The sequence below is a fragment of the Lacerta agilis genome, chromosome 3, assembly GCF_009819535.1.
Source record: "Lacerta agilis isolate rLacAgi1 chromosome 3, rLacAgi1.pri, whole genome shotgun sequence".
NCBI classification, from domain to species: domain Eukaryota; kingdom Metazoa; phylum Chordata; class Lepidosauria; order Squamata; family Lacertidae; genus Lacerta; species Lacerta agilis.
The window spans coordinates 62,875,757-62,934,447 of record NC_046314.1 but is presented as its reverse complement, the minus strand read 5'-3'; the positions used below and the strand labels follow the sequence as shown (position 1 = coordinate 62,934,447).

At 41.0% G+C, this 58,691-nt stretch overlaps 3 protein-coding genes and 1 long non-coding RNA gene across 6 annotated transcripts; 3 read left to right on the top strand and 1 right to left on the bottom strand.

Annotated features, from left to right (window-relative positions):
• Positions 1–250: 250 nt before the first annotated feature.
• KATNA1 (katanin catalytic subunit A1) lies at positions 251–18,222 on the top strand. Its single transcript, XM_033143973.1, has 12 exons — positions 251–349; positions 807–898; positions 6,918–7,091; positions 8,547–8,704; positions 9,044–9,227; positions 10,501–10,622; positions 12,449–12,554; positions 12,951–13,109; positions 14,340–14,466; positions 15,126–15,260; positions 15,734–15,860; positions 17,876–18,222. Exons 3-12 carry the CDS (start codon positions 6,921–6,923, stop codon positions 18,072–18,074), a joined length of 1,488 nt encoding a protein of 495 aa, XP_032999864.1. The 5' UTR covers positions 251–349; positions 807–898; positions 6,918–6,920; the 3' UTR covers positions 18,075–18,222.
• Positions 18,223–19,655: 1,433 nt separating this feature from the next.
• Positions 19,656–36,101, bottom strand: GINM1 (glycoprotein integral membrane 1). 2 transcript variants are annotated; one of them, XM_033143974.1, is made up of 8 exons: positions 35,914–36,101; positions 31,725–31,784; positions 31,054–31,150; positions 28,574–28,725; positions 24,944–25,100; positions 23,127–23,257; positions 20,990–21,153; positions 19,656–20,564 (listed from the first exon to the last, which is right to left on the bottom strand). In XM_033143974.1, exons 1-8 carry the CDS (start codon positions 36,031–36,033, stop codon positions 20,462–20,464), a joined length of 984 nt encoding a protein of 327 aa, XP_032999865.1. In that variant the 5' UTR covers positions 36,034–36,101; the 3' UTR covers positions 19,656–20,461. The 2 variants fall into 2 exon arrangements, with proteins under 2 accessions (XP_032999865.1, XP_032999866.1); XM_033143975.1 differs by lacking the exon at positions 35,914–36,101 and adding an exon at positions 31,972–32,037.
• A 5,796-nt stretch (positions 36,102–41,897) lies between these two features.
• Positions 41,898–56,443, top strand: PPIL4 (peptidylprolyl isomerase like 4). Of its 2 annotated transcripts, none has more exons than XM_033143972.1 (13): positions 41,898–42,035; positions 43,355–43,422; positions 43,830–43,894; positions 44,625–44,742; positions 45,585–45,727; positions 46,570–46,666; positions 48,269–48,385; positions 48,714–48,838; positions 50,155–50,221; positions 51,181–51,292; positions 52,446–52,542; positions 53,525–53,660; positions 56,081–56,443. In XM_033143972.1, the coding sequence occupies exons 1-13, from the start codon at positions 41,966–41,968 to the stop codon at positions 56,270–56,272; spliced, it is 1,407 nt and encodes a 468-aa protein (XP_032999863.1). In that variant the 5' UTR covers positions 41,898–41,965; the 3' UTR covers positions 56,273–56,443. The 2 variants fall into 2 exon arrangements, with proteins under 2 accessions (XP_032999863.1, XP_032999862.1); XM_033143971.1 differs by having other exon boundaries at positions 56,078–56,443.
• Positions 56,444–56,445: 2 nt separating this feature from the next.
• On the top strand, positions 56,446–58,033 carry LOC117043846. Its single transcript, XR_004426240.1, has 2 exons — positions 56,446–57,129; positions 57,172–58,033. It is a non-coding gene; the product is annotated as an uncharacterized LOC117043846 (long non-coding RNA).
• The last annotated feature ends 658 nt before the right edge of the window (positions 58,034–58,691 follow it).

Sequence of the window (58,691 nt, the reverse complement as noted above, 5' to 3'; positions counted from 1 at the left end):
AGCGGCAGGATGAGGCTATGGCTGGGATTGGGAAAGACTTCCGAGAAGGCACCTCGGCCTAGGGATCCTCGTCCCTGACATGAAGAGTTCAGGGAACCCCAGCACCCCTTCCCAAAGAGAGAGAGAAGCGAAAGAATCCCACGCTACTCAGAGTCCCGAAAAAAAAGAAAAGAAACGCCCGGTGGGCGGGGCGTAGGGACGTTAGGACGTCGTGGGGCGGGACTAGAGCTGGCGCCTGCGCGCTAGCGACAGTGCCTCCGCGCGGAGTGGGCGGGAGGCGGCGCTGAGATGAGTCGGGCCCTAGCACCGCCGCCGCCGCCGCCGTTACGGAGCTGAGCGCGCCGAAGAGGTGAGTGAGCGTCCGCTTCCCCCTTCCGCTCGCCTCGGCCTCGCTTTCCCCGTCCGTTGAGCCCGTAGTGCCCCCTCCCTCGCCGCCCGCCTCCTTCGGCGTCTTCTCTGGGCGTCTTCTGCGCCCCCCCCCCCACAATAGCATCCGGAGTGAGATGTCGCCCCGGGAGCGGCGTTGGCGGGAGGGCTTTGAATGGGCTTTGCGGGTCAGCCTCTCCTCGTCCAGGAGGCCCGAAAAGAGGTTGGAGGGGAGGCGCCCGCATCCCCAGCTCCCGGTTTCCTGCGGGCGGCTCCAGACCCTGTTTCGTCTCCTCCTCCTCCGCCTCCTCCTGCGCCCCAGACCAAGCCGTGAGCGCTCGATACCTTCTTTGCATTCCCTCCCCCCCCCCAGCACCTGCCCGTGTGAGGCATCCCGCGGGTGACTGGAGAGGCCTTTGCCCAGTTACGTGTTCTCTTAGTATTTCAGGTGATGCGGGAGACGTCACTGTCGGGCTACTCGTCCTGCCATTCCTTTGACTGCTTTCCGGAGTAAACAACACCTGCTTTTGGAGTAAGTCAGTCTCTCTTTTTGTATGGTTGGGGGCGGAGTGGGGACATCGTCGTGAGTATTGGGGGGCGGGGGGGGGCTTCTTTCTTCCCTGTGTCATAGGAGTATGATTCCCAGTAACTGGTGCTCAGAGACATACTGCCTTTGAAGTGGAAGTAGAACCCCTGGCCATTGTAGCGAGTAGCCATTGAAAGCTTTATTCACCATGAATTTGTCTAATCCTCTTTTAAAGTTATCCAGGATGGTGATGCTACCTCTCCTGTGAGTGAACTCCATAGCTAAACTATGTGCTGTGTGTGAAGAAGCCCTTTCTTTTACCTGTCCTGAATCTTTCTGCTCAGTTCTTCATCAGCCAATTAGTTCAGCAAGCACTCGTAAGTAAAAAAGATGTGCAATTTCTTCATTAACCAATCTTTTTTCAAATTGATATAATATACATGAGAATGAAAAATGCTCTGGAACAGTGCTCATGCGCTTATGAAGAAATTACACATCTTTCTACTTAAAAGTGTTTGTTGAACTAATTGGCTGATGAACTGAACGAAACAATAGTTGCTATCCGGAAACACTGTTCAGCAGAGTTCAGAGTTGGACATCAGAATTGGACATTTGCCGGTTATACAAAGCTTTACAAGCTTGATCTCCACCGGGTAAAGTCTGGCACCGTGACTTATTCAAGGACTTTCAGAGACTTCAGTTTGATAGTTTTGATGTTTTGAATTATTCCACAAAGTTTTCTATGCTGTAATTGTTTCTGGCCATCATGTTGCCTTCGATTTTGCATAGCCATTCCTGGACAGGGCTAATCTACACACCATTAACTTCCAGGTTAATGTGCTTTGTGTTGTGCTTGGTGCTACTTTAGGAACTGTGGCTAACTCAGTGGTTAGGTTGCTGAATGGTGCTGCCTACCATTGAGCATGTTATACTGGGGCAGGTTCAAGGTGCTATTGACATATAAGACCCTAAACAACTTGGGGCCTGGTTACTTGAGGGAGCACTTTCTCTCATACCATCCTGTCCATTAATAAAATATCAGGCCCTCCTAGTCATTCCATCACCTGCACACATGCATCCTGAAGCACCCAGGGGGAGATCTGTCTCTGGTGCAATGCCCAGCTCTTGGAATTCCCTCTTTCCTGAAGTATGGCAGGTATCAACAGATGTTTTGGCTTCTGTTTAAGACCTACCACTTTTATAAAGCATTTCTTTTATTTGTGAAATATTTATTTATTTGTGAAATATTTTTTATTTTTCCACTGTTATTGTTACATTAATGCTTTGTGTTATTTATGGTATATAAATATTCAAAATAATTCTGATATTTATAGGAATAAATATTTCATTGTTTTGTTGTTATCCTGTAGATAATAAACCCTGGGAGTGGAGAATTCAGTATCAGGATTGTGCATTATTACTGTTGTTGTTGCAAGTGAGCTAATGTAAAATGATTACTCGGGGTCTGCTCCTGAAGGTTGCAAGAATGGGCATTTAGTCTTGATAAAATTATTGCATCTATGTTGGAATTTTGTGGGTAGTCAATCTTTTGTCCTCCAGATGTTAGGCTACAGCTGTATTACTCCTGACATTTGGTTATGACAGCGGGGGCAGGGGTGTAGCCAAACAATATCTAAGGGTCACCTCTTTGGTTATCCCTTATTCAGTGGAAGGTCATCTTCCCAGTTACACAGGAAGAGGAAAGGAGGAATGTGAGCTTGAGGCTTGCTTTGTTTTGTGTAAGTCCCCCTAAATCAACGGTCACCTTGGTTTTTAGACACCTTGTTTTTTAGACTCAAGAGAAAACATCCACACTCTTCACTTTTCCAAGGGATCTGGGTATAACTATTGTGGTTAAGGCAGTAGTGCTCAGCTAAACAGGGTGAAGCTTCACTTTTTATCTTGCAGCACTTGAGTCACTGCTCATTACTGAGAGGGTCAGCAGAGGCAGTGGGGGAGGTTAGCCCTACCCCACCAACCACTACTGGACTAACGTGTTTTTTAAAAGATGCAAAGAGGGATATACATTTCTAAGTGAAGGCACCCTGACTCTAAAAACTGGAAACATTGTAATCAAAATGTTATTTAGTCCATATTTTATTTTTGTTATTATATGTACAACTAATAATGGCAACAAAGTGTTCTGGTTCTATTATGTACAAGAGCATAATAAACAATTTTCAAACAGGTCAAAACTGGAAGCATACTGTATCAAACTGTAAAATGACAACAAGCATTTTCTTTTGATTTCAGTGTTTTAATTCTCTCAAAATTAATATTGGTGCGACTTTGACTTTGGGTAGATTGTGCCCATAATGCTCTGGTTTTCTAGAGTAAAAGAATGAACCAAGTAACATGCATATCAGAGGAGATGAAGGTAGCAATGCTTTTGTCTATCCCTGTTACCCGTTTACGAATAACTTTTCAAAATTAACTGTGAAACTCTATAGCAGATGGCAGAATTCTGAATTGTCATTTCAGAAGCAACACTCTCCTTATGTAGTATTGTTCAGTGCTGGATCTACAAGTTTTGTCACAGGGTGCAAAAGTCTGCACTGCCACCCATTCTCCCTAAAGACAAATGCTTTAAAAAGGCCTCAATATAGGTTGGTTAGTTAAGTCAAGGGAAGGGAGCTTTGAAAATGAGTAAGGAGTTGCCAGTTTACTTTATACTGCGTTGTTAGATTTAAAAAGCAATTAAAAGCAAAATTAAATAATAATAATGTATAGTTTAGTGGCCAGGACCATCCAACACAGGAAATCAAGTTACATATACTTCTTGGATGTGTGAGCTGTCAGTGTTCCCAATTTTCCCACACACAGGTTACTAACTAAAGCATAATGGGAGGCCAGTATATAGGGGAGTGCCTGCAAGGGGGCCATCCTCCTGGTTTGCTCTGCCCAGGGTTCATGTGCTTGCCCTACTTGGTGCAGTGGGTACTAGGATGCAGGAGGTGACTGGAAGGGGAAGGTGGCAGAGGCGCTTATCTGAACCCATTTCCTGTGGTGGAATGTGTACCCTGATGACATTTACAGAAAGCTGAGGATCGGGTGGGAGAAAAAAGGAGGCATTTGATTACAGCACATCTGCGGGTGTTGCCCTGGGCATTTCCGGCAAGGAGGCAGAGGGGGTGCATCTGCATCTGTGGTGGTGAAGTGGAAGGAAGAAGAAAACAAGGAGGGCTGCCCATCTGTCTGCCTTGGGACCTGCTGCGACTTGGAACAAGAGCTGCCAGGCAACAGTGAGGCTAGACAAGGCAGAAATGGCAAGGGAGGTTCTGGGCTCTATTGCTGCCACTCTTGCATTGTCTGGCTGCTGTTTGCCTCGCTGCTGCCAGCCCAACAGACCAGACCCAGTGTTGGGATCTCCGCCAGAGTGAAGTGAGAGGCTCCTCCCTGCCCTTTTGCACCTTTCAGCGTTGGTGTGTGTGTGTGTGTTGAACCCAGTAATTTTGCAGCCCCCCTAATGTGCCGTCCAGAGGCACTTGCCCGCTTTGTCCCCACACCCAATCCAGCCCAAGTATTGTTTTAGGAGAGATTCATTTAGCGGCAGAGCGCGCGCACACACACACACATTTTAAAAAATATTTAAATAGATGGTTTGAATAAAAAACATAATGCTAAAGTATGATGTCATGACTGGAAATGCATTTTATAAGCTTCATAATTTCTCTTTGGAAGCTGAGCTTCTGTTAGTGCTGCTGTTAAAGTTACAAGTCTTGGAAACTGCTGTGACGTTTTTAGTGTACAACTTATGTGAGAAAACATGCTGCCAAGGTTTCAGCAAGCTTTAACATAGATGTTTAGGATGGGTAAGAATGGTTCTCATACCTGATACACCTGTTTGCTAGTATGAGCTGATGACTAAACTAGTTTGAAATTACAAGTTTAGCAAGATGATGAGAACAATTAAGCAAGTAATGGCAAGTCATAAAGGAGATTTGGGTTTTTTGGATTCCAGAGTTAAAAGCATGTTACAGTTCGGTTTTTGCAGTAAAGCACGAGAGATAAGAGTTCTCTGAAAAGTAATAGGCAGTCAAAAAAGAAAGGAAGTAGATAATACTGAATGAAACCGTAGTAATGGTAAGCAAGGAGAAAACCAGAGGAAGAGTATTTGAAAGGAGAGAGCACTGTACTGTACACAAAGTAAATCCCATTAAAGAGCCACATACTAAACAAAGCAATGTATTTTAGCATTAAGTGTGGTTGGTATCTTCAGTGAAATTGTTTTGTTAAACTTTTTTAAAAACTTATAGACACTTAAAAACAGCTTAATATTTTTTTAAAAAAATTTAAAAGCAGTGTACAAAATGATCAAATCAAAATTATATACTAATATCATAAAATAGAATTATAAAAAATACATGGTGATCAGTAGAATGTACAGCTAATAGCTGTTTATCAGGACAATGTAGTTTGGGCCTCTGTGTTATCGGCAGGGGAAGCTGCAAACTTGCTTCCCCGCCCTGCACTACTTACTGCCAGTTATGTCAGCGTGTTTTGAGTTTCTATTAATATAAGTTCTGTAGCCAGAAATGTTATCTATAACTAGTTTCAACATGTAGCTCTGAATGGATTGCATACTAAATCTCATAGCAACACTTGACGCAGTGAAATGTGTTTTAAAAGGATAAAGCAGAGAGCTTTTACCAACTTCAGTGAGAGTCATTCCCTGAGTTTAGTGTTACCTACAAACAAGCAGAAATCAAAAGAGTAAAGTTGCCACTAAACACAAAACGCTGCAGAAATGATCCTGCATTTTATTTTTAAGTGTAATTCTGTCCTAAATCCCTCTTCCATGGATAACCAGATTAATTTACTTAGAACATAATGCAGAACATTTAATGTAACATTTATGGCTGCTTATTTAAGTCTCACCAGAACAATGATCTTTTATGAATGAGCTATTAAGATACATTAGGTTTTCTAAGGGTGAACTCTTGGAATGCTGGGAGTAGATTCCAACTATGGTAACTCAGTGGCACTTGCTGCTGAATAGGCTTGTATAGAATTGCACTGTCAGGCACACAGCACTTCTGAAGTGATATAAAGAGAGAATAATTAAGAAGTCACAATTTGGTTGGGCAACTACAATGTGTCTTCTCCTTCCATCAGCCTCCCTCCTGTTGAAAGCATTTCTGTAATACATATTTGGCAGCCAAGGATATTTAATGTATTCTGAGAGGGAAACGTATGGTTTTCTTTTTCTTACAGTATTTGGCTTTAATGGAGCATCATCTGCCCATCATAGTTCTCTCATGTACTTACATGCTTTTAAAAGCCCTTGGTCACTCTGTGGAGTCAGCTATACAGCTGCAAATAAAACTTTTAAGTGCAATATACGATGTGACACTATATGGCAATGGTGAACCTTATGGTAAATTCAAAGTATTTTTAAAAATGCTTTAATAAAATCATTTTCAGAACATTTTTTATGTGTGTGTAGATTGCACCTGTGTCTCCCAGCCATACTAGGAAATGCCAGGGATTAAATTTAGGACCTTCTGTATGCAAGTCAGGTGCTTTAACACTGGTAGGGGAAATCTTTCAGATTCTGAATTTGAATAATACAAAGCAATGAAACGGGCTGGAGGGGAAGCCATGTGTCTGGTTGCTATATGAAATTTAATTCTTCAGTTTATGTTACGATTATTCACAATTAACAGTCTAATGTAAATTATGACAAATCTACAGACTATGTGCAACTTCTATCATTATTTAAAGTGTAGTTCTTTGGAGATGAAACTGTTTGAACATGCTAGAACTATTTTTTGAGTAATGCGTGTGTCATGGCTATTTGACAACAGCTATGTTCACAATAGATTCAAAGGTCTTTGAGAGAGATGTCTGTGACAAAATGTAACTGTTCTGTAGTACTAAGACTATGTCACATAATGTATGAAAAATTGAAATACAGCATGATGACCTTTCCATTCTTACACATTTCCACCTTACACATTTGACAGGTTTTCTTTATAGCCCAGCTGTTGTATATTCCAATTGCAGCATTTTTTTCTTTCCCCAGCTTATGTTGACCATGAGTCTTGTCATGATAAGTGAGAATGTGAAGCTGGCTCGTGAGTACGCCTTGCTGGGAAATTATGACTCTGCAATGGTCTATTACCAGGGAGTACTTGACCAAATGAATAAATACCTCTCTTCTGTCAAAGACACATACCTCCAGCAGAAATGGCAACAGGTGGGTCATCCTTTTTCCATTGATTGGGCTCTTTCTTACACTTAAATCATAAGGTCCTTAGCTTAAAAAAAATGCTTGATAATAATTTGCTTACAACAGATCAATTGAATTCTATAAACATGCACATTTCTATAACCTCCTCTTGGTGAATTTCTGACTTACACTTACTAAAGAAAAGCTGCTACTAATTGTTAGAGAAAAGGGCACCTTTAATTTTTAAGTTAGCTATTATTTTAATAATAAAAATCCTCAAAAATAAACTCAGTACTGATTAAAATCTGATGCCAGTGCTTAATTAAAGTTCAAGCCAAACCTTGTCTACTCAGAAGCAAGTCCTATATTGAATTCAATGGGGTTTTCTCCTAGGTATGTGGAGTTTGGATTTGCAGCTTTAGTTGGTTAATCTAAAACTTACTGCTCCGTTGAATTGTCTTAATCACTATCATGTGAACATCTGAGCCCTTCCTTGAATGTTTCACTTCAGACTACTGGTGAGGAGTTGCATTTATGAATGCTCTCCCTTAATATTTTTCAAAAACACAACTTTATGCACAGAAAAATGTGATCTTTCTGGCATACCATGGTTCTTTCATGTGAATGATCACCTGTAATTTCCTGTCAGAGAATTTGCTCCTGCTACACTGGGAGCTGTATTCTCTTTCACTACTAGAGGTATGTTCCAAAGGCACATGATGCGGCAACCTTGCTGAGATCAATGCCTGGATGGGAGGCCACATGGAAATCCTACATATGCCTCTGGAATATAAATATGTAAAGTGGGATATAAATAGAATAATGGTTCATCATTATGACTTGCTTATTTAGTACTGGAATATCTTGCAGTAGCCCAAGTAACCTTGAAAGGCTTGCAGTAAACATTAGTGCAAGGGCTTCTGTGGTGCATTACCACGCCTGCTATGAACTTTAGATTACAGAGGTCTGTTCTGGAATAACTCCCTTAAAGGGCATCTAGCATATGGGTGATCCTTAAGAGTAGCTTTCACAGAGAAGTAATACTGTACCTTTAATATGGAATGGTGCATGCAAACAAGCTTCCAAGTTAATTAGCATAAGTTTGCAAACAGTACAAAGTTTTGTTCTCTGGAATGAACTTTAAGCGTAAAAAGTTTGAATGTAAGATCCATTGAAAGAAAAGTCAATGGTGTATTTGTTCCCCATTTTGGTGCAGGATTTGGGAATCTTTGGTGGGCCGAGTCCTATAAAGTAGCACATTTATCTTGAAAACTTCCAAACGGCCCCTTCATCCAAAATAAAGATAAAAATAAAAGACTGATACAATATCTAAACAAGCAGTTGAAGAAAATCAAAGCAAACAATTGAAGTTAAACATCTCTAGCACATCTAATGAAGCCCTGGAAATTTTCTAAGCTACATATGCTTAGCTAGGGACACGTTTCTACCTGTTAAAGCTGTACTTTTCATGTTTTCAATCAGGTTAGGCAGGAGATAAGTGTAGAAGCGAAGCACGTGAAGGATATCATGAAAACACTAGAAAGCTTTAAATTAGACAGCACACCTTTGAAAGCTGCACAGCAAGAATTACCGGCTCATGATGGAGAAGTTTGGTCCCTGCCTGTACCTGCCGAACGTAGGTAAGAGACGCCAAGAGTGTAAAGTGGATCAGGGAAGCCCAAAACATTACATTTAAAATGTCTGTGAGGCCCAAACACTGATTCCAGTTCCTAAGTCGGGGGGAAAAGCATGCTGCGCTGTCCCCCGTAAATATACCTTAGCAGCCCACATGGAGCCTCAGCACAGACCTTGCCGGGGGGAGGGGGTGGATTCCTAAGATCTATTGACCCATAATGTAAACTATTCAGATCCTCATAGGTCCAAACAAAATGCTTACGGTATGCACTTGTCCATATGCTTTGATGATAAATATCTCTGCATGTTTACAGTTTTCTCTTTTACATTTTCTAACTAACCAGAAATTCACCAGGAGCCAGGAAACGTCAGTCTGCTCATTGCAGTGATTGCAGGAGCCAAAATAATCGAGCGAGTGCAGCGCCTAAAGTCTCCAGCCGTCCCTCCTCCCGAAGCTGTAACGATAAAGGCAAAATAATCCGTGGCCGGGAAAAGAAGGATCCGCAGAATAAAATGAAAGAAGAAAAAGTAAGTGTCTAAAATGTGATGGTAGCATTTCAAGTTCTTAGAAGTGCCCCTCTCACCATTTGGATCTCTCTCATATACACTATGGACATTCTCAAGAGGCAGGAGGTGTAAGGTTTTAGGGAAGAGTAGTTTTAAACATGTCAATTTTGAAGCCCCATTACATTCAGTAGTTCATATTTCCAGGTAAATGTGTATAGAATTGCAGCCTTAATGAAACTAAACATGGCGTTTTTTTCAAATGGTACAAAGATGAATATTATCAGAATTTCCTTTCTGAGAGTCTGAAGGCTATACAGTCGTACCTCGGGTTACGTCTGCTTCGGGTTACATTTTTTTGGGTTATGTACTCCTGTAAACCGGAAGTGTTTTTCGTCCCGTACATGCGCAGAAGCATTCTGTGCGGTATGCGCAAAGCTCAAAACCGCGTGTTCGCACATGCGCGATATCGCCGTTTGGGTTACGAACGGCACCCTGGAACAAATTAAGTACGTAACCCATGGTACCACTGTAGTGTATTTCATAAGAGCATAAGAAGAGCCTGCAGGATCAGGCCAAGGGGCCATCTAGTCCAGTATCCTGTTCTCACAGTGGCTGAACAGTTGCCTGTGGGAAACCAGTAGGCAGGATTCGAGCACAAGAGCATTCCCCTCTACTGTGTTTTCCGCAAATGGATGGAGTCATTCCATTCATGGAAGAATTTTTGATAAAGTAGAAGCTTCAGTTAATGGAAGGGGACCATTTTCACCGAGACCCACCATGGCACTCCAGCACTGCTCAACACTCCAGAATATATCTTTGGGGAAGGGATCGATGGGGTTGGTAAAAATGGTTTCCCCTCTTCCACTAGCAGAGACCTCCACTATGTCCTTCCATCTGAGAAACAGTCTTTGATGATGTTGGGTGGAGCCTTGGGTGCTTTTACAAAACATTTTAATTGTAAAATGCTATATAAATATACCTAACACCACAATTCAGTAATGGAATTATTTATTATAACAAGGTGCCAGATCAGTTCATGGCTCAGCTGACTTCTGAATTAGCTAGCCTGCACTTGGGGACGATTTTAATAGTTCCACCCCGTGCTATATTTCCATCCTGAATTTGCATTATTCTGGTGTGGCTGTAAGCTGTGTAGACTATACCCACTTTCCCCTACAGGACCCTTGCTTCTATTATATTTAACCGGGCATTAAGCCAGGTATAGTGATTCAATGTGTGGACAATTTTAAAATAATAAATGTAGGTTTGATATGCAAACTGTGTTTTAATGCAGAATAAGCCCTCGTCTGACATTTCAGAATCTGAGCCAAAGAAATTTGATAGCACTGGATACGACAAAGACTTAGTAGAAGCTTTGGAAAAAGACATCATTTCCCAAAATCCCAATGTTCGATGGTAAGTGTAACCCATCTCTGTAATTCTTTTTACTTGGGAAGTATATATGTAAGCTCAGTCCTTTAAAGAGGGCAATGCTAATGCTTGGTTAAGAATTATATTTAATCTGACAGCATATTGTAGGTCTTCCATTAATAAACTTTTTCATTCAATTTATAGCAAGATACTAAATTCAAGGAATTAAATGTATCAGGTGGCCTAGTTCAGTGCAACATATTGTCCACTGTGACCTGCCAACTTATTTGTATCATTCAGCTGAATATACCAGTACTGTAGCTTCTATAGAGGGGATATCACCACATCCCTACTGTGCAGCCAGGAACAGCAAAATAATGGTACACAACTAATTACTATACCACAACATCAGTGGTCTGAAAGAGTAATAATCATACTCTTAACTAATGCTGCTATAGAGACTTCCTTGCTTAGAAACAATCCTTTTGCCACATAGCCAGCTGAGTGGCCATTCACAGAATTGGTTGGCATCCTGTATTTGCTATGAACAGGATGTACTTTTAGTGGCTGAAGCGTAAATGACTACTGCCCCAATGTAGGATAGTCAACAGTTAAGAATTGCTAATTATCTGAATTAACATTTTTCTCCTTTGTGTATACACAAGGCAGGAATGTTATAAAATGAGCTTATCATATACACTTGAATCAAGAATCCCTGTAAAAGATAATAAATTTGTCTCAACATAATTTTTCTTAGAATATTACAGGAGCCAGTTTTCAGTGAGGGTAGTAGGATGAGTTTGTGCATCTTAAAATTAGAACTTGTGTAGCCTGTATTTGGGCCTGTTCAGTGCCTGAAAGGGAAAAAAGAACACTCTTCTGACTTAGAGAAGCAAATTGCCTGCTTTCCTTGGGCTTCACTTGCCATATACAACCAATGGATTGGTTTCTGTTTCTATTCTGAACCTGTGCTTTAAAAGCAAATTCCTTCATACTGAAACACTTCATTTTTACTAAATCCTGGGGAATGTGCCCTGCTGAGTAAACATGAATAATATTAGGGTACTTGTCCCCAAAGAAAGGGCTGGCACTGTACAGAATAATGTTTCTCCATAACTTAGAATGTAAGGGTAGTGATTGTTTGTTATTGAATTTATATTTTGAAGCTCTCCAGAGGACGAGGAGGTTGGGGGGGCTGCAGGTGGAGGGAGAATTGCTGGAAACAGCCAGCCTGCTCAGTCTGCTAATATATTTCTTCTGTCAGCAGTGGGATACCCACTGAATACCTAACTTTCTATGGCTTTTGGCTTTTTGAATAGTCATAATTTGTATAACGAATGCATGTAGTTATAATGTTTGACCTCTAATCACTTTTACCCTTGGTTTATATATAAATTCATATTTTAACTTGGTGTGTTAAAAAGTCAAAATTTAACTGAATGTGGTGTCTGCATTCAGAGAGCATTTTAAACCAGATTACTTTAAGGGATGATAAATATTACTGAAATGTTTAAATGAAAAAAACACCTGAGCAACTTTTTATATTAAAAACAACTTTATGATAGCCTTCCATGTGAAAGAACATTTTGTACAAACAACAAGTGTGTTGATGTATTGATAGTTTTCTCCTGGAACAGAATTACAGAGCATGCAAATGTACTTGGAACAGAAAACTGACACCTGGGAGCAGATAGATTTCAAATGGGAAACTATTTATTTGATATTCTTCTTTAGAGAGTCATAGAAGGTTTCAGCTGCAGGTAGGAATGCATCTTTTAGAAACTAATACGACTGTGTTAGGGACTCTTGAACGGAACAGTAATTAGTTGCTTCTAGTGTGTCATAATCTGTTAATTTCTTTTCTTAAACAGGGATGATATAGCTGACTTAGTGGAAGCTAAAAAGTTGCTCAAGGAAGCGGTGGTTTTACCCATGTGGATGCCAGAATTCTTTAAGGGGATTAGAAGGCCTTGGAAGGTAAAATCATGCAATTTAGTTTTGAATTAATAATGTTCTCATATGTCCTGATTGGTCACAATTTTAATAGGAGAAAATGATGAGTTAGTATTGACCTAAAATCTGAAGGTAATTATTGTGTGGCTAGAATTTCTCACATTTTAGCAATAGAGCAAAATATAATATATCACAATTCCACTGAATGCAATGTGTAGTGCTCTGGATACTTAAACAAGTTATGTAAGAATGCATGCGGTTCTGATCCTTAAAGCTAGGATACCATTTTCTTAGACATGATATTAAAGCACATTTGGAGAAAAGGAAGTTCTAAAGCAATTTCCAATGGAAAATGTGTTCTAGATATCTCAAATGAGAAACTTTCTGAACATTTTTTTGCACTTTCTTTCTTTTACATAGGGTGTTTTGATGGTTGGTCCTCCTGGCACTGGAAAAACGCTGCTTGCAAAAGCTGTAGCTACTGAATGCAAGACAACCTTTTTCAACATATCATCATCAACACTTACTTCAAAATACAGAGGAGAATCTGAAAAACTTGTTCGACTTCTATTTGAAATGGTGATTTTTAGAGTTCACTGTTGATTCTTTGATATATATTTTGTATGAATAATAGTTTCTAGAATATGCAGGTGTTTCAAAAACCTGGCTACTCGTCTGAAATTTGTATTTAAGCTTTTTTCAGACTTCTAGTTGTACAGCAGCTCAAGGGTATGCATGCTTTGTATGTAATGTTGTGTTACATTGGTCGGTTTCTGCTAATTGAGCAGGCTTGACCAGCGTTGGGCTATCATGGACAAGACTCCTTGTACTATCATAATTATGTCTTAACACAGTACCAGTCCTATCTGACTGCAATGGGCTATTCTCCTTTACCAGACAAGCATGATGCAGTTGCATCACAAAATGTACTGTGTGTGTGTGTGTAGCTAGCCTCATTCCCACACCACCCCTCTCCATTAACGTCTTACAGATTGCTTTGCCACTTAGCAGTGAATTGCATAGTAGCACCTCCCTTGGTTTCATACCATTCAAGTTAATGTATAACTTCTATTACTTTTTTAATGAATCTAGATTCAGGTAGGTAGCCGTGTTGGTCTGACGCAGTTGAAAAAAATTAAAAAATTGTCCAGTAGCACCTTAGAGACCAACTAGGTTTGTTCTGGGTATAGGTTTTCGTGTGCATGCACACTTCTTCAGATACGTATCTTCAGTATCTGAAGAAGTGTGCATGCACACGAAAGCTTATACCCAGAACAAACTTAGTTGGTCTCTAAGGTGCTACTGGACAACTTTTTAATTTTATTTAATGAAGCACTCCAAAGCCCGCTTGCACACTGCCCAGAATTTTATTTGAAAGTTTGTTGGGTCTCTGGATGTTGGATTAATGCATAACATTTGGCCATGCTGGCTAGGAATGATGGCAGTTGAAGTCCAACGTCTGGGAACCCAAGATTGTTGCTTCAGGGGTGGACTTTGGTAATATGGTGCCCTGAGCAAAGGCAAAATTTGGCATCGTCCCCCTCCCCCCCAAAAACCTCTGAGTAGGTACCCATATAAATATAGCGATGAAGATGATGATGCACCCCCTTGGCTCAGCACCCTGTGTGGGGGAACCACCTGGATCACCCTAAATCTGGTTCTGGTTGCTGACTTGAGAGGGGAAAGCTGTAATTGTATGGACTTTCAAGATTATATGCCATGTTTCTTTGTGAAGTAAGTTGTTAAGTAGCCCAGTGGTACTTCTGGTGATTTAAGTTCAATTGATGTTCCTTCATCTTGTCTCTCCAGGCTCGATTCTATGCACCAACAACAATATTTATAGATGAAATTGATTCTATCTGTAGTCGCAGAGGAACCTCTGAGGAGCATGAAGCCAGCCGAAGGGTGAAGGCAGAATTACTCGTTCAGATGGATGGTAAATAAGCTCAGTTCACATTGTGTTAAAGAGATGTAGAGCTCAAAGCAGGAACTTTGATGTGACATCATAGTAGCAACACTGTACTAATATTTCTGCTTTGGATCAGAAAGTATGTATGACTGTTTAAAGTAATAGCTTTGTACAATACATGTATCTTGTAGATGTAGCCACTGTCTGAATTACTGTGGTTGTGGAATCTTTGAATAGTCTTAATTTTGCAGATGAGTGGATAGACTTCTGAAAAGTGTTTTCCCTCTTTACAGAGCTGTCTTAGTAGTTCTGCTCCTATTTTTCTTTTTTAGTAATTAAATGCAGCAGCAGGGGGAGCTGCTTCAATAGCCAAGACAGGTGGGTAGCCATGTTGGTCTGCCATAGTCAAAACAAAATAAAAAATTCTTTCCAGTAGCACCTTAGAGACCAACTAAGTTAGTTCTTGGTATGAGCTTTCGTGTGCATGCACACTTCTTCAGATACCAAGAGCCTGTTAAGCATAACCAAGATACACTTCAATAGGCAAGAGACACTTTATTCAAATTGTTAAGTGCAAATCTGTTGCCATTTATGCAGGTGATTAAAATTCACATTGGATTTAACTTTGGATAGCTTCCAGAATTTTGTGTCCTCCCCTTGTAACTTCCTCTTTCCTTTTGATTTAGGTGTTGGAGGGGCTTCTGAAAATGATGACCCTTCCAAAATGGTTATGGTACTAGCTGCTACTAATTTTCCATGGGATATTGATGAGGCCTTACGACGACGGCTGGAGAAGAGAATTTATATTCCTTTACCATCAGGTAGAACAACTTCATTTTGGGGAAAACCAACCTTTTTATTTATCCTGAATTTTGAATTCTAAACCTGAATTTGGTATAGGACGACTGTACTGAGAAATAGGGGTGATGCCTCCAAGTGGCCTCTGGGGAAAATACTCCAAGAAGTAGAATCCCAGATTTGTGCCTTCTTCTAAGGAAGGGACAGAAATCCAGTAGAGGCTCCGCAGCTCCTTCTCTCCTGGGAAGTCCCCTGAACCTCCAGAGCTGCGATTAGGGTGGCAGTTTGGGTTGCAGTGTAATTCACTTCCCTTCCTTGGTAGATTGTTGCTTGTAAACTTTGGCACACAAGATTCTCGGGTGGCAAAATGCAGAACTAAGTGCATGTTTAGGAAAACCCATTTTTGAAAGCCTCAGTATTTTGTGAAAGCTAGTAACTATACTATGTGGTTCAAACTATTTATATTGTTACTTTTAAAAAAAATGTTCCGTTTTAGCCAAAGGTAGAGAAGAACTTCTAAGAATAAGCCTGCGAGAGTTGGAACTTGCTGATGATGTTGACCTTGCCAATATAGCACAAAATATGGAAGGTTATTCCGGGGCTGACATTACTAATGTGTGCAGGTATGTTAAAACTGTAGCACTTCTAAAATAATTAAGGCCTGTTTTAAGCATACCTACTCAGAAATTTGAATGAATAATCATTTAATTGGGCCTTCTATTGGAATCCAAAATTTGTTTATGGAAATACATTAATGTTGCCACTGTTTGTCCACTGGCTTACTGCTGCTTTGATTTTATATATATATATATATATATATATATATATATATATATATATATATATATATATATATATATATATATATATATATATATATATATATATATTCTTCTCCCTCTTCATTCTCCTCTAGTTCAAGGAAAGCAGACAGATTCAACCTATTTGTCTGCTTTCCTTGAACTTGGGAAATGGCAGGTTTGTATACCTTTCCCCCCTAGTCCTCATTCTCTGCCACATGGTGGGTTTTTCCTTCTTGGTGCACACTTCCCTCTACATTTTGTTTTATCCTTTTTCTCTGGCCATATTCACTTTTTCCTCATCCACATCAGTTACCTTATCTTATTTCTTCCACTCCCCTCTACTCCCTCTCCATTATTTTTTCCCTGCCTCACTCAGTAAATCCTTCTCTAACCCCTAACCTGTCTCAACTGCACTGCTTGTGCCTTTTCTCAGCTGAATCCACTCAGCCCTTGCAAAATAAAGAGGGGAGGGTAATGCCCATATCAGCCCCTCCAAAATGACTCCACACCCCTTGCCTTCTGTCATCTATTAGCCTAGCCAGTGTCACTGTTTGAAATACCTAAATTCCTGTCTTCCCATTGAAGGCAGTTTTGATATCTGACAGAGCTGTAGCTGTAAAGCATCTGCTCTGAAGGCATAAATTCCTAGGTTGGGAATATCTCTTACCTGAAATCCTAGTGAGCCACTGCCAGCGTCAGGGCTTGTGGTGCTCCTCACGAGTAAAGGCAATGACTGAGGATCTGTATATTTACATCAGTTTTATTATACAGGTATAAAACAAAATCGAAAATTCTTTCTAGTAGCACCTTAGAGACCAACTGAGTTAGTTGCTGGTATGAGCTTTCGTGGTCTCTAAGGTGCTACTAGAAAGAATTTTCGATTTTGTTTTGACTATGGCAGACCAACACGGCTACCCACCTGTAACATTATACAGGTATGTACAAGACAGAGCTCCAAATTTCCATGGCTACCTTAGTCACTCTCAGATTCCAGAAGTGGTGCTTTCCGCTGGTGCCTCCAACAAAAAAGCCTGGCAACCCCAGTCTCCTCCTTTCCTCTTTCTGTTTGAGCCCCCTACGTAATTGGGGCGACAGAACTACTGTTTCCCCCTCCATCCCTGAACTGCTGGTGTCGGGACGCTGCAGCATCTGACTGCCCTTCCACCACAGAACTCTCTCCCTGCCTGTCACTCCCACAGTACGTCTCTGGGCTCCTTGGGCAGTGTTGGGTACTCTCAGCACCCCAGGTGCCTCCCTCCACCCCAGCCTGCTCTCTGCTGCCTCTGGATGCTCCCCTGACAGCCAGTCAGTGTAGACAATACTAAGCTGGATTGACAAATGCTCTGACTCCGTATAAGGCAACTTCCTGGATTCTTGTGACGTTTTGCTAAAGGGAGATACCAAAAATGTGTAGCAGTTTCTTTGAATATACAAAGGATAAGACATGCATGATCAGAGAGAGAGAAAAGAATGATAAAAAGGTGTGTCTGTAAGCTGGGTTTTCAAGCTGTGTCTCAGATTCTAAATTACTACAATAGATTTATGTGATCTACTGAACTGTTATTAATCCATTGTTGTAGAAGTGGGAGCCTGCATGCCTCCAGATGTTGCTGGACTGACACCAACATCTGGAGGGCCACAGGTTCCCTATCCATGCAGTAAGAATAAGAAGTCCTCAGATGTATTTCCATTTGTGTGCTGAAGGTCAAACTTTCCAAGCAGTCTCTGTTTGATATTTTAAGAATGTCAGTGTTCATCTACAGCTACTATTAGCTATTTACTTAGGACCAGTGGCATTGTGTATTCTCATTAAGTCCAATCTTGGATACCAACAGGGATGCTTCACTAATGGCTATGAGAAGGCGTATTGAAGGCTTGACACCAGAAGAAATCCGAAATCTTTCCAGAGATGAAATGCACATGCCAACCACAATGGAAGATTTTGAAATGGCTTTAAAGAAAGTTTCGAAGTCAGTCTCTGCTGCGGACATTGAAAAATATGAGAAATGGATATTCGAATTTGGATCATGCTAAGCCTTCCTACCTTGACATATCTGCCTTAAGTCTTCAAACAATTCCAGAAGTAATTAAAAAGTAGTGCAACAGGGCACTGAGTACTATTTTTTAACTTTTGTAATTACAGTTAACAGCAATAATATCCTTAATAAAGTTAGTTTTTTAAGCTGCAGCTCATTTTTTACCTCTTGCACCAGTTGTCCCTTCTGTTCTCTGCACAAGATATTTGCATGTAAACTAGCCTTACTTCCATCTATGTACCCAACTAATGCAATAGTATTAGTTGGGAAGTGTACCTATATACAGATAACAGGGTGACAACTTTTTGACATAGATACACAATTTCAATTTTTTTATATTCAAATAGAGTAAGCTTGTTCTGCTGTTTGCCTACACTTTAACTAATGATAAGTAAAAGTGAGCCACCTGAGCCTCAGGTGACAGCAAATGATCCAAAATAACCCCCAAGCTACATACCTGCTGCTTCAGAACATGTAACCCCATCAAGAAGAGGCAATCTCCCATCCATCCAGTCTAGGGAACCACTCACTAACAGTGCCTTAATTCTGTAACTTTAGCAATAAGGAATTACATAAACATTCAATGGAAATCAATGCTAGGTGGTGCTGGGAAACATGAATGGCACAAGGAGAATTCACAGGAAAAAACCAATGGCAGTATATAAAGGGTAACATGGTGCTGGTAAGAAAATAAATATGTGGCCTTATCTCACACTTTGCTCTGGAGACCTTATTCACCAAGCAGCAGTAGTGTTTCAGTATTATGAATATGTAGTGCTTTGTGTTCTAGCATGGCAGTTATCTCGAAAATGGAGGCCAAAGTATTTAATTAGTACTTTTCAATATAAAATATTTGAAGGCATTCTTTTCACGTGAAGTTATAGGCTTGATAGCCACATGAACCTTCCCTCATGCTGAGATCACCCTGGGTTCTCTTATCTCCAAAGGTAATAAAGGTAGCAGCTAGGATATGGGCTTTTTCGGTTGATATCTTTCTGGCCCCAAGCAAATAATTTTTTTATTTCCCCAAGCCTTTTAGCTTTCATATTATAAAGGCATTTATGTGCCATCTTTCAGCTGTAGAAAGAGCCCCCAAAGTAGCATTTGATCATTCAGCTGTATTCAGTGATGTTGCTTGGCTGAAGGTAAGGCTTCCAGCAGCAGAATGAGGAGTATAGCAATTTTCCTTCCTCCAAATCTGCTCTGGAAAGTCCCCAACCCTCCAGACTTAGGAGGGATGTGCAGGGGAGGAGATGCTGCTTCCCTCCCTCTTCTGCTGACAGGCTCCTTACGGTCAGCTGAGCAACACTTTTCAACACAGTCCTAAAGCTTTTTAAATCTGTGATTGGGTCTTTTATCTGCTGCTGAGAAATTTTTTTACATTGCTGCTTTCCTCGCCTCTAAGCTGTTAAATAAATTTGCTGTATTTTTGTTAGGCATCTTCAGAGCAGCGATGCTGAAGGGTAGTCTAGCAACTCTGTGAAATAAACCATCCCCTGTAAAATATACGAAGCAAACCAGTTTTGCAAGGGTCGGGCCTTGCTGTCCTTGATAGACAGGAATGATACAAGGCCTCCAGTTTCTCTCAACAGATAAGGATTTATTGTAAAGCTGTGATCGTACAAATCCGTATGTAAAACAATTCTTAGTAAATCGGGATCTTGAAGACATTTTCTCTTGGGTAAGAGGCATTTATACTGTACTGCAACTTCAAGAAGTACAGTTTTACAAACACAACTTTTAGTGGGAAGAGGCTTTTTTTTTAAAAAAAATGACTGAATAAAGTGCTTGTAATGTCAGATTGCCTTTCATGCACCAAAAAGCATTGCACCAATACTGAATTTGTTGTAAGAGCAGGATGAAAGCTATCTCTCTCTCGACCTCCCATAAGGCACGCTTAAGGACAGCAGGCCTAAATTAGCTTTCCTTTTCTCACAGGTGTGTACAATTCTGTCCATGCTGTTCCATGTTGCTGGGGTATAATCACTTATTATTTTCATTGCTCTGTGGAGCTTAAGGCTGCAGTCTTAATTATGTTCACATATCATTACTTAAATCTCTCAGGATGTTTCAAGGCAGCAGGTTATTTAGATTAGTGTGGCAGGTTCATGCAACCAGTGTAGCCGGGATGATTTTATGAGGAAATAGGAAATTACTTCATAGAAGTTAGAACTTACTGAAGTCCTTATGGAAGGAAACTGATATTTTTCCCCTTCTGTCAATAACTTATTAAGGTGGTTGAAGTGGAGATGTAGCCTTTGGGGCCTCTTAAAACATTTTAAAACATTGATAGTTCAGAGTCTGTATAGGAAAGGGTACACAATATATTAAGAATCAAGTGTCAAATACCGTGTCAACAAATTCATACAATTAAGGTGAATGTGTTTAAATACATTTTTCCTCTATATTATCTGTCTTCTCTGGAATATCTGGAAGTAAGCTGATCCCAACCACAGGGACGACACTCAGATCAACCTGAAGGACTCCCCTGAAAAAGAAGCAAGTAGTCATTAAAATCTGGACTTCAGAAATTCAAGGTTTTTCTTACCAGTTGTCATGCCCAGTTTAACAATGTTGTTTCAGCTTCAGAACTGAAAACTACAACTAAAACAAGTTTACTTCAACAGATATGTGAGCACGGTAAGCTAAGACTGTTAAAAAAAAGTTTGTCTTCTACGTTTATGTTTATAGTGCCTATTAGGAAGAGCAACTGTTCAAAATAGCTGCACCTGACATATAGAAGAATGGCTTTAAAGGGGTCAAAATAATATAATATTTTAGGAGAGCTACATTTGTGGAACTGGACTATGCTCACTAGAATTTTAGCAGGGAAAGAAAATAGTCAGAAATAAGCTCCTTTTTTCTGAAGTAACAAGTTTGCTTTTACAGAATGAAATGTAGAAAGGCATTTACCTGGGTTCACATGAGGGGCAAAACACTTTTAAGACTCTGACGATTAAAGCTGCTCCAACAACTCCAACAACAATGACCAACATTAGATTAAAGAACACTGGAAAGGACTGCAGCCAGAACCTGCAGAGCTCTTTTCTCAAGTATTCCACCCACTGGCACATCACCTGCAAATGCAACAATACTGCCAGTTAAACACCCATCACTGATGCCCTGATCCACTAAACACAGAAGGTGGTATATCTGTTTCAAATCTCAGACCAATCTTCTGAATCTCAGACAAATCTTCTGAAGCCCAACTGCTCCAATTTAAATTATCTTTTTAGCTCTCAACCACTATTTATTTACTGATAAATAAACAGTGGGCTGACAGTAAAGGGGGAGCATGAGTCACTCCAAATGAATAAATTAAGACTAGTGGGGGCGGATCAGACTGGTGGCTCTAGCCCTGCACTCTATCCAACAGTGGCCAGTTTAGAGGTGAAGTTTGCAAGCACCGCCTGGAGGCAGCAGCCTTTTCCTGTTCTATGCCTTCAGTACATGATATATATGCTGTATCCACACAGATACTTAGATCTTAAGTGAACAAAAAGATCATGGAAGGAAAGTTTCCCCTCCCCTCTGCCACCCCCACAGTTGCCTGAAGCTTCTCAAATTCCTTTTGTGCTTGCCTCATAAACTTACACTTGTTTCGGCAGATTTATTTCCCTCCTTCGTTCAAAAAGGATACTAACTCGCCTTTGACAGCTTCCTTGACGTTGCTATTTAACCACACTGGCATTCTCTTGGACTCGTTTGCACCTGTACATTTTTATCTGACTCTGTTATAATTATTGGGTGATACTGGAACAGCTTTTGATCTAGCAGAGGAGAGGTCGTTTGTGCCAATTTACTTCTTCTCTCTATAACTCTGCCATGTCCCTCAAAAATGTCTTCCACAGACCATTGGTGACAGTGTGGGAAATGGCTCTGGGGATTGCAGCAGTAAGCAGAAATGTTTCAACTTTCTTTGTAACTAACCTCTCATTTTTAGACACTTCCTCTTCTGAAATTGAATGCCACTCTACTGGACTTTCTGGGCAAGCTTACGCTGATTATGAAATGCTGAATTTGAGACACAAGTATTTATTGTATCTAGAAATTTCTCTTTTAGTTATGACCTGATATTTACCCAGAGTGAGGATAATTTAAGTTGTCCATTAGCACAATAGTTTCTCCTTTGGCCACTTACATGGCTTGTCTGTCTGAAAATCATCATCAAAGTTTTGCTCAGGAGCATAATAACATAATAATATGATATTATTTTGGAGGCCTGGTACTTCTGTGACTGGATTTCTTCTTTTATGATTTTTAATTTATTGTATGTAATGTCCTCTCTGATGCAGACTAACACCACTCCAAGTGGGGCTTGTGGGTTTTTATACCCAGGAATAGGAAATAGATTATCACCATTAGGTTTCTGATATTGTAACTATGTTTTTAATATATGCTTTTCTTTAATTCCAGGCACTTTTAATTTGCTTATCTTGGAAATGAAACTTCTAGAATTAGCATACAAATACCAATACATTTTAGCTCAAGGTATATACAGTATGTCTTTTTTGCATACGATTTTGACTACAATACATTTGGTTATTAGTTTGGTTTCATGTTTTCTTTTTCATGTTTAAATTAACATTTCTATTTTGTGTTCAGTTACAGGGCAAGAAACATTCAGCTCCTTGATGAACATCACATATGTTCAATCATCTTGTAGAGCAGGAGGAAGACCATGCCCACAGGCCACGCTCCCAACCAGTAAGAGTTCAGCTGAATGTGTAAAAGAGACATCTGTGCTCTCATATCCCAGGAGGAAAGGAGCTGAGAACACACAAGCTTGACCTCAGGCATTGTGAATTCTCATCTCTGAAAGGTGCATGTATGCCCAGCTCTTGGCCTTCCCTACCACTGGGGTTTTGGGTTGAAGGCCCTTCTGCAATCAGAATAACTATGATATTTTTCTGAAAGGGCAGGGAGCAGTTTCCCCTTCCCAGCAGTACTCTGCCCTGCTGTCTTGCTGTCCCCCACAAATTTAGGCTCCTGGAATGTCTCACGAGCATGTCCCACCCTACAATAGTGGTGTAACTGTAACAGAAAAGACCTTATAAGAGGATGGAGGCTCTGTTCTGAGAGGAGTCTCTGGCAACTTGCCAGGCATTGTGTCTTCATCCACTGTAGTTTCTACTTGTCTTAGAAGGTAGTGACTGGTTGTTTGCAGTGGACTTTCAATATCTATTTAAAAAAAGAAAAAAAAGAAAGAGGTTAGCTTAACAAGTAGGTGCCTCCCCACCTCCATAGATAATTCCATGGGAAAGCAAGCAAGCAAAATAACAAAGTAATGCTACCTTTTGAGACTATCCAAATATACTTGTGCATTTTGTTTCGCAATACAACATACTAAAAAGAATGACAAACAAACAAATTTGACCTGACTTTAAAATTGAGGAGTCGAGTTCCCAGCGTGCACAGCGGGAGAATGGCGGACCGTAACATCTCTGGTATCTATCACAAGTTAATTAGGCGGCTGCGATGGGAGTAAAGCAGCCTCCCGACCTCCCCGGGATGACGGGGAGGGCTGCCTTGCCCGCGGTACACCTCAACCCACTTTGGGTCCTTCGGGACTGAGTGGGGGGGGGGTCTGGGCACATAGGGCTTGTCCTAGATACAGCTCCTGGAGCCGGCCCCATTCGTGCACGTCCCCTAGAATTGGATATATAAATTTGGTTAAAGATTTTGGGCATGTCTCGGACAAGGGAGTAGGAAGAATGTTGCCAACTGCAGCCCTGAGTGATTAAGAATGAAAACTGGAAGAAGGCGTGGACTTTACATTGGTATGTGAAGGAGGGAAAAGAAGGGGGGTAAGCTCTGGAATCTCCGTTTGTTTTGCCCCAATATCTACTTAACACGGGCGAAACCTCCCCCAGAAAATCCACTTTCACAGGCAAATGGCAAGTGGACTTTAAAGACTGAATGTAAATTAGATTGGAAATTACAAGAAATAAACTGTATGGAGTTGAAATAAGACTTGGACTGATTTAATAGTAATGGAGGATCCCCGGCTGGTAGTGACGCAGCAAGAATTAATTGTGGATTGTTGACGAGAACTTGTGGAGCTGAACACCACTTCAAAGGGAGAAGCCAGTTTTGACGGACGATTGATAGTGGAATTTACGAGGTGTCTGGCTCTCCTGGAAAGGAGTGGAGGAAGGCACGCAGGGTTGGGGGAGATTGCTATGTCGCAGTTTGATTTACAAGCTTAATTTATAAGAAGACGAGGACAAGATGGCACCGGCTGAAATGTGATATTTGAGGAGGATGGCTTTATCCATACAGAGACATTATTTATTATAATCGTGTCTGCTTGCTGGCATTTATCAGAGGCTGTGAAGATACTGGGTTTTGAATGCAACTGGAAGAGATTAGAAAAGCGCTCCAGAGACATGGGGAACTCACAAATTAAAAAATTTGGCATAATTGGAATTGTTATAATTGGAATTGTATAATTATTTTGGATTGTAATTTGATTGGTAATTGGAAATATATATTGGAAAATCAATAAATATGATTTAAAAAATAAAATAAAATTGAGGAGTCAATTTCTGGCCATTTCCCTTAAGACTTGAAAGACTTCTTAGCTGGCATTTGGCTGATTCATTAGTTTGGGGATTGTTTTATCATTATTTGCTGCTTTCAACTTACCAAGTTGTTTTTAAATGATGCACACCACTTAGAACATTGGAAAAGCAGCCTATAGACATTTTAAAATCAATCAACTTAAAATAGATTGGACGTTCTCCCTTTCGGTGTATGGATACTGAAAAGTAATATAGGAAAACTTAAATGAAAAGGCAAAAATTATGGCAACACTTTCTGTAAAGAAGTAAAACCGGTTTGTCACAGATCAACATCACTGCATACCTTTTCCTGCAATGTTTGGAAGTGTGAACAAGATATCGTTGTCTCTCGGGATGGAATACAGCATGCTTTCCTTCAAAGGAACAGTGTAATTTGAGTGCCTAAGGACTCTTAAGTCCTTTACCAAGATGTCTATTTCAGTCACTTCATCTTGCCGAACCTGAAAAAGAGAAGTATAACTATTTATGAGCAATCCTCTTGAAACCGGAGCGGTAGTTGGCTTTTTTGAAATGGTGAAAATAAAAAGGCAGATGTATAAAAGATATACAGAATGCCAAGATGAAAAGTCTGTTTGATTTAGGAACATAGGGAGCTGTCTTATACTGGTCCATCTAGCTCAGTATTGTCAGCACCGACCAGTAGCCACGCTTCAGGCAGGAGCCATTCCCAGCCCAAACTGGAGATGCTGGGGATTGAACCTCATATCTTTTCATGCAATGCAGATGCTCTACCAGTGAACCATGGTTCTTCCTCATTAAATAAAGTTTCCACTCACTGTAGCCCTTTTTGTAGTCTCACTAAAGCGATATTAAGGTGAAGGACAGAATGTGATATCGACTCTCTTCTAAAGAGCAACCCATGCTCCTAATCTTTCATTAAAACATTACCACGAAATGGGGCCTACCCACTACAACATAAACATGCTGAACATCTCTCTAGAATGAGGGCCAATGTGGGGAAGTATGAAAAAAGCAGCAGTGTCGTGTGGTATGGGAATGCTGTTTTGTTTTAAAGTAATTGAAGAAGAGAATCGTGAATAATTCTGTGCCAAATGTTAATTCCTGTATGAGCTGTTTCAGCTGATGATCTCAATGCTAGTATTTCGTGCATCTGGCTAATAGAACTATCCACAGAACAACATCTGTTAGCTGTGGCCTAACTGATGAAGAAAGGAGCTGCCTCTTAGACTGGATGGGGGGGAGTGAATGGCTTGCTCCTTCCCCCTCCCTTCCAAACGATGCTCCCATACTTGGACATGACTGACCATGAACACATCAATTCCTGGAAAGTTCTGCCTCCTGAGTTTCAAAATCTTGGGATGGAAGGAAGCTGCCCCCTCATTCTAATCCAAACATGGGACCACAACTACCACCACGACTGCACTCAGGTAAGGCAAGAATACCCCACAGACTTAAATAATGGCACCGTTTTATTTCAGTTCTGTGAAACTGGAAAAATATATAGTATAAGTTGCCTTATACCAAGTCAGATTATTTTTCCATCCAGCTCAGTATTGTTTACAGCTATCATGGTGCCTGTCAGATGTTGTGGGGCTCCAGCATGGCCAATGGTCAGGAAAGTTGGAAGTTATAGTCCATGGCATATGGAGAGTAACGTGTTAACTGCCCGGTCAACACTGACCAGTGTTTCTCCACCCTACCTGGACTGCACCCATCTCCCTAAAATGTTTCTGCCTCTGTGTGGATTTGAACCAGTAACATCCTGAGCTTGTCTATGGGTATGTTAACATACAGCCCCACAAAGTTCCCTTTTCTGATCACTCATAAAAATGAGGTTGCCCTTTCAGTTGCCACCAAGTGTCAGGCTGATTTTCACAGGGGCTTTTTACCAAAGACTCAATGTGTCAACCCCCCCCCCAAGTTGTCACTATAATGGTGTAGGATTTTTGTTCTAATATGCCACATTCTGAACTCAATGCAGAATGCAATTTGTCGTTCTGCTGTGGAGTCTTTATGCCATTTGTTGCTTGCAACAGTGTGGTGCAATTTACAAAAGTCCATGGGGATAAAAATGAGATGGACATCTTATGAATCATGTCGCCTGGAATAGTATGGTAATGAGAAATCTTTGATAAATGATGTGTAAACTCTACCAAGTGTGCTTAATTGGACGTAAATGACACTGAATCAGTAGAACTTGTTTCCAAAGTGTCTGTTGCTGTTATTTCAGCTTCAGTAATTGTACTTAATATCCTGACTGGTTCTCCCTTAAAAGGGAAGAGAAAGATCAGGCATATATATACTGAAGTATTTTTACCCTACTCTTCAGCTGAAAAAATGCATTTAAACAAACGAATGGCTGCTTCCTAGAAGCATTTATCACACTCAGAAATAAGAAGCAGACTGAGTGTAGTGCATAAAACAATGGGAGTGCTAAAAATAACACAGCACAGACTTACTGGACAACAATTCCCCATTATGCATAGAATGCAACTGGATGGGGAAAGTTCTCTAACGTTGGAATTCAGAAAACAAAACTTTCTAAACAAATCACCAATCTATTAACTCTTTAGCAGGAGGTGGGATGCCATGAGTGCTCACTGAATAAGTCTTGGCACCAAAATTAGAGCACCATCATATATTAATTACAGAACTGGTTTGTTGATTTTCCTGTCTTTTTGTCACTAGTAATTCAGATCATACTACCTGATGCCAACACTGACATGATGAGTTGTGAAGGGGGAGGGGGGAATCCAATCTGACTGTAATGTGCTAAACCCTAACAATTTAGAAACATGTCAATGAAGAGGAATGCAGCAGGATGCCGTTTGTTGATGTAAGTTTTATCGTTCAGCCCTCTGCCAGGCTTTCAGATGCCCAAGCTGACATGATCAAGAATTACATATCCACACTTACACTTCAGCTGAAATTTAGACTTGAGCATTGAACAGCGGAGTTGAAGCAAACAAATTCCTAATAGTTCACTTCACACTTAGTTCATTTCACATTTCTGAGCATATTGCATAAAACAATTACAGCAATAAACATAATACAACACAGAATTACTGTAAACAGTACTGTACTGTACACAGTGGTACACGATACTCAACTGGGTGTGGCAAGTTATCTCATGCTGAAAATTTAAAAACACCATACATTTTAAGCAAATCACCAGGCTACCAGAACTATTTGAGAGGAAGAATTTTGTCACTTCTATAAAACTCAGAACCCTTTTTCTTCGAAAGCACTGTTACTAAATGTGTGTGGCAACAAGAGAAAGAGATTCTCTTTTGACAGTTTCTTGATTAGAATCATTAATTTCTGCAGTACAGGAGTGGATTTTACAGTAAGATCGAACTACAGCTGAAAAGAGCTATGTACTAGAAATTCTGTTGACAGGTATTAGGTCAATATCATTACATGACAGCATCAGGGCTGGCTCTGTATCCAATGGGTCCCAGTCCAAATGAGCCCTGTTTTCTCCCTGTCCCTGGAAAGCCCTGTTTGGTGATGATAACACCATATATTGTTGTGGTGTTGTAGTTTCTTTTTAAATACTATTTGATTTGTTGTTTTTAGTTCTTTTACTTATGCATATTTTTAGAGAGATTTATTGTTGCTTATGTTACTTAAAATGTGGGGTTATTGTTGCTGCTGTTTAGTTTTGAATGTGGAATTTGTATTGCATTTTTTTTAGAATGATTCCTTTGGTAAACAGCTTAGATGTTTTTGTTTAAATACGGAGCAGAATATACTTAAAGTAAGTAAATAATGTACTTGAGGTTCATTGCCCAAAGAGGATATATAGTAGCATAAACACCAGACACTTGTTATGATATGGTGGCCCAGGGCATATCATACAACTAAACTACCCATTCACGGTGGAACAAAGTGCTCCAATTAATTTAAAAACTGGCCAACAAATACAATAATTTAAAGTGGTATGACTTACCCGCTTTTCATCAATTTCTGTCACTTCCTCTTGAACGACAATCAACCGTAAGTTGGATCTGGATGCCATTGGCCATTCATGGACCATAATACGAACGCTGACAATTCCTAATCGCTCCTCTTCCTGTAGTGTTTCAGAGTTACTACTCTCCACTATCAATGAAGAACTATGTGTCATATAGTGGTTATATAGAGAGATATGATCTCTAAAAACAAGGTACACATAAATGGGTGGTCGGTGCATTGCAGATTGGATTTGGCTCCTCACTGCACGGGAACAGCATTGCTTGTTGCTGGATTCAAGGCAGCTTTCAAAAGAAGTGGTCACGGACCAAGAGAGTACAAAGGTTTTTCTGAATGCAAACAATAATACTTTTTATCATCTGTGTATTGGTTTTCCTAAAAATCAAGTGGAAACACAAACAGCCTCCTCCATTCCATAGGGTTCCCAAGAACTGAGTTCAGCACTGCATTTCCACTAAAGCTGGGACTTGTGAAAATTGGAGGCAGAGAAAGGGAAGCAGGAATAGTGTTCAGATAACTGCACACAGCACATGTCTAGGTAAAGGTAAAGGACCTCTGGACGGTTAAGTCCAGTCCATGGCGACTATGGGGTTGTGGCACTCATCTCACTTTCAGGCCAAGGGAGCTGGTGTTTGTCTACAGACAGCTTTCCTGGTCACGTGGCCAGCATGATTAAACTGCTTCTGGTGCAACAGGACACCGTGACAGAAACCAGAGCGCACGGAAACGCCGTTTACCTTTGAACTGCTAGGTTGGCAGGAGCTGGGGCAGAGCAACAGGAGCTCACCCCATCATGGGGATTTGAACTACTGACCTTCTGATCAGCAAGCCCAAGAGTCTCAGTGGTTTAGACCACAGTGCCACCCGTGTGTACCATGTCTACCAAGACCAATCTCCCCACAACTTTTTGGCACAAAAATGAAGGAAAGCAAATGATAGGACACTTGCTTCCAATCAGTCATCCAAACTCCCTGCCCCAGGGGCAAGTACGATATCCTCGCTCCTATGGACATTTCTGTTAGGGAAGGAGCAGCTGTCTTGCTGGCTTTGCACATGCATGCACCCAACCCTGCTGGTAATATGTAGGCAGCTTCTATCCACAACACACAAGTCAAATCAGTCTTTGGAGTTTGAGGCAAAAAAAAAGGCGGGGGATGGGCTTGTTCCAAGTACCACTACTTTCTTCTGCAAGGATTGGGGTATTTAGTGTCAGTTGAGACCCCCTCCTTCCATCCCTCCAGTAAGGCAAAGTGGATGTCTGAATGCATTGTGGGAAGTAATAACATGCACTCTTATTATACAACCCCAGAACCATTTTATATTCTTATCTTCAAAATTTAACAGAAACTCAAAGGTAAGGCTTACAGAACCAATAGCAATTAGATTTTATATTAAATCAATACAAATTTGTATTGTGATGGTTTGAGAGTTGACTGCATCTGAGTAAAGAACAGGGAGAGCTCATTTCTAAATATGTTTATTGAGACATACGCCCTGCTCAGTTCAAGAGAACTTACTTCCTTTAGAAGATCTATACTAATTTTTTTAAGCATAGGAGCACTTTTGCTGCATCCAAACCATGATGAGCCACTGCCTGGACTCCTTAAAGGAAACCATGTTTAGTTATTAATGCATAATGTTTTAGGTTTTCAAAAGCCAATGCTTAAAACACATTAGCATGCCCTTAGTGCAAGAGCTGATCATAAAGGGTAGATGATCTCAGAACTTAACCTTGAGACCACCCATAACCAGTGCATCAAGAGACTACTCTGTACATAAAATGTTCTTCCATGGAAAGTAATTGCTTTAGCTTCATTCATTATGTAAAATGTTGCCTGTATACCCAAATCAGGATGTTTCTGTCCAAGACAAAAGCAGATTGGGAGGGGGAAAATAATATTTCCATTTTTAATAACTACATTATAAAAATTACTGGGAAATCTTTTCAATCTTTTCAATGAAATTGAACTTAAACTAAGAAAGTCTACAGGAGAAGAAAAGTGTTTTGCAAGGATTATCTGAAAGACTCTCCCAACATTCTATTATTATTCTTTCTTCTACACCAACTCTTTATCTGGATATATGCCAGTTTAAGAAAGGAGACAGACAAGACTTATCAGGGTGGAGTCACATCCTTGCATTTATACTGCCTAGTCTACGGCACAAATTCTTTGCCTTTAAAAATAAATTAACTGAACAGGAACTTCGCTAACGGTTTCCAGAAAGGGAAGGTTTGAACTCATTTTTTATGGACAGAATTTGTGAGCGCTGTGGATGAGAAATAAGAGAGGACACTCCATATTTTATCTATTTTAAATATACCTTAACAGTGGAGATTTATTTTTAACAGTACAGATGTGTATATAGTATAATGTTACTTATTTATTATACCATTATTCATGAGTGGTGAACTGCATGGAAGCACACAGCACAGGTAAGGAATTAAACAGTACTTACATATTAAAGTCTGACATTTAATCCGAGCAACTCCACTCTTCAGCGGAAAGTCATTTACATAGACCTGACCATTTACATAGGTAATATTAAGGATGACCTAAAGAAAATAACAGAATCAAACATGTTATATGTTCACACTTTTTAATACAAGGTCAAGCACAATTGTTAAGATTATTTAATCTAAATAATCATTTTAGCTATTACCAGAATTCAGACATTAAGAAGTTAAGGCTGCAATCATGGAACTGACATTCAACTGGTTATGGGATGCAGCTGGCACCAGAGGTCCCCCAGTGCATGTTTGGAAAGCTCTGCAGGTGTAGATGTTTTGCTGGTGGTAGGGGTCAAAATGGAGTGGTTAAGGCTGAGGATCCACAGGATTCTGCATCCTCTCACCTCCACATTCCCTGGAGACACCCCAAAATGCTTTGCAAAGCTACACCAGCCATGCAGTAGGCATAAGCAACCCCCACTGATCACAATAATCTTTTAGGGGAGCAAAACAATAAGTCACATGGTGCCATCACCTGATACCATCAATGGTACCTGCTACTCTGTATCTATCACAGATTAGTTAGAACCTAAATACAGTACATGCTTGATTTCCACTGACTGATCACAATCACAAGATAAAAGGCTAAGCTAAAGCAAGTACAGGAAGTCTGACATACCTTCCCTTCCTGAACATCCTTGTTGTTTTCCAGCATTGTAACTTTAATCTTGATGCTTTCCTGCAAGTGTGAGAGAAGGAGGAAGAGGTTTCAAAGAAAGAAACATGATACAGATTTCTCAATATGGCATCAACTAGTTAGCTGGTTCTATTTCCAGTTCCACATCCCTTTCCAATGCCAGTTTTAATCCGTGTTTCCTGTGTATTCAAAAAGTAGAGTATAATTTTATAAAAACTAGATAACAGACCTTTAGACTACGAAGAACTGAATACAACCAAGTTTTCAAAAGCTGTGACATCTAGCACTCAGTTGATCATGGTGTGGTTGGTAAAAAAAAAAAAAGTATAATCTGATGAATTGGCACAAAGTTACTTCCACATTCTGCAGTTTATCCTGATCTGTGCCCCAGATATTGAGTAATAATAAACATTGCATTCTAAAAAGCACAACAGGTTCTCATCTGAGTTACTGGAACAGGTATCACACCAGTTGTATTCTATATCCAGGTTTTCCTATATTAACACAGCTGTTAAAATGATGGTACATTAACTATATCCTTATTTGTTGTATGTTCATATTATCCTTTAGATCATGTGTGAAGAACTTTTGGCTCTCCAGATGTTGCAGTGCTACATCTCCCACCATCCCTAGCCATTGGCCATGATTGCTGGGGCTAACAAGCCAAAGGTTCCCCACACCTGTTTTGTATTTTAATTAAAAAAATTAAGGCAACCAACTGCTTATAAGTTATATATATGAGAACACAGTGCATGAGAGTGCTATGAATAGAGAGCACATGCCACACTGTGACAAATGTCTAACATATCAAAAGTTTAACTACTCTGCCTTACAATTCAATTAGCACCTGAGATGGAATACAAATTATTGCTGGCATTTATATTTTCAGGAAAACAAACAAAATAAAAAGCTCTTGGGGTAGTTTGCAGCTAGCAAACCTAAGTTTGCATAACCTGTCTGGAACTCCTTCTTCATTTATGTATTGTTTATTTATTTGTTTGTTTGTTTTTGCATTCCTGTCTTTCCTCCAAGACGCTTAGGGCAATGTGCATGATTTCCCAACCACCAAGAAGAGCTGGGCGGAGTCCATTTCATGATACTGGTTTCTTAATTTTTGACCTGGCGATATATCACGAATCATGATGTGTGTTAGGGCTGGGCAATATTGGTTTCATAATGTTTGACCTGGCAATATATCACGAATCATGGAGTGTGGGGGGTGTGCGTGCATGCCCTATGCAAAAATCACAACGTGGGGGAAACTGTGAAGTCAGCCAATGCCTCTACATAGCTCCATACTTATTTCAGACATCGTGATATATTGGTATATCGTGATCTTGAAAACCAGGTATCACCCAGCCCTACCACCAAGCTCATTTTATCCTCACAATAATTCACTGAGGTACAGCAGTTTCAATGAACATCTTAGGTCTGAAATTTACCAAATGTATACTAGCCTGCATTTGTATGTATAATCTTGTTTATATTTCCTTTAACTGTCACCCCGCCCAGCACTCTTTCCCCTCCCCTCCTTTTATCGGTGCATTTATGCTGGCACATATTGTGAATGTTGTGATAAAACTTTAAATAATAAAAAGTACAAATCAATTAAAAAAACAGTACTTTTCACATTACATTATTTTCACACACACTACACTTCTCTTGGGTGTCCCAGCATTTCTTGCCCTGCCAAATACACACACTGCATGACTGGGTAGAGTATTTCTTGGGTGCACTTAATGACCCTTCAGTTCAAAACTCTCTATTCGGCAAAATTATGACGAAAAGGCCAGAGTTCACAATGTTCCCTTTGTGACTTGAATGCAAAGAATGACTAATTTCTATCAACAGACCAAAGGAGTAAGAGGGAGGGGGGAGGGAAAAGTCAACTGTGGAGCATATTCTACGTAGTTTAGAAAAATTACAAGAAATTGTGCAATAGTGGTCATGTAGGAGGATTGCACCATAAGCAAATGACTGAACAGACATTTTATTATTTTGCCTTTCAATATCTTTCTTTCTTAGCCCTTTCCTCTAACAATTTTTCAAAAAGATATATTTCTAAAATAATTGTATTCTGAAGGTAAACTTCTACCAGCAGGTTCTAGTGGTGCAATAAACCTTTCTGGAGGCTTTAAAATATAAGATGTAAAGATTACATGTTAAGGGTGAAAATGATAATTCCTTGGGGAAGAGGGAGGCAGCGAAGTAGTAAAACAACTGAAGGAAGATCATTCCAGATTCATGGAATGAAAACTAGCAGTGTTTTGCCTGAAGGACAGAACTCCTGACCACTTTCCTCTTAGATATTCTCCTGTTGATTTTATAGTTGCTCGGAATCACTGAGATAGCTATAGAGGAAAGCAAATCACAAAAGAACCTCAAAAATACTTCTTTTTGGCAATCCAAACCCTTAACAATTCATGAATACTGATCAAAATCTTTTTACTCTTATGTTTATGCAAGCAGCACCTGATACTTCTTAGGGGTTATTCATAAATAAGTGCATTCTTTATATCAAAGTTTTATGATGAGTGTCAACTCTGCTCTTTGTACATTACGTACCACAAAGACAGGGTGATTCTCGCATTTTCCACTGTTTAACTCCTTGCAAGTAGCATCAACTTAGTAGTGAAGAGAATCACTATCAGAAGAGTAAATATGTACTACTCTTTTAAAGAAGAGTCCCCAGACTCTTGCACCTTCCTTTTTTTTAAATAAAAAATGCTTTCAAGAAGCAAAGTTATTGACTTTTCTAATACAGCATATTCATGTGAAACTTCAGTTCATTCATAAATGATATAAAAAACATAGAATGGGTGTGTCTTATAAATGTTCACTTGAGGTATTTACTTTGCTAGTTCTTCATAAGATGGATATTTCCATATACCAGGCATAGGCAACCTTCGGCTCTCCAGATGTTTTGGCCTACAACTCCCATGATCCCTAGCTAACAGGACCAGTGGTCAGGGATGATGGGAATTGTAGTCCGAAACATCTGGAGAGCCGAAGGTTGCTGACCCTTGCCATATACTAATCCAGACTTCCTCAACCTCGGCCCTCCATATGTTTTTGGCCTACAACTCCCATGATCCCTAGCTAGCAGGATCAGTGGTCATGGTTGATGGGAATTGTAGTCTCAAAACATCTGGAGGGCAGAGGTTGAGGAAGCCTGTACTGTACTAATCCATCACACTGAAACCAGGGATAAAGTTAATCCAAATGTAATCATTGCTTGTTCAGGTGTTTGTGAAGGAGATTTTGGGTTAGCTATCAGAAGTTGAATGTCTTATGTGCTTGAAAAGGATGCTGTACCGAAACCACTCCTGTGCTTCAAGCTAACACAGCTATAACATGTCATTAACTTAAAGAAACTACTAGTAACACCCACAAATCACTTAAATAATCCTCTTTATTTTCCACTCAAAAGCAATTTGTTTTTGTTGGATAGCTTATCATTAAAGGCTTCTGCAAAGAAACAGTTGAGAATATCATGCTCTTCTCTCAATGCAGACCAGATGCATTAAAGAAAGCACTTAATCCCAAAGTTCAAATCATACAAATAAAATCTAATATTGGAGTTACCTAGCCCAATGGACATCCTGTATTCTCACCGCATATTCATTTGGTCCCTTGCATATGCCTATGTGCATATATAGCAAGCACACAGCTGACATACTTCATACCAACATCCAAGCCACACAAGGCCCGATGCCACATCTTATGCAATTCTGCATACATATTAATATACAAATCGCTCCTTCACGGGGCTGCGGGTGGGGGAGGAAGAAACCCCCCCCCCCACCTTCAAAGTGTACAAGCCTGAGCATTTCACACAGGTGGGCACTAGGGCACCATCTCGGGATGTCCACACGAAGCTCCTGCACGTCACACTCAAGTCTTGCACACTCCCTTAGACAAGACACAAACAATACAACGCCGCCGCGCCTATCTACAGCAGCAGCATGTCGATTTCTTGTTCCGAATTAAGGGGCAGATGAGCACGGAAGATTAGGGGCCAACCCACTTCATTTCTTGTTTCTTGGTTTTATCGGACTCCTCCGAGGGGTCCACTTCTGTTCGCCCCTCTTCCCCACTCCCTCCGTGTACTCTCCGTCCTGGTGCCGTCAGAATCAAGATGAGGCTGCCCGGAGACCCTTCCTCTCCTTACCTGGCTATCGAGCTGGGGGAAAGCGGCTGTCGGCTCCGGGGCGGCCAGGCAGGAGGGCAGCAGCAGAAGGAGCCCCGGGAGCAGCCGCAGGAACTCGCGTGGCCCCAGCGCCGCCTCCATCTTGGGAGCCGGGAATTAAAACAAAGTGAAACATCAACAAAGCCAGAGGAGGCGGCAGGCGGAGCAGAGGCGGGGAGGAGTCCGGCAGGGGAGGGGAGGGGAGAGAAGGAGGAGACAGTAGCAGCAGCAACAACAACAACACAACCGGGAAAGATGCAGGATTAGGAGAGGTGCTGCTGAGGGCAGGAGAAAGGCCGTGTCAGAAAAGTTTCCCTTAGGAAAGCCTTAGGAGTTGGAGCCAAACAGATTTTCGCGGGACCTGTCTCTAATAAATTAGTCCTCCTTCCTCAAATTAGCAGAAATGAGAATAGGCATGCAGGTTAAGTTAGCAATAAATCCCACTTTATTCAGTGTACTGTATACGGTACCACTGAAGGCTCCTCAGCACCCATCCCCTGATAATGCTTGCCCACCCGAGCATTATCTTTTTGTGTATTAAGATACAGAGTTATTTCCCGCCTTCGAATATTATTCAGGTGGGGTTAAAAACTGCAGAAATGAAAAACAAAACAGAAAGCTGAAACAAAGCAAAAGGCAGCATTTTTATTTGGAAAACGAAACGAAACAGCAGTCTAAAATTTCCCAAGTAAAGTAGATAAAGTTTAAAAGCCTGGGAATTCAAAAAAGGTTTTTCCTTGGCACCAGAAATACATTAATGTGGGCACCAGGCAAGATTCTCTGGGCAGAGTATTGAAATGCCACTGTGGGAAAGGCCATCTCTGTGGTAGTCATCTGTTGTAATTGCAGAGGAACCTGGAAGATAAGAGTAAACAATGCAGTGGCTACTAGCCATGATGGCCATTGCTCTCTCTCTAAGGTGAGAGGCAACATGCTTCTGAATGCCAGCTGCTGGAAACTGCAGGACGGAGAGTGCTCTTGCTGTGGTCCTTCTTGGGGATTTCCTGCAGGCATCTGTTTGGCCACTGTGAGAACAGGAGGCTGGACTAGATGGGCCCTTGGCATGATCCAGCGGACGGCTCTTATGTTCTTAAGAGGCTGTGACACTGCAATCCTGAGAGTGAACCCTAATGAACACAGTTACCAATGCAATGGGTTAATGAGTAAGTTGTTATTCTAAAGGTGGATATGGTTGCCTCTCTAATAAGAGTGCAACACTTGGCTGTTTTGCCATTTCATGATTTCATATTTACTATGAAGCAAAATGCATGTTAGTCCATTTCACATGGACTATCGGGACATGAAGCAGCTCGCTGGATGATCCACATTGCCTAATCCCATTGAAATCGATGTGCTGCAGCATAAAGCCAGTCTATTAATGGGACGAAAGTACTGTAGTAATTAAAATCCAGTTTGTGCCTGGAAAGAAATCACTTTATCCCTACTCCACCCCAACAAAAAAGTGTTCATACCTGGGAATCTAAACTTGTCAAGAGTAAAAACGTATTTTGAGAATTTGTGGATGTAATGTGGTTGATTCATTTGTGGATGAGATTGATGGCAATAACTCATTGTAAACCACTTTCTTCTGTCAAATCAATGCCTACTGGGATCTCTTTCCATTTGTTTAGTGAATGATTTACAGTTGCTATGTTGAATGTTGATGGGGACATATTAATAATTACTTAGCCATTACTCCTTCATTGTTCCAGTTTAACTCATGGGCATAGCCAGGGGGCAGCTGCACCCCCCTAGATCAAGTAAAACAAAAGACATACTTAACAAACTGACCAATTTTCGGTTCCCCCCCCTGAAAAGTTCTAGTCCCCCTAACAAAAATCCTGGCTATGCCCATGGTTTAACTCCTGAATTTTTCTATGCCTGGTGGCTCAGAGGGAAGGAGCAATTGAAAGGGAAACAGCAAGTTGCAGGTTGAGTGGTGTTCTTGTGAAATATGTGTATGCCCTCCACAAAGGAAGGTTAAGGGGTGATATGATAGCCATGTTCAAATATATAAAAGGATGTCATATAGAGGAGGGTGAAAGGTTGTTTTCTGCTGCTCCAGAGAAGTGGACACAGAGCAATGGATTCAAACTACAATAAAGAAGATTCCACCTAAACATTAGGAAGAACTTCCTGACAGTGAGAGCTGTTCGGCAGTGGAATCTGCTACCAAGGAGTGTGGTGGAGTCTCCTTCTTTGGAGGTCTTTAAGCAGAGGCTTGACAGCCACCTGTCAGGAATGCTTTGATGGTGTTTCCTGCTTGACAGGGGGCTGGACTGGATGGCCCTTGTGGTCTCTTCCAACTATGATTCTATGAAAGCACAATTTACTGTTAGATACAGGCGGCGGCGCCTCCCCAATTTATGCGCATTCAGAGCTTTGGCTGCGTCGCTGCAGGCACTGTTTCCAGCTGCTGTAACCATAGAGATAGGAAATTTTGTTAGAGTTATAGAGCAGTGAGACCTAACCTACAGGCTCCTTCTGAAGCTGTTTAATTCCAGGAGAAAGAAGTTAGAGCTGCCCATGGATAGCATTGGAGATATTCCGAACAGTTGTGAGTGGGTGGAAGGAATGGAGGACCATGATAGGGAAAGAGGCCACGCTTCCCAGACTTCCTGGCCCACATTCCTCAACATCCGGCTGCCGAGCGTGCGCCAAGTGTGAGGAGCGAGGAGAGAGCTGCGTCAGGGACCCTTAAAAGTTCTCCTGGATCTGAAAGTGGACTATCGTGCAGCGCACGAGAAAAACACTGAGAGGTGGGCTCCGTGGGTTGCCCATGAAGCTGCCTGGACCTTTAACTCCCACCCCCCCGCGCGCACACTTCTTTCTCGCTCCATCGCCCCCCATCATCTTCGCAGGGACAGCAAGAGCCACGTGACTCGTCTGGGGAAGGATGGGGGGGGGGCAAAGCAGGCAGAGACAGGAGGAGACGGCAAGGGAGGCTTTTTTATGGGGGTAACGTAGAGAGCTTTCTCTCCTTCCTCCGGTAGGTCTCTAACTCCCACCCCCACCCCTAGATTTGTTCCTGGTGAGTTCTGGCACCTCTTTCTCTAGAAAAATAGCACTGGAAGGACATTAAGCATCATATTGTTTGGTCTACGTAGTAGGCAGAAGACCAGAGGCCTGGCTTAAAAGGAATGGTGAGGGACTTTGTTCTCCCAGAGTGGTTGCAACTCAATGTTCTTCTCTGAGGGGTTGTCCACACTGGAGTTTAATGGGAATTTAAGGTTGTTTATGTCTCTGTTTATTTAGCAATGCCCTCATGATGCCCTTCCCCACTCAGCCCCTATCTCACACATTCTCACTTGTAAACCGGGTTTTCCCAATCTGAGAATAAGCCTAAAAGGGGGAACAATGTGTGTGTTGCCAAACCAGTCAGGGCCGAAGGGATTGGGATGGTTCTGACAAGAGGAAAGAGGTGAGAAGCCGGTTGCAAATTATGGTCCGTCCCCCCATCCTGCTTTATAGGTGTAGAGCTCCCTTATCCTGTAAGAGAGAACCTTTTGGGAATGGCACATGCAGAAAGAGAGGAGCAAAATCCATCCATCCATTTGTCCAAAAATAGCAGATGAAGAATAAATATGTGCTTTCCTTTTTATTGTATTGCCATCTGCCAGCCATTCCTTGAAACTACAGGCTGGGATTTAATGAGTGCCAGATTTATGTATAGGCTAAGTAGGCTGAAGCCTAGGACCTCTAAATCTAGGGGGCCTCGCCAGCCCTCCCGCTCCCCAAGACTTCATGTGAGGGCAGGACAACTTGGGCCTCTAAATCTAGGGGGCCTCGCCAGCCTGCCAGCTCTCCAGTGCCGTAGTCTCCCAAAATTGTAAACCCAAGACTTCATGCAAGGGCAGGGCAACTCAGGCCCAGCAACTAGAATCATAGAATCATAGAGTTGGAAGAGACCACAAGGGCCATCCAGTCCAACCCCCTGCAAAGCAAGAAACACCATCAAAGCATTCCTGACAGATGGCTGTCAAGCCTCCACTTATAGACCTCCAAAGAAGGAGACTCCACCACACTCCTTGGCAGCAAATTCCACTATTAGTCTCAGGGCTACCCAGTGGGGCCCAATTTGAAGCAGTGGGGTGCAACTTGATTTTTTTTTTTGTAGGGCCCCAGTTCACACCCAAAAACTGCAAAATCTTATAGATATAAATAAAATCCATCTAGATTGACTTGGTGCAGGGGCCCCCTTAGGAGCGGCCCGCAGGGCCCAAGTTGGTCCAATTGTTCCAATTGCCTTAAGGTCAGCCCTGATGAGACTGTGTAGGAGTTGGACTGACAAGCCCTGCACCTTCTAGGTCCCTGATGTTACCATTCAGAGTACAGACTCAAGGACTTGTTATGGAAATAAAGGGGGGCACTTATTGGAAATCAGTTTTATCACCTCTTCCTCCCAAACCCTGAGACAATGAGCCCAGCCACCTTTTATTCACGGTCGCATAAGCACTACACTACAGCATGGCCTGCACCCAATCTTGTTTTTGTACAATCTTGTTTGTCCTCAGTAACCAAAATTATATTATCAACGTATACAAGCAGAAAATTTTCCTTCATTTGCAAGGAATCATACAAAACAAAGTGGCACTAATAAAGAAACGTTCCAGTGTGGCAACAGAAAGCAAACTAAAAATTCTTTTGCAGTTGATCAAAACTATCCAACAATATCAAGTTATAGGAAAACTGGTGCTATTAACAGTAATCCTTCTGGTTGGTTAATTGGTTTGGCAACTTCCAGGCACATGATGTGTGATGCTAATTATTTCCCCCAAGAGTTAAATGATAACTGATCAGAGGCAGCTACCGGAGAGCTATGAGATTCAGGTGAGGGTCAGATGACTTGTCAATCCCAGCAGGTATATAAGAGGATGACCTGGCCTGCCCATCTATTTCTATTCCCATACATTGTCGCCCACGGAGAACAACTATGCTCAAATTGACAAAAAGGCATGTGCCATTCCCTCTGATGCAGATCTGATATATATATATATATATATGGGTGGGGTGGGTTTGCACATGTGCCCATTAAGCTGTGTGTGTGAATTATCCCTCTGTGTGTGGTGCTGTCAGGAGGGGGTCGTGCAAATTCTGTGCGTTGTGCAGAATGGAAATATTTAGGTGTGATGTTCTATCCATGGATGCAGCTTGCAGAGGGGAAATTTGAGAGGGCGAGGGAGCATGGGTCCGCTGTGGGGAGCGGAGTGCATTTCTTGCGCATGGGTGCCTGTCTGCAGAAGGGCTTTGTGCTGCAGAGCTGTTGTGGAAAATGCCTATGTGGTTGTGTTGACAGGTGTGCAAAGGAGGGGTGCAGAAGCTAAAGGTATCTGTCTATATGGGCTTTCCAAAGGCCAGGTTGTGCAGTCAGCTGGGGCCTGTAAAAAGCCAGGCCTGGAGCCACCTTAAGTTGAGGCTGCATAGGCTTTGTGGTGCATGTGATTCAGATTCTATTCAGTTGAACTTCTGGTTACAAAGTTGACATTTTGCCCCCCTAGTGAGCCTTCTTTTGTTCACTTCTTTTTATTTCGAGGCAGTGCACACCTATGTTTGTGGAACTGCAAACCTTTCCAGTCATGTGTTACTCCATGTGATCCCTTATTTTCAAATCCGAAACTTGACAGCTATGCAGCCAAGATCCGCGCAGGTAGTTCAAGCATCCCCCGCTCGAGCGGTCCCCGGTCAGAACAGCAGGCATAAGCTTCGCGCTGCAGTCACTTCCAGGCAGATGCGCTGCGCCTTCACCACGCGAAGCACGACCTGCCTCGCCGGTAAAAGCAGAAGCTTCTGCCTCTGCTGCGACCTGTTTTATGGGGAACAGGCTGGTCCCGCTCCGGCCAGTCACACCTATGGGAACCCCAGTGTTTTCTCCGGGCGATTTTTACCACCGCCACAAAATGGTGTCTAAAGTCAACGAAGGAGGCGGCTTCTGAGGGCGAGAGTCTGTTGCTAAGCAGGGGAGGAAAAGGCGGAGCGGCGCTGAGGCGGCTCCTTCCGGGGCGAGAGAGGCCGTCGGGAAGCTGAGCGAGGCGCCATGGCGGTGCTCCTGGAAACCACGCTGGGAGACCTGGTCATTGACTTGTACACGGAGGAGAGGCCGAGAGGTGAGAGGAAGCTCCGGCGTCCGCCAGGAGAAGGCCGAACAGGCTCCGGGATGCCTTTCCGAGTATCCCTCTCCGGCGCGGCCTTCAGGAGCTGCAATGGAGTTTTTCCTTATGCGTTGCACCGGTTGGGTTTCTGCACACCACCCACCAGGACTGGTCCTAGGTGTTGTGCCTCCAAGTGGCTCGACCTGCCTTCTCTCACCTTTGGGGATGGGCGGGTGTCATCCAGATGTTTTGGACTAGAGCTCCCGTAGTCTATGTTGGCTGGGGCTGACGGGAGTTGAGGCCCCCAAATTTAGAGGTCGGGAAAGGCTGGGCTAGACTGCCGTCTGGAAGCAAACCCCGCCACACACACGTACAGCCCCGCGATCCTTTGCAATGTTGTAGATACTGAGAGCAAAGCTTAGATCCTCTGGCAGATCTCCTGGGATATATATTTCTACAAGTACAGTTGCTTCCAGGAGACAACCTTTGTTGATTCTTCATGAGTCCTGCCAGGATTATTTTAGAAATGCAGTCTTTGTTTTGCTTTGTTTATTGGTTTTCCCTGATGCCTTTGACAGTAGCTTGGCACCCAAAGATTAAGCAACTGAAGTTTTTCTAATTGCTTATCTATGTGATTAGGATAAAGACTGCAAGGTCTGGATTTGTTCGTGTGGGAAGAGGCGGTCCTTGAGGTCCTGAACTATAGGGCTTAATAGGTCAAAACAAGCACTTTGAATTGATTACAGAAACTAATCAGTAGCTATTGCAATCTGGACAGAATTGGTGTACAGTACTGTACACCTTCTGCTCTCAGTAATCTGGCCACTGAATTCTGCAACAGTATAACTTCTGAACTGTTTTCAGAGGCAGCCCCATGTATAAAGCATTGGAGTAGTTTAACCTAGAGGTTACCAGCATATAAATAATTGAAGCTACGTTATCTCTGTCCAGATAGAGTAGCAGCTAGGCCTCCACCAAGCTGGTGGAAAACGCTGCACCATCCAGGCTACGTTTGCCTCCAGTGATAGCCGTGGTTCCAGAAGCATTCCTAAACTGCACATCTGCTCCTTTAAAGGGAGTGCAGCCCCATTTAATATCTGAACATAATTTTTTCACTGTTGTTTTTACTCAGGATAACTTCTTTATTCTGAACGTTCTGTTAAGGGTTGACTAGAGTGACAACCTTGGCACAGGGTTTGTTTCCTCTAGCCTCTTATTGCAGGCCTTGATGTGTTGTGAATTTTGTTGTTCTTACGTATAATGGAGTAACAGTGAAAGTTTCTTTTATTAAGCAAAGCATGCAGACTGGTTCATTTGCTTTAAATTTCTTGCAGCTTGCCTGAATTTTCTGAAGCTCTGCAAAATCAAGTACTACAATTACTGCCTTATACATAATATACAAGTAAGTATTGGTTATGATTGATTTGTATTTGTCATGGTTTTTATTCTTTTTTAACTGAACATTTAAATCACTAAACACTTTAAAGATTTTGTGCTATACAGTTGATAAGAGTGTTGGACTTAGATCTAGGAGATCTGGGCAAATGTCCTCTTTCAAGCTGTGCACACATTATGTACCCCCTTAGCTCACTTCTTCACCTGTATATTGGAAATAATAGCTTTGCAGTCTGCGTCATACAAACGTTAGTGCAAAGCAATAAATTTTAATAAACCTATTTTTCTAAAACTCATAAACTGCCCTGTGATCTTTGGATAAAGGGTGGTATATAAATTTAATAAATAATAATAATAAACTATGGTGATAGGTAACACTAAAGAACTTTTTATATGTGCTTTGCATTCATTCAGAGAGATTTTATCATACAAACTGGTGACCCCCAGGGGACTGGCCGTGGAGGTGAATCAATTTTTTGGTGAGTTTCATTTAGATCTTGAGTCTATGGATGCTTACCAGGAAGTGAGTCTCTTTGGACACTGTGGGACCTTTGCCCAAGTAAACATGCATTGGAACAGATAATTCATTGGGTAATTAAACCCAGCAGAAAGACCAGTATACCTTATCTGGACTTTCTAATGTGTTCTTCCCCCTCCAGTAATGCCGACAAATTTTGTGTTCAGCTGTCTAAAGAAGGGAGATTCCCTTGTATGGAACATTACTCTTTTAAAAATGGAAATGAATATTTTTCTCATCTCCGTAGCCAATCCAACAAGATTCACACCACTCCTTTGACCACATGGAACTAGATGCATGCTTGATGGATCAAGGCAAATGTATTGTTTTTCTAAAAGCAGTTCTAAAAGCTTGTGAACATGGGTGTAGTTGCCCGATTAAGAATTTCATGGGCACACAGAGAGGTACATTCTTTGATGTACCCTATTCATTTGAAAAGAATATGTTTGCATCTTGGTCTCTTATTGAAACAAATAGTTATGATCTTAATAGAAAAGCTTTGCATGCATATTGGAGCATTTAAAACTGATTGCTGGACTGAGGCACTTATAATGAAGTTTAAAACACTAATTACCAGTATTACAAGCACCGCCAATAACTGATCATTTTCTATTCTTGTGGAGGAAAGATGTAAGTAGACTATAACATTTGTGTAGTTTTTTTTGTCTGAATATTACCTTTGTGTGTTTCAGCAAATTGTATGGGGACCAAGCTAGATTTTTTGAAACAGAAAAAGTGCCAAGAATTAAACACAAGAAAAGGGGTACAGTGTCAATGGTGAACAATGGCAGTGATCAGCATGGATCTCAGGTCAGTCCACAGCACTTGGAAGAGTCTTACAAGAAACTTGGGATAAGTGAAAGGTGTGATGCCACAAAGAATTAAAATAACAATTTGACTGGGCATAATCTATGCACATGATAAGATATGTTCTTAAAGAACAGCTACTAACAAGACTTGCCACCACATTAAATGCCAGAGCTAATACTTACATAGATTGACACTGTGGATAAATAGAAGATCATTGACTCTAAAAACCACAATAAAGCACATGCACAAAATTCCTATATTGTCTTCCTTTTACTTGTTCACAGTGTCAAGCAAGATGGGATAGTTCTTAACCTTGCGGCAATTATGTAAGTTTTAAAATGTGTTTGATTTTTACATGACTTTAGCATTCTTAGTTTTGGAAAAGCATAAAAATGTAAATGTGTAATCTTTGGGAGGAGAGGGAAATATCAAACTTGATTATCCCTGAGAGAGTCAGGACCTAAAACTGAGAACCAATATTTCCAAATGGTACTGGACAGCAACCAGTGTAGATGTTTCAAAACAGGCATGTGAATATCAGTCTGCACTTATTAACAGACAGGCTTCTATATTTTGTACCTAGCTGAAGTTTCCAAACCATCTTAAAAGGCAGCCCCACATGTAACACATAACATATTACAATTGTCTCTCTTCTGGAACCTGCCCTCCAGAAAAACAACAACAGTATATTACTTCTAGTTCCTAATCCCATTCATAATATACCATGATTGATGGTATTGAAAGCTGCTGTTGATAGGAAACAGTCTCAAAGGAAACATCTTAAAATACCTGGAAATTTCCACCATGCAGTTAACTCAAAATAGTTTTGGTTTTTTTTTTAGTTTCTTATTACTACAGGAGACAACTTAGATTACCTGAATGGTGTACATACAGTCTTCGGTGAAGTAACAGAAGGCATGGATGTGTTGATGAAAATTAATGAAGCCTTCGTTGACAAGGATTTTGTTCCATATCAAGACATCAGGTGTGACTCTCTTTTGCTTTTATAGGCTACATATATCAGAAAATTCCTGCTTGATCAGACCCAAAGGTCTTTCTACTCCAGCATCCCCCTCAGGGGTCTGCCAGGTTCTTTTGAGAGGTCCACATGCAGGATATAGCAGTCAATACATGTTCCCAACTGCCACATCCCAGTACCTTCTGATCAGTGGTATACCACCTCTGACACTGGAGGGTGCATTTGGCCTATCATGCCAAATGTTTTTGCTAGATCTATCCTCAATGAACTCGTTTTTCAAAGCCAATCGAACTAGTTACAATGACCACATTCAGAAGCAGTGAATTCCACAAAATAATGTATTTATTATTTATTTAATGTGTTTATATGCAGCTTTTCATTGCCATGTGACCTCAGTTGTGTATTACATGATGGTATTTTTCTTAACTTTTGGGGGGTCTGTTCTGAAATCGTTGCCAGTCAGTTGTATGACCACCAGCTCTTGACTATTTTGGACGTGCTTTTAGTGCGACAGTCTTATGAACTGGCCAAAAATGATTTGCCTTCTGTTTTAGCCAAGCGAATATCTCTGCAGTCATATGCTGCAGTAGGATCTGAACATTCCTCCAACAAAAGCCAGCTCATGTGCTTTTGGGAAACTCTGCAAGAGCCCTGCACTATATAGTGATGTTCTGTTTGTTGCCTGTTTGGCTGTGTGCCATACTTGACATACATGCAGTACTTTGCAACTGACCTGACTTTCTTGCAGATTCTGATTATCCATCAGTGTATTTTACTGATGCATTTGTTGCCACAATGCATACATATGCATGAAATTATCATTTACTTTTACTGCAATTGTTGTCTAGGATAAACCATACAGTGATCTTGGATGATCCATTTGATGACCCTCCTGGTTTGGCAATACCAGATCGTTCACCAGAGCCTACCAAGGAACAGTTGGATGTGAGTGTTGCTATTTAATTTCTTTTGATACTGGAGAGGGAGATCAGAAAATAGGTAAACAATAATATTTCCCACCATCATACAAACCCTCAGTCCTTAATCATGGTGCCCATTCAACAGTTGCAAAATGAAAAGAAGAGTAAAACAAAAAGAAAAAAGTGAAACTGAACTGGTGGAGATGGAAAGTTTACTACTGAAACAAAAATCAAGCTGTGTATTGACAATGAGTCCTCTTCAAGGACAATAGTAATGTGTGTTTTTCAGTTTCAGCAGAGTGCATTTTTTTTGAGCTCTGACTTGCATGAGGAATGTTTCCCAGAGAGATATTCTCCCTCCACCTGCTGCTTTCCTCCCAGTTCAATAAGCAATGTGATGAAAAAAGCCTATCCTGGAAGGCATTAATCAATCTCTGATTAAACTATGTTAGACTTGAGCTAACACTTCGTGATGTGAAAGAATTTATATTTTCAAGGGCTGAAACATTCAACCAGGCAGATTATTAAAATTGTTATTTCTGTGTATATATTCCATTTTTATTTGGAATGCATGATTGCAGACACCCCAATGCCTGCAGAAACATGGAGGTGCAATATGTGAAATGTAAAAGATATACCTGTGTATTTTCCAAAGAAGGCATGTGTATATCTGACCAGAGATGATAAGAATAATAAGTGTCTTCACAGGCAAACAGGCACATGTGTTATCCATGCCACATTATGCAGCTATGCCTCCTAAGGCACAGGTTCATATGCCTATGCTTCAGACATTAACATGGCAGGCAACTTTAGGTTTATAGATACACTGCCTTGAACTTCAGAAATGGAATTGCACCTGCATGCCTCCCCTGTCCAGGTTTTAAAAGGTGAAGAAAATGGTGAGAACAATTGGTGCATTCATTGTGGAATTGAGAAAAATAAGGGTCATCCTGTAACTCATACTAGAAGGAGAAAAATACAAATTAACTGCTATAATTGACTTCAAGTTGTCATCAAGCATGTTCATATCTGGTGGTTCATAATATAGATTATTCCTGATATATGTAACTGCTTACATTTTGTTGAGTGTGTAATTTCAATAAGGGTAAGCTACACGGTACAGTCATACTTTGGAAATCAAACGGAATCTGTTCTGGAGGTCCGTCCAACTTACAGAACACTCGGAAACAAAAGCACGGCTTCCAATTGGCTGCAGGACCGACCTACAGCCAATTGGAGGCCATGGAAGCCATGCTGGACGTTTGGCTTCTGAAAATCGTTCAAAAACCGGAACACTCACTTCTGGATTTCAGTTGTTCGGGAGCTGATTTGTTCGGGAGCCAAAGCATTCAGGATCCAAGATACAACTGTACTGTGGACAGGACTGTAATCAATCTCTTAAGGTTGAACTCACATCTATATAATGATTGTAAAGTGTTTATGTATGTCTTCCTGTGTATGTTTACAATTTGTTTTCAAGCAAATTGATACTTCTGCAGTAAAGTTAGTTTGAATTCAGCTATGCATTGAGTCACAAATGGATTGAAAAAAAAGCAACAATATATACTCACTGGCTAAATATTATTAAATAGCTGTCTTTATTTTATTTGTTTTAACTATAAGACAGAGTGGAAGAATAGGAGCTGATGAGGAGATTGATGACTTCAAAGGAAGGTCTGTTGATGAAGTGGAAGAAATTCTGGCAGAGAAAGAAGCAAAAACTAAGGCTATTCTTTTGGAAATGGTAAATATGTTCGATTATTTAACTCAGAGTCAGCCTTGCAGATATGCCTGTGCTTTTTGTGAATATAAATAAAGCTATCGTAGCATTAGATACAATGACTACTTGGATTGTCTGTTGAATCTAGATGTAGGTTCAATTTTTTAAAAAATTTTTTAATAATAATTGATCTTACAATGGGACATAAAGATAAATCAGAAGGGTTTTATGCATGTTTAAAAGGTTGTATATGTTAAATAATTACATGTCAAAACATGTGTAAATGTGACTTGCCCGAGATTCTGTATACAGTGGGACTAAAATCTCCTCTCATATCACACTTATATTCCAGGTTGGAGACTTGCCGGATGCAGATATCAAGCCTCCTGAAAATGTCTTGTTTGTTTGCAAACTTAATCCTGTGACAACAGATGAAGACCTTGAAATCATATTTTCACGATTCGGGCCAATTAAAAGGTAATCATTGAAAATCAGCACATGTAGCAAAAAGTTTGCAAATAATATTAAAACTCTTCCTTTCTGGGACTGATTGCTCTGCTTGGGTTTATTTCCATCATAAATCTTTTATTTCAGCCTTTGGCTATTTTAGAAATTTATAAGATTTGAACAGCGGAGGTGGGTGCTGGTAGGTGGGAGACGGGAATTTTACTATGGCTGGAAGAAGGTGCTTGTTGGCTGCCCTCCCCTTCAGCATGTGTAGAAACAAAGTTAGGGGAAGCATGGTGTCACAAGAAGTTATGCAGCGTCTTTCCCTCTCCTTCTGAGAGCCAGTGTGGTGTAGTGGTTAAGAGCGGCAGACTCGTTATCTGGGGAACCGGGTTCGCGTCTCCACTCCTCCACATGCAGCTGCTGGGTGACCTTGGGCTAGTCACACTTCTCTGAAGTCTCTCAGCCCCACTCACCTCACAGAGTGTTTGTTGTGGGGGAGGAAGGGAAAGGAGAATGTTAGCCGCTTTGAGACTCCTTCGGGTAGTGAAAAGCGGGATATCAAATCCAAACTCTTCTTCTTCTTCTGGAAATCCTTTTTTCCTAGATGCACTTTTTCTTCCTCTTCTCTCCCTGCCTTTTCTTGTCAATTCACTTTTGAATTCTACCTCTTTCAAGCATGCTGCTGTCTGATCCCTGGAAGAGTGCCCCAGGGGCCATGGGACAGAGTGGGGAGGGAGGTATGTGCACAGAGAAGGGGCTTTACCTATACATGCCTCGTTAGGACAGAGTGGAACTCTGCTAACTGGATTATCCCATGAGCAAGGAATTCTTGCTCATTCTCCCTTCCCCATATGCCTCCTGCATGAGGGACCCTCATGGGAGAGGGCTGTAGCAGGAAGGGCAGATTGGGAAAGATCTCCTCTCCTCACTGCTTCCACCAGTTGGAGCACCCAGATAGAAAAACAGGAGGTTCTTCTGGAGCAGAGTTCTACCTGCAAAGGTGCACTTCCATTCACAGACGAAGATGTCTGGATCCAAATCACAATGTTGGGTTTCTCAAGACCCGCATTTTTATCACATATCCTTATGCATTTTGCGGCTTCTGGTGCAACAATTGCTTATGAAGCCACTCTATACCCAGAATTTGTGATGTAGAAGGCAGCCCTCTGTTTCTGGTCTTAGACCTAACAGGAATGTCTAATATGGAAAAAGTGATCCATGTTAGCAGATACAGAGCTGTTTTTCTTGGCGACTTGTTGAGGAAGGTTTCAGCCCATTGATATCACACCACTGTTGTCGTTGTCCTGCGATTTCCAGAACAAAATGCTTTACTCATTTTTCAGTTGTGAAGTGATTCGAGATTGGAAGACAGGTGAATCCCTCTGCTATGCTTTCATCGAGTTTGAAAAGGTATGTGGGTGGCCTCGCAAATACTGTACTCACAGTTCATTTTATGTAGCATCTTTATAGGAGGGTAAAACCTAAAGGTGTGTTCTACCTGTGGCTTATGAAATGGTTTTATAATGCTTCTAATAAAATTACAAAGGAGGAGCAGTTTATGACATTCAAAGCACCAGTATAACTCACCCACACCCAAAATCTATAATGAACATCTTCTGTTGTGAGTTTTAGGAAAGTATTTTCTGTTGGAACAATTCTGGTGTCCTGGATAGTGCTGTAGCTTCATTTCTGTGGCTTCTGGGAAGTCACTGCCTCTCAGCTTTAGATCCCCATTCATAAAATACAGCTTACAGTGACCAGTCTCACTGGGATCGTGAGAGGATTAATGGTTGTAAATGTTATATTCCCTAAACTTTCAGAAAGTCAGATCCTGTTTGGGCGCCTGATTCCACAGTTGGTTATCCTGGGAGAATGTTTCTTGTGCTCCTTTCTGGTTTTGTTTATGCATATAAGAAATTGAAAATGGCTTGACAGTTCTTAATGCAAGGGAAGAACTAGGCTCTTGATTTGCTTCTCTTAAATTCTCCTCATAAATGAATACATAGAACAGTAGTGATGTTGTGGTGTGTAGGTTGCACAGGGCTGTGGCAGAAATAGTTTTGGATTCCTTAACCGTACAGATAGATAGATTAGTGCATTTTTGGATAACCACCGTGTAGAAACATTTGGGGTTTCATAACACAAACTTGATACCAAACATTTAAGTTGAAATAAATCTCTACAATAATGGATGGCACAATATCACTGTGCCAGCACAACAGTTGGTGTTCCTCATCCGAAGCATGAGGACTTTATGGACTTTAAAGCTACTGGAATTTCCTTTTCCCATTCATATACTGCCGTTGCAGGTTTATTTTTAAATGTTATTTTCTCATTTTAACTTTACATTTCTCCGAAACATGTACCAGGAAGAAGACTGTGAGAAAGCTTACTTTAAGATGGATAATGTTTTAATAGATGACAGGCGGATACATGTGGATTTTAGCCAGTCTGTTGCAAAGATTAAATGGAAAGGAAAAGGTAATTTATTTTACGCATTATATCTGTAACTCATTTTTTATTATAACCATCAGTTCTCCTTTAGGAGAGCAGACAAACACCAGCTTTTAATGCAGTCACATTCAGGTTTGCTAGTTATGAAATTGCCAAACAACCATAAAATGTGATCTCTTCCCAGTTAGCATCCTATAAATACCCTGCTTCTCAAATTAGGTAGTGTATAATATTTAGTGCTGGTGGAGAATAAGGGCAAAGCAATCCAACCCTCTCCCTTATACCAGGCTGGTGGGAAGATGTTAGAATGAACAGAGGTGTCCCTCCCTAGTTCTGTTAGCTAAGTCAGCTAGCCACCAAATATGCAGCCAATCAGGAAAGCCACTTGTGGGATCCCTAATGGTAGCAGCCACTAGAAGCTGGGAAAACTGGGAGGCAATGAGCATTAAAAGTGAATGTTTCTCAAACTTTTTGAATTTACTACTTTTCTAAAAATTTATTTATTCTTCGTACTGAGAATCACAGACATACCCAAACATTCAGAGCTTCTGTTAGGCAGATGAGAATGTGGAGGAGTTTTGGTGTGCAGTTGCACATATTCTCTGCTGTGCATGAGAATCTGTTGGCCAAGGAAGAGAGACATTAATGACTGTTTTAGCAGGAGTCCTTCCTCTCAATTCTCTTTCTTTACTGAACAATGAGGTCTGTCCCACTGCTGTAGGTATTATAGGACATAAAAGTGAATAGTCCCTTCTTGCTAGCTTGGAACCTCAACTCTACAAAATATTTAGCCATTTGCATTTTGTGACCTTGAACCATAAGATGGCAGCACATAGTTATAGATACTCATTTAAGCAGTGAGTTTTGCCTCTCTACCACATTTTAAAAAGTTTTATATTTATTATTTTGACAATTCTAAATGTGGGGTGTGGAGGTGACTAGTGATTTTTGTCCTGGTTACAAAACTGATACTGGATTTTCTCTAGAACAGGCATAGGCAAACTCTGGGCCCCAGATGTTTTGGGACTACAACTCCCATCATCCCTGACCACTGGTCCTGTTAGCTAGGGATGATGGGAGTTGTAGTCCCCAAACTTCTGGAGGGCCTAATTTGCCTATGCCTGCTCTAGAATGAGTGCATTCAAGATCAATGGCAACTTATCTCTCTTCCTATAAACAGGTGGGAAGTATACTAAGGATGATTTCAAAGAATATGAAAAGGACCATGACAAAACTCCTAAATTAAGCTTGAAGGAGAAGGTGAAGCCAAAGCAAGAGTATCCTTTGCAACTAAATAATTGTACGTTATTTTTAAAAACTCCTATTTTACTATTTCTGAGTAAAAAGCCTACAACCTGGATACATATGGTATGTTTCTAGTTTATTGGAATCATGCAGCGGGATTGCAACAACATTTTACTCTTATTTTGGTAGATAGATTTTTATTACCTTAACTGCTAATAACTGTTTCTCAGACTAGTATTTTGTATGTAAACTCCTTTGCGATGTAACCCTGTGCATGTAAAATTTTAATTCACTTAGTTAAAATCTTAGTTGAATTTAGAAATGTGGAAATCAGTTTTCAATTGGTGTTTCCAACTCCTTGACCAAAACAAAATAGCCCCAGCTAAATGTCTGTATTGGGTCATATTCCAGCTTTGTGGGCTTTGAAACAGAGCAGCTCCATCCTCAGGCTGTGGTTCAAATCAGAGTGGTTAACTTTTAACAATGCATGTTTTCATATAGTGGGAGCTCTGTGTGTTCTACTTGCCCTTCCAGTGCTGCCTCCCTCAGACTTGATGATGCTTGCCTGGATAGTCTTACTGTACAATGTGGCTGAACCACATAGTAAACCCATTACAGATGCTGTGACATGGAGTCTTAACCATCATCTCTATGCAGAAATACCTATTGACAGCTACTGTGCCCTACTTCTGCCATTTGAATTGTGCCTTAGAATAGCTGTAAAATGGGGAGGGGATGTGTTTGTTTTTGTTATGCAGTTAAAATGATAATGTGCATTCACTGGCTTTGACCTTCCAGAAATGAATCCAGAGGTGCACTGAAGTAGACCATTTTACTTTGTCATTTTATTCTCCTGGATCCAGTTCACTCTCGTTTTTCCCTGATAGTGCTGCAAGGTGCTATTCTGTTGGCCAGCTTGTTTAAATGCAGCTTCTTCTTCAATCAGGTTTCTTTCTTGCCTTTTGGCTAACCCTAATATTGGTCTCCCAAGCTTTCCTTAACAGACTGCTCTAGCTCAAGATATGACCTTGTATTGGAGGAGGAAGAGGATGACGCCAAAACAAGTCACAGGCACTCTGATAAAAAGAAGAAGAAACGCCACCATTCAGATGATACCGATGAGGATGAGAAGAGGTCCAAAAAGTCTAAGGTGCTGGGCTCTTGTCCTTTCAGTTTAATGATGTGTTGCTGCGTCAGGGAAACATTGGGTCAGATGCATGGAATGTTCTCATCACACTTCAATCAACACCCATTAGATATATTGTGAAATGTTCTAACATTGTGCAGCTCTTGGGGCTACATAATCTCAGCCCAAAGTCAGCTCCTGATTTTGCTACCTTCATAAATATGTTAACTCCCCCCCCCCCGCCAATCTCACTGACCATTTATACTTCTTCCTTGTTGGCCCCACATGTAGCCTTGCCACTTCTACAGAACTCTTACTGGTTTCTCCCAGCACTTCAGCTGTCCTACAGAGATGCCCTTGGTCTCTACCTTCTTACTTTCAAGAGCTCTGCAATCATTTCTATTTGAAAGCTTCAGCCACCTAGATGCCAGCCTTCCTTGCCTGCCAAACTGGAGCATATTTGGGTCAGAGTGCTGCTGCTGCCGCTGCTGCTGCTGCCGCCGCTGCTGCCACCGCCACCGCCGCCACATACCATGCTCCACAGTTGCACAATTAGATTGTTGATCTTCATAAGCCACCCTTTTAGAAGATTCCTGTATGATACCAGTCCTCTTGTTTCTTCTCTTTTTAAAGAAAGTAAGCAAGTGGGCATTTGCATGTCAAAGAATGTGAATTGTTCAACAGTGTTAGGACCAAAGCCCATGTCTCCACAATGCATTCCCCATCTCCAGAGTGGCTATATCTATCTATATCAGGTTATTAGCCAGAAGAGCCAGATCGTGCGTGGTAAACCTGTGACCCTCCAGATTATTCTGGACTACAAATCTCATTATCCCTGACTGTTGACTAAGTTAGTTAGGACTGATGGGCATTGGGTGTCCAAAAAAAAAAAATCTAGACTGTACCAGGTTGGTGAAGCCTGCCATACAGCATAAACATATTACACAAAATCAGGCGTTTTAAAATTGATTCATTTTCTCAGCTCAGGATCAGCTTTCCCCTGTCTTTTAGGAGAGTCATTTACATTTTTTCCAGCATAGATACAATTTGTCATGTAGCTCAAGAATAGGGGATTTGTGGCCCTCTAGATGTTGCTCGACTCCCAGCTCCCATCAGTCCTAGTCAACACAGCCAGTGGTCAGGGATAATAGTTGTTTCCAACCAGTTTCTGCAGGGCCACAGGTTCACCACTCAGGATCTACCTCCTCTGGTCCTGTGGCATCAGAAATGGATTCAGAAGGTAGTTTTCACAGTTAGTGACGGTGCAGTTGCTGCAAACTCTGGTCCAGCTGAAAGGAAGCTGATGCTGGTGCAGGTAGCATACTTGCAGAAATAAGTGCTCTGGATCTGATTGCACTTCTCTTTTAAGGAGCAAGTTAATACAGCGGCTTTTCTTCTTGGCTGGCGTGTTCTTTGCTGCCACATTCCTCTTTGCTGCTGTTTCTCTTCTCCTTTTGCTTTCTGGTTCATGAGTTTAAGCTTTATACGCATTTCCCATTCCAGCACTTCACTTTCTGCTCTCATATCCCAATATATTCTTTCCATGACCTTGGCTCCTACAGCTGCACCATTCTCAGCTGTCTGAAGGTCTCCTGCCTCAAACAATTCCACCCTTGCTTTCTTATCCTGGATGTTTCCTGTATGATTTATTGATACCATCTCTTTCTTCATGTCCCTTTTCAAAACCAAGCAAGTTAAATAAAATCAGTAATAGACGTCATTCGTTTTAAAAGGAAAGGCATTAATACAGTGTTGCACAACAGCATCAAAAGTTCAGAGCACACATGTCACGAAATATTATATATTGCATTTCTTGATCCTGTAAAACACGCATACTTTCCTTACTTGCTTGATTTTTGGAATCAGGCTTAAATTTTTCACTTTTGTTGGACTGAAGCAAAGGAAAGGGAAGGGCTTTTATGTAAGCATACAAAGCCTGTGAAACATGCATACTTTCCTCACCCATTATTTATACAAGTTATGTTGGTTGAATCTGTATTTTAGTAATGACAATATTTGGGGGTGGGGAAGAGATAACAGATACAGTGAAATTATTATTAGGAAACCACATTCTTGTATAAGGAAGGGAGAGTTTAAAGTTTTAAAAATTGCCCATGATAAATTTTGTTTCTGTGTTCTTTTGCTAAAGCAAGTGGCCTTTGCTGCAGAAACCTAACTTTACAAGGTTCAAAAACCAGGTGAATTCAGCCACACATTGCTGATAATAGGTTGTTTCCAAAGATGGTTTGAGAGGAAGGCTGTTCATTCAACTGATCTTTTGCCACAGCCCCAAAAAGAATGCTTTAGGCTCTGAAAGCATTTACATCTGATTCTGAATTATGTCATTTCAGGCTTGTGTACTCTTCTCAAATTAATTTGTGTCATTCCTACCCCTTTCTAATCCTTACAACTCTCTGTACATTTCATCACATTTCTTAAAGCAGGACCTTGACCGAAGGCAGAAAGAAGAGAAAAGAAAAAACGAAAAGCGAGAGAGGCGGCGCAGCCGTAGCCGTAGCCAGTCTTGGGATAGAGATGACAGATACCGAAAGTCAAAGGACAAATACCACGAGGAAAAGGGGAAAGCCAGAAGCCCTAAGAAACCCAGAGAGAAGGAGAAGTCCAAGTACAGATGAATGAGGATTAAGAAAAACAAACTCTTCCCCCAGTGCTTTTCTGCCATTGAGACCTACAACCACTCCCCAAAGACCCTTCAGGCTTCCTTTTTGACTTTTGATCCTGGGGCTCTATAGGATGACATCCTATAATATGGAATTTATTAGAATTCTGACTGTATTGTTGGGGGGGGGGGGAGTTAAAGCATTTTGTTTTCAGTTTACGGCGGAATGGTGATGAGACCACCACATTATTTGATTTATTACAGGCACCACCCATCAAAAAGGAAGGGCATACTTAAAACATTTTTGCCAGCTCTTAAAAGTTACTTGATTCATCATTAATTTCCTACTTTGTTATCTTTTCTGTATAGGAAACTGCATGCAACTGAAGGGTGTGTCATTATGTGTGACAGCAGTGGGATTTATTTTGCCATGGAAACCTGCTTCCAGTTGGGGCTTCCTGCTACGTGTATTGAAGTAGTATTGCGTGTCTTAATTACACATGCTGTATACACAGTTGGTACATCCAGTTCCTAGACAGAATTGATATCCAAGTAGAGACTTTGTCACGTGCAAAGTAGCTCTAAATTCCTTTAGTTGTGTGAGGCCTTCACTAGAAGACCAGCTTTTACAATACACGTTTCGTAATTCAGAAGCATGTTTGTTTGTTTTTTAATACCTACACACTTCTCCCTGAAGCTGTTTTCTATATGCAGAGATCTAGATTCATTGCCATAAGAAGACTCTCCACTTTGTAGTTATTGCAAGGCAAGCAACATGCAAGCTCCACACGAGAATTGAAGTTTCTGTATGTCACTTTAGAGGGTATGAGAAAAGAATCCTTTCTTCAAAAGCCAACAACAGAATTAGAGAAGGTACAATATCTCATTTGAGAAGATGTAGCAGTGAAGACAGAGACCAAGTCATGCCCTGCTGGTGATTGGCTTAGTCCAAGAAAATTTCAGCTTAGAACAACATTTCACAAACAGTTGTGTTTCACCATGCTATAAATGATTAAAGTTAAAAACAACAACTACCACCAGGCACAATTTACAAATACGAATCAGAGTAGAGCTATTTAGTTTCTCTCTATTGCCTTCAATATTGTAATTAACCCCCCTTTACTGCAGAATGCTAACATAGCGTTACAAACAAGAAATGTCTGAGTTGAAACAGCCAGCAGAACTTGTTGCTGCATGCAAAACCAAGCCAGCATAGAAAGGAAATGCTTATTAAACCACAACCCAAGGTATAAAATACTTGTAGGGAGGACTGACGTCAGTTTTGCCATGTTTATTTTTTATTTTTTTTAGATGCTCTGTATTCCTCTGTTATGTATTAAAAGAACAAGCCAGTAATGTATATGCAGATCTCTCAAAGGCTGGCATGTAACTAAGCTGTTTTAAAAATGTTATCTCAGTAATGCATTCTTGCTTAGGAATATATGGGGTTTTTTCCCCCCTGGACAAGAGAGGCTGTAATTCTATATTTATTTGAGTGGAAGACCCATTGAATACTGTGGGATTTGCTGCTTTGTAAACTGGCATGGGGTTGTGCTGTAGCTTTCATATACTCCCACATTCTTTTTAACTTTCCAGCTCAAGCTCCCTGTGCCTGAAATACTATATTTTGTAAAGATGTGCTGCCATTATTATTATTTTTTGTAGAAAAATCTTTACAGAAGTGAAGCTTTCCAGGAGAAAGCTATTCCTGCAATATGAGCTTCCTATGCGTGGCAGACAGTTCCTACCTATTAAAGAGAGAGAACAGTTTTTAGCATTCTAGACCAGACTTCCCTAACCTATTGTCTTCCAGATGTTTTTGGACTACAACTCCCATAATCTCTGACCTTTCGCCTTGCTGCATAAGGCTGGTGGGAGCTGGGAATCCAGAACATTTGGGTGGTACCAAGACACAAACAAACATTTCCAGAAATCCATGCACTCACCCCCTCAATCCCTTTCTCCTAAAGATCTCTTTTTTGAACTGGAGGTGAAGACTCACACACCAGCTTACACTTAGATAACACAATAATGTTAAAAAAACTTATAACTGAAGCAGATTTCATCAGGGCAGTCTAGCAGCTAAAAGCCTTCACCTGCCAACTGCCTTCCTAAGCAGACTGATTTTCTGCCATGTTCTTAACTAGCAGCAGCAAAGGGAGCTGGTGGGTTTTCCTTCAGTGGGAGTTCCAAAGGGGGCTTAATGTGCTTCTCATGAGAAACCAAACCAGCTTAATGCTAGGCCATGACATTTGTTGGGGCTAGCTGTGCACAAGTTAATTTTGCTTCCAAAGTACTGAAATATTCACAATTCCATTTCAAAATATCTTGTAAGGTTTCTCTCTCTCTTTTTTAAATAAATCTTTATTGAGAATTGTAACATTCATACATTAAAAACAATACACAACAAAACAAACATCACACACACACACACA

What these genes read in the sequence shown, in the direction of transcription:
- KATNA1 (XM_033143973.1), top strand. Translation starts at nt 6,921, where the DNA reads ATGTTGACCATGAGTCTTGTCATGATAAGTGAGAATGTGAAGCTGGCT. An exon ending in ATTACTCGTTCAGATGGATG is followed by an intron (nt 14,467 to 15,125) that starts GTAAATAAGCTC and finishes CTTTTGATTTAG; the next exon opens with GTGTTGGAGGGGCTTCTGAA. An exon ending in TTATATTCCTTTACCATCAG is followed by an intron (nt 15,261 to 15,733) that starts GTAGAACAACTT and finishes GTTCCGTTTTAG; the next exon opens with CCAAAGGTAGAGAAGAACTT.
- GINM1 (XM_033143974.1), bottom strand. Translation starts at nt 36,033, where the DNA reads ATGGAGGCGGCGCTGGGGCCACGCGAGTTCCTGCGGCTGCTCCCGGGG. An exon ending in TCCCCCAGCTCGATAGCCAG is followed by an intron (nt 31,785 to 35,913) that starts GTAAGGAGAGGA and finishes TCACACTTGCAG; the next exon opens with GAAAGCATCAAGATTAAAGT. An exon ending in TAAATGTCAGACTTTAATAT is followed by an intron (nt 28,726 to 31,053) that starts GTAAGTACTGTT and finishes CTTCATTGATAG; the next exon opens with TGGAGAGTAGTAACTCTGAA.
- PPIL4 (XM_033143971.1), top strand. Translation starts at nt 41,966, where the DNA reads ATGGCGGTGCTCCTGGAAACCACGCTGGGAGACCTGGTCATTGACTTG. An exon ending in GCCTTATACATAATATACAA is followed by an intron (nt 43,423 to 43,829) that starts GTAAGTATTGGT and finishes GCATTCATTCAG; the next exon opens with AGAGATTTTATCATACAAAC. An exon ending in AGAGGTCCAAAAAGTCTAAG is followed by an intron (nt 53,661 to 56,077) that starts GTGCTGGGCTCT and finishes CATTTCTTAAAG; the next exon opens with CAGGACCTTGACCGAAGGCA.